Source organism: Erpetoichthys calabaricus, chromosome 4 (assembly GCF_900747795.2).
Source record: "Erpetoichthys calabaricus chromosome 4, fErpCal1.3, whole genome shotgun sequence".
Taxonomy (NCBI): Eukaryota; Metazoa; Chordata; class Cladistia; order Polypteriformes; family Polypteridae; genus Erpetoichthys; species Erpetoichthys calabaricus.
In genome coordinates, this window is record NC_041397.2 from 108,456,931 (window position 1) to 108,529,019 (window position 72,089).

Sequence of the window (72,089 nt, forward strand, 5' to 3'; positions counted from 1 at the left end):
AAGTTGGAGAATGAATGGGTTAAACGAGTTGTCTCTTCTTATGAAGGGTGTGCCTTCCAGGAGAGCAGGGTCAAATCTGCTCAGCTGTAGCTAAAAGCACTAAAGGTGGTTGGCTTTGGAGAGCGCCCTGTGGGTACCGGCTGGAGGTGGCAGAAAGAGAGAGAGACCCCAGGAGTCCAAGTTCAGTGGTGAAGTCAAGTCTGCTGATGTAGTGCAGGGTAGATGTAAGGAGAACTGCCGGCTCAAAGATTTGTAGGCAATACAGTGTGAGGATAGAATGAATACAGTGAATATAGAGCCACCAGCATTATCCTCTGGCAAGCTGCGGTGGACACGACTGGTCTTTATTCACCAACTGATTGCTGGGGTGTGCTGCTGGGAAGATTGCTGCTCTGGGAAAAGGACTGAGAACATCTGTTTGTTCTACTGATTGTAACTGTGTTTTATTTATTGAATATGTATCACACTCATCAAGACTCTATGTTTACCAGTGAATAATTCACGGTTCACCTATGTCTTTTAAAAAATGTGCCCTTTTGGTAGCCTTAATCTTTGATGTTGTTATCTCACTTGCCCTAGTCCATCCTCAGTTATGAACTTCCAGGTGTCCCAACAGGGGTTGGTGTCCATGGCTGCTTGAGTTGGTGCATCGGAGAGGGATGGGTCCAGACACAGAAGACTTTGACAATGGCCCTGTGTGAGTTGGAGTGGGCTCTGCATTGAACTCTCCTCTCCAGAGCTGTTTCTTGCCTTGCAACCATTGCTGCCAGATATTCCCAAAACCCCCACAACAGTGGATTAAGCAGCTTTGAGAATTATATGATAGGTGATTTTGGGGTTAATGTTCTCTTTCCGGGCGACACAGTGGCGCAGTGGGTAGCACTGCTGCCTCGCAGTTGGGAGACCTGGGGACCTGGGTTCACTTCCCGGGTCCTCCCTGTGTGGAATTTGCATGTTCTCCCCGTGTCTGCGTGGGTTTCCTCTGGGCGCTCCGGTTTCCTCCCACAGTCCAAAGACATGCAGGTTAGGTGGATTGGTGATTCTGAATTGGCCCTAGTGTGTGCTTGGTGTGTGGGTGTGTTTGTATGTGTCCTGTGGTGGGTTGGCACCCTGCCCGGGATTGGTTCCTATCTTGTGCCCTGTGTTGGCTGGGATTTGCTCCAGCAGACCCCCGTGACCCTGTGTTCGGATTCAGTGGGTTGGAAACTGGATGGATGGATGGATGTTCTCTTTCCTTTCTTTTTGTGGGACGACATAAAAAAATATTTTTATAATGCATTATTTTGTTCAGCATCTCTGCCATTTCCTTGTCATCAGTCAAAAAAATTCTTTATTATTATATAGAATGTCTGCTGCCTCCTTAATATATGCAAGACCAAGCAGAGGATTCAATATTGATCCCCATGGTTCCTCATTTTGTGCAGCAACCAGCTATGATATGAACTTACTGGCTTATTCTCTTTGCCTGTCTATTCAATCAAACATATTTTACAAAGCAAATGATTACACCAATGCATTGATGCAAAAATATGTGGGGTGACTGCAAATGAAGAAAGTAACAAGCAAAAAGATACAAAAAACTATTGTGCAATTAGACAGAGAAAGTAAAACAGGCTTACTAGGATAATGTAGAATGTAAGGGAAGAGTGACTTTAGTGAAACGGCATTCATTATGGATCTGTGGGAGGCAAATCTACTTTCAGGCATCCCAAGAGCATAGAGTTCTTGTAATGTGGCATATTATGTTATCTAGCTCAAAGAAAAGACATTTTTCTGAAAGCAAGCTGTGTTCATCATGAAATGATGGCAAAGCCTGGGGTATTCTGTGTGAAATATGCAAGTGAAATCACATAATAAAAGACGACCCACATTCAAAATTGCACAGTTTGATCAAAATGGGGATCAGGGTGGCCATAATTACGTCTGCTTCATATGACAAGTTGATTGGCAGCTTCAGCTTCAATTAACAAAAGTCAGTATGTCCTGGACATGTGTGTCATAGGTGTGCCTTTTGTTAAAGGTAACGCTCTGCCCCTACACATGAAAGGGAGCTGGAGTGCATCGAATGGCACCATTTACACTGAGTGGTGTAGTGTAAAGATTTGCTGGCTTAAACATCTCATTGTGGTTGAGGTATCCTCCAGACAGCTCAGCTAATTCATTGCATCATTAAACTTGATACACTCTTCTCATCCTGGTTTGACAATCATTTTTTTTTGTAGTTTTTTTTTTCTTATGATATTCTCCTCTCCTTTGTTCAACCAAGGATATCCACCTCATTTTGGCCTGATAATAAATAATTTGCGCTGTCAATAAAAAATATTACGACAGAAAACACACACTGCAGTTAATTACTGTACTACTAGCTCAGTTACTAGTTACTGTAACTAACCTCTTTACATTGGCATACCCCTGATCCAGGGTTCAAATGAATGTGCAACAGCAGAGATGCAAACAAAAATGGTGCTTCAAAAGTTCAAAAAAACTGACGGGATAGAATTTGGCAAATCCAAAAAGACAGAAGAGTTGATGGCCTAATAGGTTCCAGATTTGCATTTCCAGTAGCATGAACTGGCTGCCATCATAGGTGAGGTCAAATCAGGTTGGGGAGCATGCACTGGTACAGCACATTGCCACACCCACCACATGACAAAACAGTTCAGGATCCCAGCTGGCAACCCCCCAGTCAGACACAGGGTCCAATCCCACCCCCTTGGAATGATCTTCTATCTGCCGCAGCCAGGTGTTACATGGGCATCCCCTTGCCTGGAGCTTCAGATGTTGAAAATACAACCACATATTTCTAATCATATCAGCAACCCCTGTGATGTCACAGTGTGCTGGCCATCTTAGATATCTGGAAGAGAATGCCATAACCAGGCCAAACTTCTATGGAGAAAAATAAACCAAATTCTAGTGCATTTTTGTTTATCACTACACTGTAGATTCTGTATGCAAAAGCCGCACCACTGTGTGATATGGAAACACACTCATACTGGACAGAATAGACATTAAAGAACGTTGTTGTGTTGATCTTAAACATCACAAGGTCAGATTTTCAGTCAGATTACCAGATCTGCTGCAGTGGTACAACACATGCCATGATGCTGAATCAACACACAGGACCATCAAGGCTCCAACACCCTGGCAGATTGACAGCAGTTTTTACGCCCAAGTGGCTTAAATGACTGACTGCATGCTTCCTGATTGGCTGACTGCTGTATATATAATAAATTGTGTAAATCTTCATAGTTCATTGTAATGCTCATTTTGCATTGTATCGTTTAAAGTAGTCTGTAATTCTTTTATTTATTTTAGCTTTTGTATTGATCTCTTCCCGAAAGAAGGATGCACAAATGGCAACTAAAACTTGAAGGTTGAAATACAGCACCTGAAAAAAACAAAGATTTTTAAGAGGATACGATTCAACAATTAATTACAGCAACAATGACATCTGCTCTTTTACCTGTCCTTCTTTGTTACTGTATTTTTACAATAATCAAACAGAATATGAATTTAATTTTGAGTCATGTATATGATAATGGAAAGTTTAATTAATTCATAAGGTATAGTTGCACAGAAACACAAAGTTTTTCTTTTTTGAAAAATTTAATTTAACATAACAGATGGGAAATATGATGTTTGCACGGCGCCAAATTGTGTCTCCTGAGTAAAGCCGCATAAAAACGAGCACACTCTCCTGGTACTTGTCCCAGTAAACAGATAAAACAAACAGGCACTAACGAACCATCCCATTAATGCATCATCAGCAAAAATTCTCCTCGGCTTGGCCTATTGAGACTCGCTTACAGATATTCATTCCGCTTATTGTCAGAGGGGAAGAGTGTAGAATCTGTTTTACAGCTGGGTTTAGCTGGACTTTGTTTTCCGAAAAGGATGATTACATTTTATATATAATAAATTCAATCTGTGAATTACAGAATTTGGAGTTTTGTGCTTCTGAAATAACTCGCTAAATATGCTCATATAATCATATTTATAAAGCACAAGTGTACAGAATATTTTACATGAATAGAAGTTCTAAAAAAGTCTACCTTTTCCTAGTTATTTGACAGTATTCATAGTCAAGCTGGTACAATACACATTCCTAAGTCTCCACTTGATAAAGCTGCACACTGTCTTTTTATCTCCTTGTTCAAATTCAAACGGGTTTAAATGAACAGTTATACATAATAATAAAAAAAATTGTGTGTCAATGCAGTTGAAAAATCATGCAATCTATGTTGACAGAATTAATGATAAAACAAAAAGTTATGCAGTAGGATACAATAAGAATTCACTAGAACAATCCTATAGGAATATTTATCTTATATGTTGCCTTTGGACGTGATAGCCATTCTTAAGTGCTGTGCATTTCTTTACTTAGAAAAATCAGTGCAGGCATCCTTGGAGATTTCTTTGGAGCCAGGTTTTTGTTTCTATACTTGACAAGAAACATTAGGGAGTGGTGTTCAATATAAAAGTCAGTATCTGAACAAATTAGAAAATATATGCAAGGTGTAACGTTCAAGTGTGTTCAAGACTTAATTAACTGCTTTGAAATTAGTCTTTTCCTTAATTACTTCATCAAGAATCAGCAGCTAACTTATATTTATTTGTTTATTAAATATTATTGTCAAGGTGAGTCATATTCAGAAGTATATAAATAACATTGATAATAAAATGTAGTTAGAACATATTAGTAGAGTACACCATATACATGTTTTAATAACATTTTACAGAATCATGTAGTTGAATAATGGAGTCCAATTCGATTTTTTTTGTGACTGAAACAAAAGTGGTGGCATAAATTTTATCTCATGTTTGCCTGATCTCTCTGCGCATGTATTACAAAGAGAACAATTGTGCTTCAGATATGATCCTACTAATGTGTACCTCTTCTCTTCATTACTTTCCATAAAGGGATTTCTGAGGCTTTTCATATGCATGAAGTGAGTAACATTTATATGAATGAGAACCGATCTAATGTAGCTTAACTATTACAATTATTTTTAATAAGTTTACCTGAGGACATTCTGTGTGTTTTCTCTTTAAACCAAAGGAAATGACTAGCAGTACGTCATTAATTGAGAATGAGTGCAACGTCCATTGCTGGTGTGCTGCAGTTAATTGCCATGGAGAAATTCACAGCCAGAACAAGATTGGCTGCAGATCAGTTAAACTTGGTACTGATCTTGTTGAGCTGTTCACTAAAACAGAATTTAAGGATCAACTCCTCTTAGTATCGTACTACATAATCTGGTCTTGATCCGTGGATAGTATGGTACTATCTCAGGTTCACTGCAACTGACCCATTGTTTTTTGATTTCTTGATTTCTGCTGAATGTTATATAATTGAGTTTTTAAAAACAGTTGTATGTTAGAGTATTAGAGTACACTGCTTTCAGTATGAATAAAATGGTTATTATTTTTATGAATACACAAACACTAGTAAATACTTTAGCACAGAATGGTGTGATTATAGCAGGCACTTTAGTTTTTTAGTTTAGTTTTTGCTACCTCATTCAACCCCAACTAATAGAGTTATTATTTCAAATGTGCCTCCATTCAAAAAAATATGTTCTTGTACAAGAACTTTATTGACAAGTTATGCCTGAAATTACTGTGATTTCTTTGTGGTATAAATTATCAGAGTTAAAACATTTTGTTTCCTAGGGAGATAAGCATTCATGATTTTATCCTTTTTTTTATTTTATTGATTTTATTGTAATCATTCCATACAAATAGATACAATTTTTACAAAAAATAGGATAGAAAACAAATCAACCCCCACCCCTAAGAAAGAGAGCATGGCCAACGGAGTTAAACTTAAAAGCTTGTAAAAATACATAGATTGATGAGTTTAATAGGTGGATAAAGGTAAATGGAGAAGAAAAAGAAATGGGAAGAAAGTTATTTCCTCAGTGCTTTAAGAGCTTATTCTAAAATATTATTGATTAGATCCTGCCAGGTTTTGAAAAAGTTCTGCACAGATCCTCTGACTGAGAATTAGATTTTTTCCAATTTCAAATAGTATAAAACATCAGTTACCCACTGACTTAAAAGAGGAGAGTTAGGATTCTTCCAGTTTAGCAAAATAAGTCTGCGTGCCAATAGTGTAGTGAAGGCAATCACAGTTTGTTTGTCCTTCTCCACTTTAAGCCCATCTGGAAGTACACAGCTGTTAATGGATTAGGAGGGATTGTGACACCAAAGATGTCTGAAAGGCACTTTAAAAGTTTTGTCCAGAATGATGTTAATTTGGTGCAGGCCCAAAACATGTGACCCAGTGAGGCTGGGACTTGATTGCAGCGTTCGCAGGTTGGATCTTGCCCTGGAGCATTCATGATTTTGAACAGCCTACAGGGTGTTCTTGAAGTTTAAAAGGATAGATATTATTATGTTGTCTTCATTTCATGTGAATCTATGAAGCACTTCAGACAGGTGGAACATGAGGCCAGCCAGTGCAAGCACAGTGACATAGCAAATGATCTTCATGCACTTGGAATATCAGGTGAAATAGAAATCACTTTTTATAGTATATTTATGAGATAAAGACAATCATGATTCTAGTGACTCTGTTGACGAAGAAGAATTGATTGTTGACTCTGATCAGAGTGTTTAAGGTAAGACTAAAAAGTTAAATGCAAAAATGGATTCACCAGAATCTGTATAAAAGCAGGGAAGCCAGGTGTCATACCTGTGAATAAGGAGGGTGCTGATTGTGCTCTAAGTGAAGAGCCCTCTGGCTAAGGTCATGACAATATCTGTGGATTATTTATGAAAGAGATGTTAAGAGGTTTAACAATGTCTAAATGCATCAAAGTTAAAAAAGGGATAAAGAGTCATTGCCTGATACTAAAATTAAAGAGGCTAATTGTGCATAAATATAGAAGTGGCTGAAGCAAATCTCCGAGTGCAGTAAATTGTTGAGAATGAAACTGATGTGTCTCATGCACTAAGAACAAAGTTCATAAAATGAACTGTGAACTATATTTTGTGTTGACCCTTTAATGATTTTTATTTTGTAGACCTTAACAAAATCATAAATCACATTCTCTTACCACACTCTCAGGTACTGTAGTTCAGTACTTCCTCCCTCTTACCCTTCTACATATACAGTATGTAAATTAAGTATGTATTATAGGTAATATGCTCAAGATAATAATCAAAGTAAAATGAGCGTGGCAAAAATACTATTACAACCTAAGTAGCAGTTCATCTTTGTCTTGTGTTCTGTCCTGCTTGGTCCTTGCTGCCGCATGGCCTTTGAATGGAGTATCAGAAACAGGCAGCAAGCCTGTCTGAATATGGTCATCTAGAGAGGTGGTTTTCTTTTCATGGAGAGATTTCAAGAGAAAGCTAGAAAGATGGAGTGACCAACTTATACCAATTCCTGTCACAAGTCCTGGGCCATTGGGATGTTGTGATACAGAATGTCCCTCTGAAAAGCCATTCTTCAGACCAACGGGTACAGAAACTGCCTTTTCAAACTTGCCGTCTTTGTCCAGGATTTTTTTCCTTGAGGAATATATTCATCTATTTAAATCTCTTCTTGTCCCCCTTCCAGGCCATGAAGTGCAGTGGAAGTTCTACACCTTCTCACTCCCCTTCATCACAAATGTCCCATCCTGAATTAGTAACACTATCTTCTGAAGACTTGGTGGGCTGGTTATGTGAACATCAAAACACAGCTATTCTTATCCTTAAAAGTAGAACATGCCTCCTAAAACAATACCTCTTACACCATAGAATTTATGTTTACTTGTCACAAAACTGTTCTGCTCTTTTAACTGTCTAATAAAAATATAAACCTATTCTTAAAAGACACAATACTTACAATTACAACAATGCGAGATAGCTCAAGTACCCAACAACAAAAGAGCATTAAAACATTAAAGTTTATTTCTTCTTTGCATATTTTATTTTCTGAGCATGTTTAATCCCCATTACAAACTCGAGTAGGTTTAATCTAAAAATAGGAGGAGGAATGACAGATCTTCACATGTTGAAGTAGGATCAAAGTACAATAAGTCAGAAAACTCAGTTTGCAGAAGGCTCAGGATGGCACTGATGCTGATGTTAATACAGGAGCAACGAATACAGAAAAGGAGACAGACGGTAATGCTTCAGATTCGTCTATAAAGAGCAATCTGTCAGTTCACCTGCACTTCCATGGCAGCTGCAGCTTTTTCTGGAGTTCATTGAGGGTAAACAGGGTTTTAACATAGCCGATCACATCCCTGATTTGCAGTCATTTTTGAACTCGGCAAAAGATGTTTTACACTAAGCATCAGCTCCAGGGCTAGTTAAAAAAGGATATATGCATTTAAATATTGTTATTAGCACAGGTGAAAAGTTTTATGCAATGAGAATTACAATGATGCAGTGCTTTAATGTTTTCTCTGTCTATTTAGCGAATTTGATTTCATTTACTGCTAATTTTTTTTGTTTTTTTGCTCTTTGGTGACTTTGTAATCTTGCCACTTTGATTATTAACATCTGTCACAATGTAAAAAACTGGACATCTGTTTTTAATTATTTGAGAGATAGATTGCTTAGTGTCATTCTATCACAAGGGTTGCCTTCAAGGGTTTGGAGGGGATGGTTTTCCTAAGTCCAGTGTCAGTGTTGGGATTGCAGTTCTTTTACTGTGAGTTTTTCTACTGATTCTGAGAACATGGCGGAGGTTATTAAGGGAAGCCTAGTGAAAGCTGAATCTTGTTTTCTGGGGGGATGTGGGTGTTTATAAATTGATATGCTCCCAATGCGGGCAGGAAGCAATTTCATTTTTTGGATTTTAATTACACTGACAATGCAATATTAGAAAGTAACGGACCAGAACTCATCCCAGTTCGGCATCCTACTTACAGTCGGTTTTCAGTAAAACTGAATTGGTTGATTCTGTTGATATATGAGAGAAGGTTTTTTCAGGCTGTATCTCTGTGGCAAACTTCGACAGGATTTATTTTTTAAATCACCACATGCATCTTTTAGTTGACTGCTCTTCATCCTTCTGCTTTTTTTTCTGATCCCAGTCTTCATCTAAAAAGTTCTCTTACCTTTAAAACTTCTTTCCGTTCATACTGGTATATATAGTTTACTAGGATCTCAACTCCTTCAAAGTACTTGATTTTTTTCTGGAAGAGACAGTAACTGCATCTCTGAGACAATGGCAAGACATTTCAAAAACTGGAATCAAAATGCTTTGTCAGGAGTCTACTGAAAATGCCACATAAAACAGAAAACTGGCAGAATTGGAGGCAGACATTTTAAATGTCTTTTCAGTTTTGAACACCACTTTTGACAACATTGTCCTTAAAACAGGAAAGACAAAGGAGCAGTGTTTGAAGGACTTGTTTGATAGGCAGGTTTATGGTGTTCTTGTGCATTCTCAGATTCAAGAACCGATGGAAATTAACTGCAGGAAAAAAGATTTCTAAGTAAAATTATTAATTGTTGTAAAAGGTTAGAAGACCTCCTGGAAGGAGACCTTAGATGAACCGACATCTGCTCTCTACAGCCCGCACGCTGTGAAGTTACCTAGGATTGATTGCCTGTCAGTGGAATTCTTTAAAACTCTGTGGACACATTTTGGTGCTGAGCTATTAGCAGTGTTTCTGGAAAGTGTGCTGGCTAATGAACTTCCATTGACCTGCCAGAGTGCTTTTCATGCTCTGTTACCTAAAAAAGGAGACCTGTCCAAACTGGTGCCCAGTTAGCCTTTCCTGTACGGACTGTAAATCCTGTCCATGGTACTGGCTAATCCTCCACAGAACGTCATGAGATGCATTGTCAAACAAGATCAAATGTGCTGTGTTGCAAATCTGTCCATTTGTCATCATTTGTTTTTGGTGCATATGATGATTGCTGCTGCCAGACCTTCTGGTTTTAAGACAAAGCTGATAACCTTTGATCAGTAAAAATACATGACAGGGCAGGCCACAGGTACCTCTTTCAAGACCTGTAGCTTTGGGCTGTATATTTTTATTAAGTATATCGAGTCACTTTACATTAATGTGTTTGAAGTCAATCAGTCAGTCATTATCCAACCCGCTATATCCTAACACAGGGTCATGGGGGTCTGCTGGAGCCAATCCCAGCCAACACAGGGCACAAGGCAGGAACAAATCCCGGGCAGGGCGCCAGCCCATTACAGGACACACACACACCAAGCACACATTAGGGACAATTTAGAATCGCCAATTTACCTAACCTGCATGTCTTTGGCCTGTTGGAGGAAACCCACGCAGACACAGGGAGAACCTGGGAAGCGAACCCAGGTCTTCTTACTGTGAGGCAGCAGCACTACCACTGCGCCACTGTGCTGCCCATGTGTTTGAAGTCTTACAATTTAATGATTCTCTGAAATCTTATGTCATCAGCAGATTCACTAGGAATGCTTCTTCTGAGGGAGGATTTTTCCCTTTTAATTGAGCCACTTCTTCTTCTTTTGGCTGCTCCCATTAGGGGTTGCCACAGCGGATCATTCTTCCATATCTTTCTGTCCTCTGCCTCTTGTTACACCCATCACCTTCATGTCATCTCTCACCACATCCATAAACCTTCGCTTAGGCCTTCCTCTTTTCCTCTTCCCTGGCAGCTCTATCCTTAGCATCCTACTCCCAATATCCTCGGCATCTCTCCTGCACATGTCCAAACCAACACAATCTCGCCTCTCTGACTTTGTCTCCCAACCATCCAACCTGAGCTGACCCTCTGATGTACTCATTTCTAACCCTGTCCATCCTCGTCACGCCCAGTGCAAATCTTAGCATCTTTAACTCTGCTAGCTCCAGCTCTGTCTCCTGCTTTCTGGTCAGTGCCACTGTCTCCAACCCATATAACATAGCTGGTCTCACTACCGTCCTGAAGACCTTCCCTTTCACTCTTGCTGATACCTGTCTGTCACAAATTACTCCTGGCACTCTTCTCCACCCATTCCACCCTGCCTGCACTCTCTTTTTCACCTCTCTTCCACAATCCCCATTACTCTGTACTGTTGATCCCAAGTATTTAAACTCATCCACCTTCGCCAACTCTACTCCCTGCATCCTCACCATTCCACTGACCTCCCTCTCATTTACATGTATTTTGTCTTGTTCCTACTGACCTTCATTCCTCTCCTCTCTAGAGCATATCTCCACCTCTCCAGGGTCTCTTCAACCTGCTCCCTACTATCGCTACAGAATCAGCAAACATCATCGTCCAAGGGGACTCCTGTCTAATCTCGTATGTAAACCTGTCCTTTTAATGAGCCACTACTTGAGCAATTCAGGCAATGTATTTCTGTCCTATATGCCCCACTCATTGCCTATGCAGATAATGTGACAGACTTTGGTGTCTTCTTCTTCTGATGTAGACATGTTAGTTCACTTTCTAAATGTTTTTGAAAGGCATAGACACAAATGATCTGGTTCAAAAATAATGCATTTTTTGTTACATGATTGGGATAATACACCTCTCTCTTTTATTTCAGGGACCCTCCAAATGAACAAGTTTATACTTAGATGAGGAAAATTTTTCTGAAGAGAACTACTAATCTACTACTTTCTACTATTATTGCAACTGTTTACCACCACCAAATCAAATCATGACTTTTTGAATGGCTTTGCTGTTTTTTCTTACACACTTATCTACTGTTTCATCAAACATAATACTTAAGGGGGATTTCAATATACATATGGATAATATCAATCTCCCTCTTACTAGAGACTTTACATCCTGTCTTGAGAGTTTTGGATTCCAGCAGCATACTGATGTTCCCACTCATTCTAAAGGATATATTTTGGATTTGATCTGCTGCTCTGGGGTTACTCCCCTTGATTGTCCTACAGATGAACTCCCCAAAACTAATCATTTTCTTCTTTCATTCAGTGTTAAACTTGCTCTTTCTATTATTAAGCTTCCCTGTCTCATATCTTTCCATAATATTAAGAATATTAACTTGGATCTACTTTCCTCTAGCATTGATTCCCTTATGGACATTCATAATCTATCCACCTCTGAAGAACTGGTCTCACATTATAACACTGGACTATATAGTATTCTTCACTCCATCGCTCCATTAAAAACTAGATCTGTTTCTTTCTCTTTCTCTGCTTCCTGGTTCAAGTCTTAGGTCGCAAAGAGATGTATAAAAATCATATACTATATTACAAGGACTGTATTGCTCAAAACAAATAAAACTATTATACTTATATAATTTCTTCCAATAAAAATAACACCAAGTCATTATTTTCACTGCTTAATAATATCACACAACCCCCTCTACCTTCTCACCTTTATTCAACTGATTTTTGCAATTCTCTTATGTCCATTTTTAATTAAAAAATCCAGAGGATACACCGGTCTCTTGGTATGGATTCCTCCAGTACTTCATTTGAATTTCATCTACTTACTCACTCATTTTCCTCTTTTGAGCTTCCTACTTTCTCAGAAATCTCAGATCTCATCTGTAAGTCTAAGCCATCCACCTGTCAACTGGATCCCCTCCTCTTCATTATTTACCTCCTTCTCCTCGGCAATATCTTTTATAAATATAACATTAATTTCCACTGTTATGCTGATGATACCCAGCTTTACCTCACTAGCAAACCTACTTTTTCCTTTCCACCCTCCTTGCTTCTTGGCAGCATAACAGAAATCAAATCCTGGTTTTCTTCAAATTTTCTTAAATTAAATAGTGACAAGGGCAGCAATCTTACTGCCTCGCAGTAAGGAGACCTGGGTTCGCTTCCCGGGTCCTCCCTGCATGGAGTTTGCATGTTCTCCCTGTGTCTGCATGGGTTTCCTCCGGGTGCTCCGGTTTCCTCCCACAGTCCAAATACATGCAGGTTAGGTGCATTGGCGATTCTAACTTGTCCCTAAGTGTGTTCTTGGTGTGTGGGTGTGTGTGTGTGCGTGTGCCATGTGGTGGGCTGGTGCCCTGTACTGGCTGGGATTGGCTCCAGCAGATCCCTGTTACTCTGTGTTAGGATATATAGGGTTGGATAATGACTGACTGACTGGACTAAATAGTGACAAAACTGAGGTTCTCCTCATTGGTACAAAATCTACTTTATCCAAAACTGATAATTTTTCATTTGTTATTGATAATTCCTCTGTCTCCCCTTCCCCACAGGTTAAGAGTCTGAGTGTCATCCTTAATAGTACTTTATCCTTTCAGTTCCACATCAATAACATCTCCCAGTCTGCATATTTCCACCTACGTAACATTAATCGTATTCACCCCTCCCTCACTCCCCACACCATTGCTATCCTCATTCATAGCCTTGTCACTCATAGGTGGCGCAGTGGTAGTGCTGCTGCTTTGCAGTAAGAAGATTGTGGGTTCGCTTCCCGGTTCCTCCCTGTGTGGATAGCGCTTTGAGTACTGAGAAAAGCGCTATATAAATGTAATGTATTATTATTATTATTACTTTTTGTCTGGATTATTGCAATCTCCTCTTTTCTTTGGTCTTTCTCGCAAATCTCTTTATAAGCTTCAACTGGTCCAGAATTCAGCTGCCTGCATCATTACTAGAACCCCCTCTACTCACCATATCACTCCCATCTTGCAGCAGCTTCACTGGTTTCTGTTAAGTTCCGTATTGACTTAAAAATTCTCATGTTAACATTTAAGGCTATCCACAACCTTGCCCCTCCATATCTGTCTGACATCCTCCATGTTGCCATTCCCTCCCGCACCCTTAGATCCTCTTCCTCCATCCACTTAATTGTCCCCTTCATTTGTCTTACCACCATGGGGAGCAGAGCACTCAGTTGCTCTGCTCCCCAGCTTTGGAACTCACTGCCATCCAAGCTTAGAAATATTGAATCATTCTCACTTATCAGATCTTCACTTAAAACTCATCTATTTAAGACTGTGTTTTCTCTTTGATTATAATTGCTCTGCCTGACTTTAATTTTTGTATTTTTTTAGTTTTGATTATAAAGTGTGTTTTATCTATGTTCAGTGTCCTTGAGTGTTTAGAAAGGCGCCTATGAAAAAAAAATGTATTATTATTATTATTATTATTATTAACTGTTTGGGATGGACAGATATTGTTTAAGCCAGATTAAATCAATTTCAAGTGGCCTGTACATATTTCCTGCAGAGATAGTTTTTTAATTCTTAACAAATTAGTTGACTCCATGTTTTGGAACAAGCTAAGGTGTGCTGATCCAACTGTTACCCTAATCAAGTCTGTGCAGAAAAATATGTTAAATTTCTTTGGTGATGGTATACAGTAGATGCTTTAACCTGTTCTGGTAAGAGAAGTGTTGTGCTTGCTGGTTAAGTTGGAACACAAAGCAGGATTGTAGAGTTTTTTTGAATATCTTTGATTTTTGCATACTTAGCTTGGAATCTCGAAAAATTAACCATGAACTTTATGATAATGTCTGAAACATTTTATATGCTATGAGAAACTGCAAAAGTTAATGTCAATATACTGGGGTGTATATTTCTCCTCTTTGGGCAATAAGGAGGGAGCTAATGCCTTAGGCTAGGTTTATACTTCACGCGACACGACGCATGCTCCGGCGGATGCTCCTGCTACGCAAGCGTTTTACTCTTTATACTTGCGCACGTACTTTACGCAAATCTGGAGGAATCCAGCAGGTGGCAGTGTGAGATATCATCACGCTGAGAACAGGTGTGGCTTCTCTGTGTTGTGAATTGCCTGGAACACGCAAATCTGGAGGAATCCAGCAGGTGGCAGTGTGAGATATCATCACGCTGAGAACAGGTGTGGCTTCTCTGTGTTGTGAATTGCCTGGAACACCCATTAAATTCCGATGACAACTTACTGCAATATCTCTGAAAAGGATGCTTAATGATTATATCCATCAATCCAGGGATGTGTTCAATCCAGCAAGCATTGGGCACGAGGCAGAAACAATCCCTGGACGGGGCCTCAGCTCATCGCAAGGTGATTACAAGCACACACATACACTGGACTAATTTTAGTGGCACCAAATCCCCAAATCTGCATATCTTTGGAAGGAAACCGGAGCACACCGAGGAAACCCAGCAGGAAAACATGTAAACTCCATGCAGGGAATATCAGCGATGTGACTCCCTGTAAGACAGCAGTGCTACCGTTCCGCCACCGTGTCACCCCCATATGTGTAATTATTAACAGTATTCATTATTTAAATGAAATTAATGATTTATCTGTACAATGTAACATACATACTTTAATGCATTCTACGAGGGCAATCCCAAAAGTAAGGTCTCCAAAGCGGTGGGGACGCAGAGAAACTGTTCGTATGGCTGTTGGCCACACTGTTGTGATTGGTGCTTCCTCCACTCCCAAACAAGCATGTGCAGCTTCGCTGGGATGCTCAATCTTGGCTTGGCAGCCCTTGAAAATGGAGCTCCCGTTGAACGCTACCGCCAAGTGCGAAGTTCGCGCAGGAGACCGTCAATTTCCGACGAGACAGTCACAAAGGTTGAGGAAAACCTGCGTAAAGATCGGCGGTTGGAACTTCATCACCCACCCACCCTATAGTCCGGACTTGGCACCCAGTGACTACCACCTGTTCCCTAAGTTGAAAGAACATTTGTCCGGATGGCGATTCTGCTCCGACGAAGAGGTGAAAGATGAGGTTCAACGCTTCCTGAAGAACACCGAACACAGCTGTTAATGGGTTAGGAGGGATTGTGACCCCAAGGCTGTCTGAAAGGCACTTAAAAATTTTGATCCACAATGATGATAGTTTGGTGCAGGCCCAACACATGTGACCCAGTGAGGCAGGAGCTTGGTTGCAGTGTTCGCAGGTTGGATCTTGCCCTGGAAACATTTTGGACAGTTTTAAGTGAGACAGATGAGCTCGATATATAATTTTTAGGTGAATAATTCTATGCTTTGTGCATATGGAGCTCGAGTGAATTCTCTGCAATGCTACCTTCCACTCCTTTTCTGATATATTAATTAAGAGATCTTTTTCCCATTGTCCTCTTGGATCTTTGAAAGTTAGGGACTCTAATAAGATTTTAAATAATGCGGAAATGGTGTCTAATTCCTCGAAATTGAGCAGTATTTTTTCCAACATGGTGGAGGGTACGAGATGAGGAAAATCGGGCAGTTTCTGTTTAACAAAGTTTCTAATTTGAAGATAGTTGAAAGAAATGTGTAGCTGGGAGGTTGAATTTGGAACGTAATTGTTCAAAGGATGCAAAGATGTTGTCTATATAAAAATCTCTGAGCATTTTAATCCCAGATCTTTTCCAGATATTAAAAACTGGATATGTTTGAGAGGGTTGAAAGAGGTGGTTCTCTTGCAGAGGTGCCACAGATAAAAGATTTTCCATCTTAAAATGCTTTCTAAGTTGGTTCCATATTCTGAGTGAGTAAAGCACAATTTTGTTATTAGTATATTTGCGATAACTTGCATTTATTGGAGCGCAGAGCAGGGAGTATAAAGAAGTACTACAGGATTTTATTTCTATTGCGGGCCAAGCCTGTGTATGTTCATTTTTTTGTGTCCAGGTTTTTATGGCTTGTATGTTTGCTGCCCAGTAATAAAACTGAAAATTAGGTAAAGACATGCCACCTTCTGCCTGAGGTCTTTGTAGGGTCGCTCTTCGGATACATGAGTGTTTTGAGTTCCAAATAAATGAGGTTATAGTTGAATCTAATTGCTTAAAAAACAATTTATTGATATATATTGGAATGTTTTGAAATAAAAAAGAAGTTTAGGTAGGATATTCATCTTAACAACATTAATTCTTCCGGCTAGAGTGAGATGAAGGGTTGACCATCTATACAAGTCTTGTTTAATTTTTTCTATACAGACAGCAAAATTTTGTTGATAAAGAGCTTTATGTTTACTTGTGATATTTACCCCAAGGTATTTAAACTGATCTGATATGGTAAAAGGTGGGGTGTCCAATCTAATATTATATGCTTGTGAATTCACTGGAAAGAGTATACTTTTATTCAGATTAATTCTGAGACCAGATATCTTTTGAAATTCTGTGAGTGCTGTTAAAACTGCAGGCACAGTATTTTCTGGGTCTGATATATATAGCTTGAAGTAGTCTGAACAAATATTGTTAATACAAACTGAAACTTCTGGATTGGTATACAGTAGTTTGATCCATGCACAAATATTCGGGCCAAACCCAAATTTCTCCAATGCAGTGAAAAGGTAGTTCCATTCCATCATATCAAATGCTTTTTCTGCGTCTAATGATAGTAATATCTCTGGGGTGTTTGACTTTGCTGGTGAATATATAACATTAAACAGGCGTCGGAGATTGGAAGATAAGTGTCGGCCTTTAATAAATCCAGTTTGATCCTGTGATATTACCGAGGGCAGCACTTTCTCCATCCTTCTAGCTATGATTTTTGAGAGTATCTTAACACCATTATTCAGGAGTGAAATTGGTCTGTATGATGCACATTGTAACGAGTCCTTATTTTGTTTAGGAAAGACGGTGATTAATGCTTGACGAAAAGTTTGAGGCAGAATTTGATTGTCTCTAGCTTCTCTAAGTGTTGCCAATAAGAGAGGAGCTAGCTGAGTGGAGAATTTCTTATAGAATTCTACGGGGTAACCATCAGGGCCTGCTGATTTCCCGCTTTGAAGTGACTTTATAGCTTCTAGTAATTCAGAGGTTTATCCAGTTCCTCAGCACTTAAAGCATCTATTTGTGGTGTCTGTAATGTATCCAGAAATGCATTAGATTGTGTGTTGTCTTCTTTGAACTCAGTGGAATATAAGGATTTATAATAATCTCTAAATGTGTGCATTATATCTTTATGGTCAATGATTTCTTCTCCATTCGTGTTGGTAATTACTGGGATTGCATTGCGAACTTCTTGTTTGTGAATTTGTTGAGCTAAAAGCTTATTAGTTTTTTCTCCGTGTTCATAGTAATGATGTCTTGAATTATAAATAAGTTGTTCAGTTTCTTTAGTTGTCAAGATGTTGAGTTCTGTATGTATAGCCTGCCTTTTCCTATGAAGAGCTTCACTTGGACGCCTGGCTTGTTCTTCATCTATTCTAGTAATTTCGCTTCTTAGCTCTGACACTTTCTTGTTTCCTAATTTATTTCTGTGGGAAAGATATGAGATAATCTGTCTTCTTAAGAAGGCCTTTAGAGTTTCTCAGAGTGTTCCTGCAGAAACCTTTGAGAGTGTGTTTGTCTCTAGGAAGAAGCTGATTTGTGTCATCATGCACTATTTTGTTTAATAAAACACTTAATTTTCATCATTCACATTTTTCTCTTATCTGTTTTAGGCTTCAAATCATTTAGGTGATATCCTTGGAAAGGAAAAAAAATCTATCATATGAGAAGCTAACATTGCAGACTAACAAGTCATAAAATTAAATAAGGTCTGATATTGGCAAGGATTGTTTTCTAATTAAGCAATTATGTTGGAATGAAAACCTGCAGCCACTTCAGCCCTCCAGGACCGACATTGCCTACACCTAGTTTAAGGCACCCAGGTTATCAGTCTATATTTGCTGTTAATGGTTTGAAAACAAATAAACATAATTTAAGTAAAAGCTTAAAAGTACCTTTTCCTATTTATTACTAGTGAGCCAGAAACCACATTGTTCATTCCTTGTCCAGTGGTGGTCCTTATGAACACTTAAGATGAATCTCTCTCTATTGGTGGTAAAACTGAGTTGAAATAAAGGTTTGGAAATGAAAGACAGTTCTAGTCAGCAAACAGTCTGCCATTACAGGTCCCTCGGGTTGTATATACTGAGTATAATACTGACAGTGAAACAGGTAAGAGGTCACAGGTAACAGGTATATAGCTGATTTTGACTTTTCATCTTTTTCCCCATTAAAAGAATAACCTAAGATTTTAGTTGATACTGTTTGTGTCAAGTGATCTGATAACATGTTGGCATGCATTGTGTCCAGTGGCAAAGGAAAAGCAGAATCTGATCGATATAGTATAAGAAGTAAAATTTGGGTCTTTACATTCCAAAAAGTGCCCTGTGGCCTGGAAGGCCTGGCACTGGAAGGGTCTTGCTTAGGTACTTATTTAAAGAGTGAATGATTTACATTTAGACAGGCACCTTCTCCCGTGATTTACGTTTTGACAGGCAACTTCTCCCAGCATATCCATTTAAATTGATTTTATCAGTTTCCCAAATGTTTATAAATCCATACTTAATATGTTTATAAGAACAACTTAAATTTGATCTTTTTTTGGTTTATGGGGGAGCCTCTAATTTGCAACTGTGTGTTAGGCTGCCTCTCCGTTGTGCTCTGATCACTTTTCATTTATTCTCATAAACTAATGAATTTTAAAGATTTGTCATGCATGGAATACTACAACTAGTCAAACCATTTCTTGGCCACTTCAAAGAGGCATACGATAAATTAGGTGCCCACTTATTGCAGATAGATAGCACTTTACAGAAGCTCAAAATATTATTATTATAAACAACAAACCCACTCTCAGATGCACACCAGAATGACTAAAAAGAAAGAAAAGTTCTGACTTGGATAAAGAAAAGAAAAGCAGTCACAGTCACAGTGAGGCATTACAAAGGCGTATTGTGATGACATTTCTTCAGATAGCAAAATCTTTGAATCACATCCTTGTCATACATGTTAAAGTTAAAGTGTCAAATTGTACAGATTGTCCTAGATTTATTCTTAGATTTGGTAGTTTATCAGACAAACCATTTGATGCAATAGAAAAAAACAACTTTTGCCAATTATGCATTAATGTTTATCATCTATGACTTTCTAAAAGACTTAGCAGGCACATCAGAGCTGTAACTCCAACAAAGAGAGATTTTTGCAAAGTTCCTAGCAGGGCAAACCTATAATCTAGGGTTGTTTACATTGCTCTTCCACTAATTCCTTTCTAGCAGTTTTTTATTCTGAAGCACCAGATTCTTATCCATTTTGACAACAGTGAGACACTATTTTCAACTTTTTCTTCATTAGTGCTATTCTTGATGGGGTTATGTTATTACTTTAGACTGTTTTTCTTATTTTTAGATTTGCATATAATCCCAAACATAGAAAATGTATACCTGGAAGTCCTCTGGTCCAAGCAAAGTTTGCAATCCTCATGATAAGATGAAGCAAGGGAAGAAGTCAATGATTCCTGATGTTTCATTGCTGTTTTCATTGTTAGTTTGCCTATTATAATCCTACTAAAGACTATAACATTTTGAGATTTATGAGGTGAAGTGTATTTTCTCTGATATTTCAAATGATTGTTTGACCGTATATGCAGAGTATAAGTAGTGCAGGATCTTAATAGCAGTATTGCTTAAAATTTGAACTTCTAAAGTTTAATTTTACCATTTTAGGTTTTGAATATACAGTATACTCTATCAAAACACTGTAATATGTACTAGATTATGGTCACTAGACCCTAGTGATTCAATCACCTCTATTCCCACAATTCTAATCTGATTATTACAAAATACTAAATCTCATTGGTGTTTTAAAATTAACTATTAAAATACTCTCACTGATTACATATAAAAACTTCTACTGTTCTGCTTTCCTATTTGCAAGTTAACCCAGTTAATATTTAGTTAATTGATGTCCCCCATGATTATAATATCCCCCTTTACAGTTTCTTTTTGTTATTGTTCAAACTTTTGTCTTCATTGAGGGATATACCGTATAACACACTCCCAATTTCAGGCATATTTTTGTGATCCTTTCTTTTAAATCCAGCATCCTCACTATTGATGTGACTGCTTATCCATTTGAGGCAGGTATACAATAAAATTCTCTTTTACATAAATGGCAACTCCCTCACATTTTCGATGTTGCCAGTCTTTCATAATAGAATGTGTAACTATCTATGTTATATTTATCCTTATCTTATATAGCCAGGCTTCTAATATCAATATGATATCATAATTACATGCAACTTACTTGTTTAATTCTTGATATTCATACCATTAAGATGAACAGTTTCTAATGTATTACACATTTTACTTTGGCGTTTTGAAGCCTCATGGTCTATGGCTTTAAAAGCCTTACTTGAAGGAATAGAATTAAATGAATTTCTGATCCTGTAGTTTCAATGTAACACTGCATGAAACTGGAAAAACTGTTGGTTGTAAAAATATGATATTTGCTATGTGTTGTATTTTAGGTGAATTGAACTCATCAGTTAGATTAAGATGGGTCAGCTATCAGTTGTACTCTCATCCTGTTATGATCACTAACAACTCCCGCTAAAAGAATGATTTTTATTCATTTATTTTTTTATTGATATTAATTTTCATTAGAACCAGATAACATTCCATACAATTAAGTCAAACTTAACAAAACAAACAAACAAAGCAAAATTCAGCCCCCACCCAAGAGAAAGAGAGGAGCGCCAGCATCCAAAGCTACTCCATTAAAAGGAAACAAGAAAGGAAGAGTACCCTTTTCCCTGAAGTGGAAGTTTATTCTAGAATGTTATTGATTAGATCCTGCCAGGTTTTAAAAATGTTTTGAGCAGATCCTCTAAGTGAGAAGTACTATAGAATATCAGTTACCCACTGACTTAAAAGTGGTGGGGTGGGATTCTTTCAGTTGAGCAAGATGTCTATGTGCTAGTAGTGAGGTAGAGGTGAATACAGTTTGTTTTTTCTTCTCCACTTTAACCCTATCTGGGAGTACACCAGACACAGCTGTTAATGAGTTCAGAGTGATCGTGACACCAAGGCTGTCTGATAGGCATGCAAAGATTTTTGCCCAAAATGTTAATTTGGTACAGGTCCAGAACATGTGACCCAGTGAGGCTAGAGCTTAATTGCAACGTTCACAGGTTGAATCTTGTCATAAAAACATTTTGGAAAATTTTAAACGGTATAAATGCGTTTCATTAACTCAGACACCTTCTTGGTTTCCAATTTATTTTTGTGAGAAAGATATGAAATAACCCGTTGTCTTAAAAATGCCTTCAGAGTTTCCCAGAGTGTACCTGCTAAGACCTCTGAGGATGCATTTGTCTCAAGAAAATAATCAATTTGCTTTGATATGAATTCTGTACAGTTGTCATCAGCTACTAACTTAGACAGCTGACTTCAGCTACGAGATGAGTATGTAGGATGCAGTAATTTAAGCTCCATGATCAGAGGGACATAGTCAGAAATAACAATAGTACCGTACTTACAAGATTTTATAGTAGGCAAAAAAATATTGTCTATTAGAAAATAATCAGTTCTTGAGTAACAGGAATGTATGGGTGAGAGGAAAGAGTATACTCTTAGGTTAGGATTTGAAAACCTCCAAGGGTCTGATAAGTTATGATCCATTACAAACTGTGTAATTATCTTTTCAGTATGAGATGTTGTCACTGTTGTAGCTGGGCATCTACCCAGATCTGGATTTAAAACACAATTAAAGACTCTGGCCATTCTAATTTTATGAGTGTTCGCATTAGGGATAGATGCAAATACATTTTGGAGGAAAGCTCTGTCATCCACGTTAGGTACATAGGTATTAATCAAAATCATTTTAGTATTGGATAGATTGCCCGTCACCATGACATATCGCCCTTCAGAGTGTGATATTGCATCTGACACTACAAATAGAATAGTTCTGTGTAATAAGATTCACACACCCCTGGTTTTCTTTGTATAGCTGGAGTGAAAAAGTTGGCCAGACTACTACTACAACCGAAAACGGTCATTACTAAGTTTTCTCCTGTAAAAATATTATGTTGGCATTTAGACTTGTTAAGTGCAAGAGTAATTCTTAGATTTCATATTCTTGCTAAGTGAAACAGTGTTTAATGGGGTGAAAGGGGGAAAAAAAGAGAAATGGCATTGCTCCCCCTCCCCCCAATTGTGCACCTTGCAAAATCTTAGTCCTCTGACATGCCAAGAGACAGAGCATGTCTAGAGTGAATTGAACCCCCCAGCATTGGTGTAGTGACGTTTAAAAACTGAGATACTGATTGGAATTAATGAGAAGGGGTGTAGGGTTTTAAGGGTAAAATACAATAAGCTTGACTCTAACTCTAACGTTTGTAAAAATCATGTAAAATCATTTCTGAGTTAAACAGATGAGAATGAGAGCTTGGCTTATTTGGATTATGTGATAAAAGGGTGATTTTTTGTGAGTGATATTTAAGACAAGAGAACAGCATTAAAAGCGTTATAAGGATTTTGGATGTTATTGAAGAAAAGCAGGGAATTTATGTACAATGAAAGTTTTCTAAACGTCAATCTTTTTCTAATTATGGACTGTCGTATTATATGCAATGCAGTTTCTTTCAGGAACAGACGTTAAAGAATGTGATCAACTTAAAAAGGTGAAAAAGTTTAAATGTTCTCTTAATTCTAGTACTGCTTCATTCTATTAAATATTAATGAGTGCATAAATTCCATAAAAGGACTGTACATTTCAAATATTTCCTTGCAGAACAAGATACTAGATTCTCTCTTTTTATAGGAATCTCATATACTGAAGATAAAATGAATTAGTCAAAATACTGGAAAGACTGAGGTAGGACTTTTTTTTTTAATTTGGAATTACGGCTGTCATCTTAGAGCTGGAGTGCCTGTTTTGTTTAGAACATTTATCCTTCACACTTTTGTCTAATTTGCAAGAATGGTAATGGAATATAACTGCAAAAAAGGGCCCTGTTGAGGTGGAATAATAGAAAGGTACATTTTCAGTAGGGTCTGTTCTTCTTCTTCTTCTTCAGCATGACCACACAGGGAATATAACGTCCAAATGTTAGGTAAAATACATGTTAAAGATGTGCAGTGGCATATAAACAGAATTTATATTATTAAATTATTAAACAGTTTGAGTTTAATCATAAGTTGTTCTTTTCTTTCTGTATGGTTTTTGGATCACCATTTAGTTGTTGTTCTTGGTTTTGAGGGTTGTTCTACGTTTTACTTGCATTTAATTTGAACTTTTTAAAGATTCTCTTTTTAACACTTATTTGAACACGTGGATAGTTAAGAAAATTGATTTCTCATGTTTGACATTTTTTATATATCTCCATAAATGTGGATAAACCATTGTAGAAATGGCATTGGACATCACACTTTCTGCTAATGGTAAGATTGGGCTTGATGCTGCTTGATTTGAGATTTTGCTTGCAAAAAAAAAAACAGAGTAGCATGCAAAAGTAAAAGGAGATAATATTGAGGACAGTTTTTTAGTATATTTCAAAATAAGTGTTTCTACTCTTCAGGAAAAGGCTGCCATGCCAACTATTATTCATTATTTGAAAAACAATGATGAAACAGAAATAACTTCTAAGGACATCACTGAGTTTTCCTTGGAATTTACAAACATTTATACTTTTCAGGGGAAGTTGATTTATTCACTCATCCATCTTCCTAACCCACTTATCCAGGACAGAGGAATCGGGGAAGTTGATTTATCTTTATCTTAATTTGTTTGATGAATTACCACAACTTTTAGCATATAAATAGTAACTGCTTGGTACGCCAAATACACCTGATGACCTTACAACTGTTCTCTAAATCTTAAATCTCACTAAAGCGCCAGGGATTGATGGGCTTCCTGTGCAATATAATACATCTTTTTGAGTTTGAAAGGATTTTTTGGACATTGATTGGAAGAGTATTGGAGTTAAAATAACATTCTGTCATTTGCTGAAGAGCAGTTTTGATTTTACTACCAAAAAAGGCAACCTCTGTCATATAAATAATTGGAATTCCTTTCAGAACATTTTTCCACCATTCACCTAAGGACTGAAGTGTATTCTCTTTTACCATTTGAACAAACTTGTATTCTTGAAATTTCAATATTTGATCATGTTTTTTTATAAGAGATTTGGTTATTGTGTAACGGCCGACCCCTTTTCCCAGCCGGCAGCTAAACTTCCAAGACCAGTGGCCTGGATAATTGACTGAGAAATAATCTAACTATCAAGCCGTACTTCTTACCAATTAAACTTTTCCCCCACAATCGACGGTGAAAAGATAAGTACAAAAACAGGATGTAAAATTAAACGGATTATATGTATTAAGTGAAATGACATGCAAAAAACAGAAACATATAAATATAAATATCCCTCCACCCCAGCAATAACAAGACACCACCAAATATATATATATATACAACAAAAACCCTCCCTTGTCCCTGTAACAAATAAACACACAACACGAATAACAACAATGACTGATAAACTGAAAATGAATGAGAACGTGAGTCCGGTAATAAAGAAACTGTCCTGAAAGCAGTTGACTGAATTAGTGAAATTGCGTTGTTTGATTCTCCACGGAAAAAATGGAGCAGCCTCACCGTGAATCCTCGTGTGTGTGGTGGATGATTAAGTCCTACCCCGGGGTCTCTCGTGGTGAGGTCCTTGAAGCCAATCCGGAAGATGGAAAAACAAACTGGATGGATAAGCGCGATATGGAAAACAACAGGTACAGTTTGCTCGTGATTGTGAAAAAAAAATCTCCTTCTCTCCTTTTTCTTCCTTCTCCTCCTGCTGGCTTAAATAGTCCTGTGACGGCTATGATTGATTAATTGTAAACAGGTGTTTTCCAGGTTTGTGGCTGTGGTCTCCTTCCATCATCCGTCCCCCTTTACGGGGACGGCATTAACTGATACACAAACAGTAAACGGGACAATGAAACGAGACGCTTTCAGAACTGACATTTAACACTAACTATGTGGCCCCGCTACATTTGCTTCCAAGATTTTTGGTTTTAAGGTTGACCTCACCTTTTAGACCTAAGAAAAGCTGGGCACTTCCTACAAGAAATGCTGTAAGTAAGATAACTGACAAGAGGCCTGTTGTTTAATGTTGAATTTACCAAAGGGACCAGATATTAAGGTATTATTTGTGACATATTTGCAAGTGACAAAGGGGCACCTGTTGCAGCTCAAAGTGTATTGTGGTAAATGTGAGCAGCTCTCTGGAAGTTTGCACAGGTTAGGTGACTGATGGAAGAAGATCAAAGCACATTTAGGAAAAAAGGCTGCTGTGGAAGGATCATTTTCAAAATTGGGAAATGTGTATAATAACATGTGGGAGAGATAGAGCATCAGGGTGGAATAAGAAAATCAGCAGGATGTGGGTTTCATTATTGGCGTTCCTCATAGAGTGGATGTTATGAGGTCTGCTGCTGACTTCATTGAGGGCCCTGTTCACAATATGGAAAAGGTATTCTATGTCAATGAAGAAACTCCTCATTCTGAATGTTTCATTACAGAATTCAACATCATTACTGCAGAGACGGTGGAGTGTAAGAAACTGAGAAAGAGATTTTTAGTATGCCAGGAATGGAAGGAAGCGTACAGAAGGTGACTGTTGATGGCTGTTGTTTTGTAATAGACAGAGGTTTTAAGTCAGGGAGAGCTGATAGAAAGGCTTATATCAGGCTTAAATCAGGCGTATGTCAGGCTTATATCTGAAAATGATAGAATTGTAGTAGAAACGTTGACCGTAAATAATATATATGCTTGGATATATGGATGAGATATGGATGGAAACTAATAAAGTCATTAATGAATTTCTTCAGCTGGCTTCTGGAACAAGAAATGCCACCAACACAAATATCGATATATCTTTTATACAAAGGTTTACTGCTTTATGCTTGTAATTTTATTCATCAATTCAGTAACAAATGGAAATTTGACACTTTTGATTCTGAGTTATCTATAAAATCTTATTTTTGGTATTAACGTAGTACACAAATTTAAAAAAAAACAAAACTTTGTTATCATTCTTTGTAATATGAAATGAAACAGAATGCACCTCTGGTATGTGATAAAAAAGTGATCAACCTGTTAATAACACTTTGAAAATATTTAGCTTTCTAGGATTATCTTACCAAAAAAACTAGCTCTGTCTGACAGCAACAAGGAAACAGCATCCCCAGAGATGGCCAGGGAGTCTTATGCATCAAAAATGAAGTCTGTTCATGCGTCTGTCCAGATGCACTGTCAGTCACTGTCAGGCAGTGCCTTTAACTATCATATATGTGCTGTCCTGTTTTGCTCATCTATTTTTCACGCTTTGTCACCCTTTTGGCACTACAGACTGGTTATTGAGATTCGGTTCAAATAATGGCACCTCTACTGGCATTGCGTGCTTAGATTTAAATGAAGGAGTTCTTGCACAGGAAAATTAATCTTCATAGTTCATTGGCTTGATCATGTGACAGGTGTCCTGCTGGATGTTTTCAGGGAAATGAAGGATTTACAGAAAAGTCCAAGGCAGCCACCTGTTCTGATCTGTCATGCTACATGAAATTCAGCACATAACACAATTTTAACTTCTTGTTGACTGAGTCTATTTCCTGAGTGCACACCCAGCATCACAATAGCCTCAATAATTGTGCTACTTCCTAAAGCTGGTTGTTCGGCCAAACTAAGCAACTGGGCAAGAAGGGCCTTAGTCAGAGAGGTGACCAAGAACACAATAGTCACAATAACAGAGCTTCAGAAGTGCTCAGCCAAGATGAGAACCTGTTGGAAGGACAACCATATCAGTAGCACTCCATCAATTAGGTGTTTATTGTAGAGTGACTAGATGGAAGCTGCTCTTGAGTAAAAGGCATCCGACAGTTTAAAGAACTCTTTTGGAGACAAAGTCAGAGAGGCGAGATTGCATTGGTTTGGACATGTGCAAAGGAGAGATGCTGGGTATATTGGGAAAAGGATGTTAAGGATAGAGTTGCCAGGCAGGAGGAAAAGAGGAATGCCTAAGAGAAGATTTATGGATGTGGTGAGAGAGGACATGCAGGTGGTGGGTGTGACAGAGCAAGATGCAAAGTACAGGAAGATATGGAAAAAGATGATCCACTGTGGCAATCCCAAAAGCAGCCAAAATAAGATGGTTTGATGAGACAAAAATTGAACTCTTTGGGCAGAACTCCAAATACTATGCTTAGTGAAGACCAAGCACTGCTCATAACCTCCCCAATACCATCCCTGTGGTGATGTATGATGCTGCTAGCATCATTCATTGGAGGTGCTTCTTAGCAGCAGGGGCAGGGAGACTAGTCAGAATTGAAGAAAGAATTAATGCAGAAAAATACAGAGAGGTCCTTGAAGAAATCCTGCTGCAAAGTGCATGCAACCTCAGACAGTTTACATTTCAACATAACAATAACCAGAAGCATACAGCCAAGACAACACTGGAATGGCTTTAGGGCAAGTCTTTGACTGTTCTTGACTGGCCCAAACAAAGCCCATAGAATATCTGTGACGAGACCTGAAGATCAGACACTTGCCATCCAGTCTTACAGAGCTGGAGAAGATCTGCCAGGAAGGATGGAATAAACTACTCATAACTTGTGTTTAGCATGTAGAGATTTACTGTACCTAAGAAGACTCAAAACTGTAATTGCCTCCAAGGGGGCTTCTGCAAAATACTGAATTGAGGGTCTGAATATTTATGAAAATGAGAGATTCCATTTATTGATTTTTAATAAATTTTCAAACCTTTCTGAAAATGTTTTCACTTTGTCATTATGGGTTATTGAGTGTAGATTGATCATCAAAAATGTCAAATAATTAAAAATGAAGTCTACAACACAATAAAATGTGTAGAAAATGAAGGGTTTGAATACTTTCTTAATCTACAATATATAAGGTGCATGCGTTTATAATACAATCAATCAATAGCTAGAGAAATAAACAAACAAACAAATAAATAAATGTATACTATATTTTGCAGAAATAGGAAAATTAACTTAAAGAGTATAAACATTTTGTCTGGGATGTAGGGAGGAGGCATTGCCTGATAGCAGTGAAGAGACACTTCTTAGTACTCTGTGGTGGAATGAGTCTGTGGCTAAAACAGAGCGCCTCCTGGAGGGGATTTTTCATGATGGTTTCCAACTTTGTCACCATCCTCTTTTCCACAACAGTGTTAGCGCTGCAATGGAGCAGGCTTTCCTGATAAGATTGTTCAGTCATTGTGCATCTTTTGAACTCAAGTTACTGCCCCACAGCATGTCATGTTGGTTCTTGATTGCCATGTTGTCAAATGTGGTACTAGGAACAGGCTGAGTCTGTGCCGCAGTTATTGTGAATTACTGTATGTGACAAGGAGATTAAATGGTCTTCATATAGAGTAGCCAAGCTCAAAGTCACAGACAGGCAGAGATCAAAGCATGTTAAGCTAATAAGATCAGCAAATTGAGTAGTTTGTGGGGCAATAAGAGAATCAAAATAAAAAATCAGAGCAGAATTCTTGCAAACAAACTACTCAAAAATAAATGCCAAACCAAAAGAACACTTGATCTCATGCAGCAAAGATTTGTCTTTTATATGATTGCAGTGGCATCAAGTGACTAATAATGACTGATCAAGCCACAATAAAATGTCCACTGAAATTAAAATGCCCTCATTAAAATGGTGGCATCATACCATCACTGTCCCAACAAAGGAAATAGCTAAAGGCCATAAAACTGAAGCAGAAACCGAAGATGGCACACAACATTGATACTGAACCTAAAAACTATAAGATTCACAACACTTTACTGGGGCATTTTCTTCTTGCACAAATCTGCATGTGACATCACGACAGCTGCCATACATAAGAGTGACCTTCATGCTCAGTCATTGTATTTTATTTGTTTTAAAGGGAAGACCATTTATTTAGCTTGAGAAAATTACTTTTACTGTATAATCTCATTCAATTCAAAATCCTTCTGTTAACATTTAAGGGTATGCACAACCTTGCCCCTCCATGTCTGTCTGACCTCCTATATGTTGCCATTCCCTCCCGTGCCCTTAGATCCTCTTCCTCCATCCACTTGACTGTCCCCTTCGTCCATCTTACCACTATGGGGAGCTGAGCATTCAGTTGCTCTGCTCCCCAGCTCAGGAACTCACTACCATCGGAGCTTAGAAATATTGAATCATTTTCACTTTTCAAATCTAAACTTAAAGCTCATTTGTTTAAGACTGCTTTTTCTCTTTGATTATAATTGCTCTGTCTGATTTTAATTCCTGTATTTTAGTTTTGTTTATAATCTGTTTTTTATCTATTGTTCAGTGTCCTTGAGTGTTTAGAAAGGCGCCTACGAATAAATAAAATGTATTATTATTATTATTATTATTATTATCTCCGATATTTAGACATTTTTTATGCTCATTCTAGCAACTCAGGACTATTATAAATCTCTTCTGGGGTAATTTTCTCCCCTTACAAAGTTGAATGCTTATATATGTTCTATCACATAGCCTTTTTGTTTTCAATATGGGTTCTGCCATTCTAAGAGCATTGTGTTGACCGTTTCCAAGAAAATCTGCTCATTAGTGACGTCAAACAAGTGACAGATAACAAAAATTTTCTTAGCGATAAACTTAAAACTTTCTCTGAATTCCTACGTACGATCTCTACTCTCGTTTTTTGTGTTTTGGGCTTTAATGTAAAATCTCTCTGGTTTTGACCATGGGTATTTTTTTTTGATTACTGTATTACATATTCTGCTCACTTTCATTTTTTGTCTCTCCTAAGGCAGAACAACTAATTTATCTGTCAGTTTCTTTATGAGGCTGTTTTTGACTTATTATTTGACTTTATTTCATTCCACACCTTGCCTAGTGCTTTTGTTTTAGTTGGTGATTTCTAGACCTTTTCAAATCACCCCTACTCTGCTCAGACTGTTATTTTTGTTCTGTCTATAAATGGTCTCTGCCTCAGTCTAGTAATAATTTTACATTATTCCATTTAAAGAATATTACTCCATTGGGTCTTGAACTGTTTCACACATGCTGATATGACCCACATGGATTCTTTCTTGGTCTATGTGGCAGGGATAACTGTAGCTACCTGCATGATAAAGTAGCCCGTGTCTGGTATGGAGCGCCACCCTGGTTTTACCAGCCACAGACTGGCATTCCGTTTTGATAGTTCTGTTACAGTATCTGCGCGCTTGCTGAAAAGAAGATACGCTGTGTTCATTAGAACAGCACATTTCAGTTGAGGAGCTCTGTGTTCATACAGGCTCCTTCAAGCTGAGACAAGAGGGATTCTTGGAATAATATCACATTGTAAATAATCCTGCAAAATGCAAAATTCAACAAATGGTGGAATAGTGGTATACTACTGGTTCTGTGAACATTGCAGCAAAACTCAAAAACCTTTTTGTCCATAACCCACCGACACTGCAGGACAAATGGAAAGAAATCCAAATTAGGTGATGCAGCAGTCACATTAACAGAATGGTTGAGGTCTGCTTTCATGAACATGTTATGGCGCATGGAACTTTGCTTCACTGCCAGTGGAGACCATTTTCAGCACAGCTTTTAACATGGTCAGTAACATTATTTAATAGCATTCATTAGTAATAAAAAATAACAAAATAACTTTTCAAGAGTGACCAAACATTTCTTATTCTTTAAAGTATCTATCTATCTATCTATCTATCTATCTATCTATCTATCTATCTATCTATCTATCTATCTATCTATCTATCTATCTATCTATCTATCTACTTATAAAACACTTAATGACATTAACACTGAGACCAGAGTGCTATTTTGTGTATCACTCCCTACAGCTCTGTATTTTTGTAATTTTTCATCCTGTTATGCAACAAGGGCAGCGGCCTGGCTAGACATCATTCGTCTCTTTTAAATATTACTGATCCCAATCACACGGTCACATTAGCACATTACAAAATATTTGTTTAATTGTGTGGACATCTCAAATAAGATTAAAAGAGTTTTGTGCTGTACACTTTATTCTGCAGACCAATCGATGGAATCACTTTGTTCATTGCTATCAATCACCATCAGTGGCTGCTGGTTATTAATAAGCATTTTTTTCCTGAGTAGGAGTTGTTGCTTTCTCCTAGCACTGAGCAGTGTGAAAGTGATTAATATAGTTATTGACAACGTTCACTGAGGAATCAAACTGTATTAAGCGTGCTCAATGCAAATTTTTTACCTGTCCACTTAGTTATCTTGAGCTGCTGTATATCCATCCATCCATTATCCAACCTGCTATATCCTAACTACAGGGTCACAGAAGTCTGCTGGAGCCGATTCCAGCCAACACAGGGCGCAAGGCAGGAAACAAACCCCAGGCAGGGCACCAGCCCACCGCAGCTACTGTGTGTGACATTTCAAAATTATGGAAGTTTAAAAATGCGGGTATGCAGCACCTACCACACATCTTATCTTATACTCAACATGTTCAGATTTTTGTGTCACCTGGTATTTTCCAAATAAACTGTACATTCAAGGAATCTGACTTCAGGTCTGTGTGCATGCAGAATTTATTCGTAAATCATTTGTACATTTCCTGAAGAGTCATAATGAACAGGGTTAGGTTTGTAGAATCTGATGTTCAACCAATTGAACTGATTTATTTAAAATAAAATCTACAACACAATAAAATGTTCAAAAAGGGAAGGACTCTGAATACATTCTGAATCCATTGTATATTGATTTCTAGATCAGATATCAAACTTTACTTCTGATTCATAATACAAGATTTTTGAAAAGATTATTTTGAACTCAGTGGGAATTCCTTTGTCTCCTAATATCTACTTAAAAAAATACTGGCTTTAAGTTTAATCTTTAATTGAAATTTGTATAGCAACCTTATCAAAGCAAAGCATTACATAAAGCAGTACACATTATGAGCGGTTTCAGGTCCATGTCCGGTCATTGTCGGGGTGGAGTTTACAAGATCTTCTTGTGTCTGCTTGGAACTTCCTTCGATGTACTCTGACTTTCCTCCCATACCCTTAAAGACGTGTGTGATGGGATGATTGGTGATTCAAAACTGGCTAAGTGTGGATGTGTGAATTGGCCTAGTAATGGATTATTGCAATTTCCTGCTTTGTGCCTCTATCCAGCAGGGGGCGCTAGCTCCCTGGTTTGAATAGGTTCTTTTTTAATTGCGGCATGTTACATAACCCGAAACTATATAGATATAATATTAAAAGGCGATACCCTTCCCTTAGTGATATGGCGGTAAGAAATCACATAGAAGAAATAACTTTCTTTAATGATGGTTTACGCCAGCATAACAGACGAGGAAGCCATGACAAGACTTTTCACTGAAGTGGGAGCTCGATGTATACAGTCTGCCATTTTCATCATTAAACTTATGTACTTTTTACAGTGTCAAAATGAAGCAAAATAAGTTTAGGGCCCTGTAAGCCTAAATTGTGTTTAGTGAGTTGAACAATATTATATTACATGAAAGAAATGAAAAATGTAATTTAGCAATAATCAGAAACAAAACTGGACAACTCGTTTTCCTCCTTACGTTTTCAAAGTCATGGACTTTATTGAACACCCTCACAAAAGCACATTTTAACAGGATAACAGGACACTGGCATTATCATTACATTCCAGATAATGTCAGTGAGGGCAAAAATGTAAAAATGAAAATTGCATGTTTACTAAAAATAACTCAAACAAAGGAGGAGAGAAGGAAAAGAGCCCCAAATCCCTATCTGTCTAATGACATGATTGGCTAATGCCTCTGCCTACCATCCATCACAATGCATTTTCACAAATAGCACTTGAATTCCCATCAAAGATCGGTGCTTAGGTGCTTTGAGACCCCCAACTCAACCTTGCAGCTCCGAGATTCCCTGAGCCTTCAGTAGAGCTTAAAGTTCTGGGTCTCAAGGGCTGCATCTCTTAAAAGAGCTGCATGGAAAAAAAACTGAATAATAATCTAAATTATATTAAATGAAAGTGAGACAGTTAAAGGAAGCTAAAGGACACTTCTATTTTAGAGGTTACAAAAAATAAATAAATAAAAATGAATATGAACTGAATTACACAAAATCAGAGTATAGTTGAAACAGGGTCAGTAGAGTTGTTACAGAAGAATCATATAACAGAATACAATTGTTATTAATAAAAATGAAATAAAGAGAGAAGGAGTTTGTTTTTAAGGAAAGATTTGAATTTATTGACTGATGGAGTGTTGTGTATATTTATATTATATTATTTCACAAGCTTCTATAAAAACCTAAATCTCTCCATCGGGTCAAATAAAGTACAGTGCTATCTATCTATCTATCTATCTATCTATCTATCTATCTATCTATCTATCTATCTATCTATCTATCTATCTATACAATACAATACAATTTATTTTTGTATAGCCCAAAATCACACAGGAAGTGCCGCAATGGGCTTTAACAGGCCCTGCCTCTTGACAGCCCCCCAGCCTTGACTCTCTAAGAAGACAAGGAAAAACTCCCAAAAAACCTAGTAGGGAAAAATGGAAGAAACCTTGGGAAAGGCAGTTCAAAGAGAGACCCCTTTCCAGGTAGGTTGGGCGTGCAGTGGGTGTCAAAAGAAGGGGGTCAATACAATACAATATACAGAACAGAACAAATCCTCAATAAAAAATAAAAAATAAAAATGTTTTAGAAGTACGGAGCAGAATTTAACAGTAGATGATATCACATAATAAGATTTGGATAATTTTAGACTCCTGGAGACCTCATCCATCAAGCGGCCTCCCCCATTTGGCCATTCCACGGCTAAAACAGTGCTGGGCCAGCCAATCCGATGAAAGGACCCCTCTTTCTCACGATTCCTGTGATCCTCCATCAGGGATGACTTTACCTTAGGCAGGCAAAACAACTTGGCAGGTGGGCCATGGCACCAAGTGCCACATTTGAGTACCGAGAAGAGAAACAGAATAGGTGAGGGTTAATATCCAATTCTAACTCTCATGTTACTTATGTTTTAGTGCTAATGACTAACAACAGAGATGCAGTCTGTACAGTTAATCAGCAGCTCTAGTCAGGAGCTCTAGTCATCTATCTATCTATCTATCTATCTATCTATCTATCTATCTATCTATCTATCTATCTATCTATCTATCTATCTATCTATCTATCTATCTATCTATCTATCTATCTAATTAATTCCAGTCTTTACTATATAAACTGCCTATCTATCTATCTATCTATCTATCTATCTATCTATCTATCTATCTATCTATCTATCTATCTATCTATCTATCTATCTATCTATCTATCTATCTATCTATCTAATTAATTCCAGTCTTTACTATATAAACTGCCTATCTATCTATCTATCTATCTATCTATCTATCTATCTATCTATCTATCTATCTATCTATCTATCTATCTATCTATCTATCTATCTATCTATCTATCTATCTATCTATCTATCTATCTATCTATCTAATTAATTCCAGTCTTTACTATATAAACTGCCTATCTATCTATCTATCTATCTATCTATCTATCTATCTATCTATCTATCTATCTATCTATCTATCTATCTATCTATCTATCTCAGACACCATCATAATTTAATCCTCCATCACTGAGTACTTTAAGACAACAAATTAATCAGCAGAAGTTTGCCAAGAAAGGCTGCTGAACTCCTTCATCCCAACAACAATGCACCTTTGTAATGCCTCACTGTGGCATTTCTCTTATCTTCAGCCATGTCAGAGTTTTTTTTTTCTCTTTTTTGACATTTATGGTGTGTGTTGAGGGGGCCTGTTGTTTAAGTTGTTTCTGCCATTACAATTGTATCCACAGTGGTACCATTTTCTTTTGTTGTTGAAGGCCAACCATGCCTTGGGTCATCTTCAAGAGACCCCCTGCCATAACTGAGTTCTTCTGCCCATCCCTTGAACTAGTCCTGGTACATGTTGATCAGGCAAGAATAAATCTCTGAAAGTATACTGTTCTTTAGCATTGGCATCATAATACTTGATTCCAGCAAACATATTGACTTGGTTCTAAATAAAAATAGCTGTAGATCATCTAACAATACATATACACTATTACAAACTGATGGTAGAAATTTGTAATTCACATAATAAAGTATCTATCTATCTATCTATCTATCTATCTATCTATCTATCTATCTATCTATCTATCTATCTATCTATCTATCTATCTATCTATCTATCTATCTATCTATCTATCTATCTATCTATTTAAGTACACAGAAGTTAGTCATTGGCCACTTAGAAAATCAACACCATTTAGCAGCCCTTTTAAGATCAAAGCTCAAATCTTCTTGCTCACCCCTCATATGCACATCGGGTTAAACAACTTAACATGCATCATGTTGTAGTTAAGAGTAAAGCAGAGCACTAACAGAACCTGCACCCTAACACCAGAAAACATAAAAAAAAACTACACAGGAATTTGAGCCCTGATCTCTAGAGTTGTGAGGTAGCAAAATGACCCACTGTACTGCACCCAGTTATTTATATTTTTATAAAATGTGTGTTTTCAATGTTAATACAGGTTAATATTAGTGGGATAGTTATCCGCTTTAATAGTTGCTAACATTTGCATCCCATCATTATAAATTGACAGTTTTTCCATGAAACTTTTTGTAATGCTACTGTTCCACTGTAGCAATCAGTTAAAACGTGTATTTGCAAATCATCATTTATAATCTACACAGGTTACCATCTCACAATAACATCAGTGACCATGTTTTTTATTGTTAAGCAAGATTGAAAACATTTACTTGACAGTGCCCAGGAAGAATTACAAGACTATTACACTGATGAAATGGTCAGTTTTTAAAAATTCATTCACAATATTGAATCCAACGACAAAACTCAAAATGTAAAAAAATATATGTATATTTCTTTCGGTTATGGTTTTTTGGGCCAGCACAGTAATGCAGTTCTTGGGTATGAGGCTTGAATCCCAGCTTGGTCACAGTCTGTGACGAGTTTGCATGAACTACACATGGAGCTTTGTGTTGCAGGGGTAAGTCTGTAAGTTCTTCAGCACCATTGTGCCCAGCACATCATTAATCAGACGAGCAGTCCAGCAACACGGAGTATATATACAGTAAGGTGCCAAAGCCCGGTGGCGTAGCTAGGGGCGGGCGGAGGGGGCAGCACATTTTTGGGGGCGGCATTGTTGGTCAAAAGGCTCAGTACAATTCGTGTGTAAGCAGCAGGGTTCAGGAAAATATCAATCATGAATGAAAAAAGTAAAATTCTCAGATTTTTATCCACAAATGCTTCAAAAATAATTTTTAGACTGTCCTTCTGTGACAGCATCAGACACAGCAATAACAAAAATAAACATAACATTCCACCGATAATAATTTCTAGGAAGATAAACAACTAATTTACTATTTATAATTTCATTTCGTTATCAATCCGAATGCGTTCTTGCTCTGCACAGAAAACATCATCACCTATCACTTGTACACTACACTGGTTCTGGTTTTCGCAGTGTAATTATATTAAACTAATAATTAGAAAATGGCTTATCAGTGCGTCTATACTATATTCTTGTCTGGTTGATGCTTATAAATAATTACAGTATATGTGAAAAATGATTGCTGTTTCTATATAAATGAATAAATCTTTGGAAAATTTAAAGTAATTTTTCTCTATACATCATTTTAGTTTTCTATTTAAATAGGCTAACATATTCACATATGTTTGAGGGAGGCAAATTGAAACACCACTCCACCCCAAGTGGCACGAGCTCTAGCTATGCCATTGCCAAAGCCCGGTCTACCACTGTTGTAGGTGACCCTTGCAGACTGTAAACCCAGGTAAATGCTCATAGTTTTCTCATAGTTTACTAAATTTAGGCAACTTATAAAATTGTGTGTTTTTGATATCTGGTCAAGCTATTTTATGTTAAATTCAATCTAGACTTATGAAATGAGAGTGGAACGATAGAGATGAAAAAGGGGCTGTATTAGGTGCCCCACTAAGCATATACAGTTAATCCCATTTATAGCACACTAAATCCAATGTATTTGGTTGCTGAAGACCAGAGATTTAAGGACATACATAAAGTCAGTTTAATCAGTTCACTGCAGTTCATCAGTTCTTTAATTGCCGAGTGATTCTAAGACAGAAATGAAATGCGTTTTAAGAGCTCACTAATGTGCTACTGTACATTGCTTCATGTTCACAGCTAATTGGCTTCATGTACTAATGCATCCCTGCTTATAAATGTTTTCTAGTGTACACTCAATATCTGTTCTTCTTTAGCTTCAAACCATAATCCAATGTTCCCCCTAGAGCATTCATATTTTAACATGCAGCTCTTATTTCTTTGATTCATCACCCAAAAAGTAAGATAAACCAAGCTTCAGCTAAATATGCTCCAACAGTCATGTATGACAAACATCCTATTTAAAGTTTGTTCTCTGTTTCATTTTAATATTTGCAAGCTTTTACAGACTTACCTGTCTCTCTTTGCTTCCGATTAAAACCACTTTGGCTTGCAGAAATGTATGGCTGAGGTTTTAGGATGGAACAAAACCGGTAGAAATATATAACCCCTTTTCATTGATAATGAAAATGAGCCGTACTGCAATCACTTGATAGTTTATCTTGCCTGATACATTTGAAATGTTCTTTGTGCAAAGTGTTGAATGAATAAATTAAGGGCATCATCTCAATCAGCAACAATGATATTAGTTGTCTGAGCTTTATGGGCCTTTTCCCAGCTGGCTAGGTTGCTGATGTGAGGCCTGCCATTAGTTTGTGAGTGCAATGGTCAGGGTTCAGTTCCAAGTAAGAGATCATGTTGGCGCTAAGGGTAGGCTCAGTGTTGATGAATGCAGTTGTAGCAATGCGGTGTCCTCCATCAAGCAGGGGGGATTTAAGTGAGCTAGGGTCTTGAAGGTGCACACCTCTCCCTATGCAATGACAGTAACACCACACTAGATTATAGGCCAGTCATCTTACTAAAATGAATATCCACCTGGTTATATAGGCATGATGGATGGCAAGACTCCTAGTAAGATGAGCTGCTACCCACCCAGGTTGCATTGGTATTACTTTGTTATACTTGTTTTACTTTGCTTCTGTTTTGGGCACATTTAGACACTTTAAATTATTTATATAATGTTTGATTTATATAATGTTTAAGTGTATACCTTCTCTTCTGCTTGTTTTGGTACTCCTGAGGTCATAAATATAAAAGAATGGAGACAAATGGAGCTAGAGATTGCACCTCTATCTTTGTGACAGGCTGGTAAGTGTTAACGTATGAGGATTTTTGTGGGTATTGGAACCCTCTGTTCATGTCTATGTAATAAACAGTCTTCAAATGAGAATAGGGGCACCCGAGGATACTTCCATGATAAAACAGATGACTACAGCTCAATTGCAGGTAGGGGATTAGTAGTATTAAAAATTCATCAATCACTCAGTTTCAATTCTATATTGCATCTTTCATATGAGAACCATATGCCTGTACGGTGGTCCACTCACTGTCTTTATGGAATTTGCACTGCCTCATGTCTGACTGGGTTGTTCTGGAGGTCCTCAGATTAAGTTCCAACATCTGAAGATGTGCATGCTACAGTAGGTTAATGTATCATTAGGTCTTGACGTGCCAGTCTAATGCTTTCTTCCCTGTTGTCAGTTCTTTTTCCAAGGTTTGACGCCATGCCTCTTTGGTTAATTAGAGACTCTAAACTGTCTAGTATGAATGACTGTGGGTGTATGTGTAAATATGCCCTGTCTTTTATTGGGCTCTACATCCCTAACACCACCTCACTTTACCTCATTGCCTCCATTGGTTTTTCTGTCAAGTCTGGTGTGAGTGCCTTGGATCAATTTCCACCTTGTGCCCAATGCTACCAAAATAAGGTTCAGTGCCACACAGCCGTTGAATGGGTTTAATATATGGATCAATATTGCTGTGTGTACAGGACTGTAAAATCAAGGAAATTACAAGGTCATTCTGTTTCAAATTTGACTCTTGTTTAAGCTGACCTTTAAGACAATTCACTTGTATGTACTGCAAACACTGGCAGGGCCAAAGTGTACACAGTGCCAATCGATGCCAGTGTCATGGACATGTACAAGCAGATAATCAAATAAAGATGGGTTCCTGTGCTAGCTGCTTATTCAGAGTTTACAACTGACCCAGAAAATGAATTCTTGTTAATTGATATATGTGGCCTGTAATTACTTTAATTATTTTTGTCAGCTTGTATTGCAGTTTTCTAACAATACCAGGAACACATATTTACTTTGCTTGCTCTTCTTGAAAAGTGTAATTTTCTCTAACAATAGGGTATTCATTTGCAAGAATGGGTTGAGGTAGTGATTAACTTTGGCCAATTAATTACTATAATAAATGCATAGAAAATCCCGGAGCAAATATTGTCTCTGCTTGCCTTTGTTTCCAGAAGATATTAAAATTTGTATTGTCCTTATCAGCCACATTTGTTTTTAATTTGATTAATACTTCCTTGTTAAATGTGTTGCCTAATGGAAAATTTACTCTCTATATAGAAAACCCTGGCTAAAATTAAACATAGTTCTCCAATTAGGAGATAAAGGTTTTAGTTACTCCACGTTTTACATGATCAACCTTTATTAACCTGTTTTAAAGTTTTGATTGATATACACATTGGAAATATCTGTAAATATCAAAAAATTACTAAGTTGCCACTTTGATTGGTGCAAGCAATCTATTTCGTACCTTTTGGGTTATGAATAATCAAGAAATTTAGGTTAGGGGTAGGGTAGGGGATATAGTCATCAATGGCAAGCACTGGCACACTTAATTCCAAAAATAACAACATCTTTAAAGACCAGCCAATCTTTGTCATACTTAATCTAAGTAATCTAATAGGGTTTAGGAACCATCCAGTATTTATTATTAGTTTATAAAAAGACATATTCTGTTGAACATTTAAATATTTCTTCATTTATTAAATTCAGGGCTAAAGAGCTGTGCACTGTTTTCTTATTTCTTCTTGTTGACTGCATATTTACGTAATGGGGCCGACAGTCCTCACTTCCTCATACAATAACACATTTCATTTTTCTACTTTCCAGATTTTTTACTATTTTTAATATTTAATATAAAAAAGTAAAAACATGTTAAACACTGATAAAACACTCCAAATGACCTTATATGTACAAATTAGTTGGACTACCAAATCAGTATTACTAATTAATAGGCTACTAAACCCATGCAGACCATTGTCATAAGAAAATTGACAAACAACAATGGACCATTCAGTCCATCAGACCTCATACACTTTGGACAGAGAAGTGCTTTCTGGTTCCTGTCTTAAATACATTCTTGATAATTTCTACTGGTGCCTTAAAATCTGTGATTCACGATTGAATTGGGAGAATTCTGTTGGATCAACTGCATTGATGCCCTTGTGAATTCTGCAGACCTGAATTGCATGATTGCTTTCTATTCTCATGTAGGCAGTGTGTTACAATAGCTAAGACACTTTAGTTTAAGTCACAGAGGTGCCAGTTCACTCCTCCACTTCAGGCTTGTTCTCTCTGAGCTTCAGCAAGCCATTTAATCTGCCTCTGCTTCAACTGTAAAAACTGTATGATACCAATCGGAATGGATCCTGGAATAATGAAACCGTACAAATATAATGCATAATCGCTTTTTCTATTTTAGACTATGGAAAGAACATCTGGTGGTATTCTTATATGCTTTTAAAGAACCTGGGGTATGTCTTTCTACAATCTGAAATATAACATATAGTATTCACTTACGGGCATACTGCTGAGCTGCCAGTTTAAAAAGATGATTCCTGACATAGAGGACAGAAAAAGACTGAGGACACAGAGATGTATCCTTTTGGTTTTGTTGCAGCCTGTGTTCAGTATTTGTAGAAATGCACTAAGCTCTTCTTTATGCTATCTACCATGCATTTTCAAATGAACTAATTGATGGGTGGATGCAAAGATTTTAAGTGGTAGGCACTAAACTCCTACCAAACTGCAAATACATTCAGTAATGCTGTCTGTTTCTGTGTTGTCTCAAGAAGTCAAGAGACTGTATATATTAAACACACATAAGGTGGCACCCATAAATGCATGGGGTCATGCATACAGAAAACCAAAAACAGAGCACTCAATAAATCATTTTGTGCAATGGAAGATCCATCCATCCATCCATTATCCAACCCGCTGAATCCAAACACAGGGTCACGGGGGTCTGCTGGAGCCAATCCCAGCCAACACAGGGCACAAGGCAGGAACCAATCCAGGGCAGGGTGCCAACCCACCGCAGGAGCAATGGAAGATCATAAAATTAAAATAAGTAAATCAATAGACATAGGTATACAAATTCAAGAATCTCTATTCAATAGCTTAGTCTACCACTTCATGCCACTAAGAAAACTACTAAAATAACACAGTTGATTCACTATTGTCTTAACATTTCCATGGAAAAATGCTTTCCTGTAGATAAAGTAGAACTGCACCAAGGCTGATGCTTGAAATTGGTAATTTAAAATACACACACATAGAAAAGGAACAAGTTAAACCACTGAACTCACCATTAGAGATGAACTTGATGAGATTGGAGCTGAATCTCTGCAGCAGACATGTAATCAAAATCACTGTGTAATGCCACCTGGGAAAATTGTCACAATTTTACACTTTCACAAAGCGATTATTCTTATTCTGTCAATTTTTATTTGGTAAAACACATACATTAAAACATGTATACATAAATAGAAATGTTTTTATGAAATTGTGTTGTGACAAATGTGTCTGGATAGACACACAGAGGTGCTGGCAATGCTCTAAGCATAAGGGACAACTAGAGCACTAATAAAACACATCAAATGTGGGGGTGAACGATTGGCACGAAGCTAGACGGGCAATGAGGTGAAGAACTCTGCTGGACTTCTTTTCAAATTGCTAAATCTCACAAAAAAAAATCGTTATAGATTTGCTGTTTTACAATATGTGCTCAATCTCAAGATAAGGTTCAGTACTAAAGTATATGACTGGATTGAACATGGACATATTTAGATAGTACTACTACATTAAAAATACCAAAGTTAGAATATTAAGACAATGTAGACGAGAACAGGCCATTTAGCCCATCAAAGCTCACCAGTCCTATCCAGTTAATTCTTCTAAAAAAACATCAAGTGTAGTTTTGAAAGTCCCTAAAGCTTTACTGTCGACCGCACTGCTCGTTAGCTTATTCTAGGGGTCTATGGTTCTCTGTGTAAAAAAAACAAACAAAAAAAACCTTCCTAATGTGTGTGTGAAATTTACCCTTAACAACATTCCAACTGTGTCCCCGTGTTCTTGATGAACTCATTTTAAAGTAACAGTCTTGATCCACTGTACTTATTCCCTTCATACTTTTAAACACTTCAATCATGTCACCTCTTAATCTTCTTTTCCTTAAACAAAAAAGGCTCAGCTCTTTCTTATAATTCATCCCCTGTAGCCTTCGAATCAGCCTAATCTCTCTTCTCTGGACTTTTTCTAGTGCTGCTATGTCCTTTTTGTTACCTTGAGACCAAAACTGCACACAGTACTCCAGATGAGGCCTCACCAGTGTGTTATAAAGCCTGAGCATAACCTCCTTGGACTTGTACTACACACATCAAGGCACTATATAACCTAACATTCTGTTGGCTTTCTTAATGGCTTTTAAACACTGTCTGGCAATTGATAGTTTTGAGTCCACTACAACTCCTAAATCCTTCTCATGAAGTGTACTTTTGATTTTCAGACTCCCCATTGTGTATTCAAATTCAAACGTAGCCTTTAATTGAAATTAATTCCTCAAGCTTAGTGGCCAAGTAAGCAATAAATGTAATTTATAGCAATAAATGTAGACTTCCAAAGCAGAGACGTATTGAATTTCAATACTTGTGGAAGCAGAGAGGGCATAAACATCTGAAGCATAGCATACCTATGATCTGAGATGAAGGAAGAAAAAAGACTAATATTAGTGACAGCAGGTACAAGGGAGTGAGAAACCAAAATGTAATCTATACAGGACTGAGATTTAAAAATAAGGACAAAATAAAAGAGTTTTCTGTGACAGAGGGGTTAACTAAACAATGCAAGTCGTCTTGATGAACACTGTGAATGAATGTACATACAGATAAAGTAGAGGAGAGGAACCTATGGCCGAGAAGGCAGGGGAATTTATCCAAACACAGCACTGACATCTGTGTCACTAATAAACACATTTAAGTGAAATTTAAGAAGTTGGCTAGTCAGGTCTGAGAAAAAGGAGCCACAGAGTGGGGTAGGGGCATACACATCAATGAATCATATGCCGAGCCCAGGACCCTAAGCTGAAGGGAACACTGGACAAGTAAAGCAACTCCACACTTTCGAGAAAAAGCAGATGATGTTGAAACAGCCATGTCGTGCTTAGAGGCATCATCATGCTTCAATAAATTCATCTCAATTAAAAATGCAAGATCAACGCTGTGTCTGTGCAAGAAATCAGTAACAGTAGAGTTTTTCTCAGGGGCTGTCAAAGCTCTAACATTCCATGAGGCTATTTTTAAATTAGCCATGAAGAGCAAGAAGAGGGACAAGAGAAGTAAAAAAAAAAATGTCTATAGAGTCAAGTGCAGTCCTGCAGTAGCACACATTCACCAGCTACACGCAACTAAAAAAGCAAGTCTCAGGAAAACCCACCCTACCACAAAACCCCATACTACCCATAACCCTATGCTGTGGATATCCACCACTGCAGTCTTTCAAAAATTCCTTCTTTAAAAGAAAAAAAAAATTACAGAGGACTCCAGAACACAACCTTCTCAAGTAATCCAAAACTGAGGCAATGAAGTGAACTCACACATAGCGTCCAAGGCTAAACAGTCATGAGTGAGGAGAAGAGATGAGAGGTGTGCGGTTAAGAATCAGAGTCGTTCACAGCCAGGCAGACTAAAAGCAAAGCTGTAAGTGTCTTGTCTCAGCTAGGGATCTCCCCCGGCAGGAGTCCTAAATGCTCATTTATTTTTATTTTGTTATTTTTTCATTTTACTTTCTTTAGCAGGAGAACGAGCATTCAGATGAATTGGAGGATGATTCATTACCTGAATGGGAGGTTAGTATGATTATGCAAGCCAAATAGCTGGTGGGGTGAGGAAATAAATATGTACCCGGCTGGTATGGTTTAATGAGTGGACTGATAAAAGCCAAGAATGGGGAGTTGTTCCATATGGCATATGTTAGTTGGCAGTGGTCCTCGTATGGTAGCCCAGTCAGGACACCCGAATGGGGTGCTTGGGACTTGGAGTCCAGAAGTCCAGCCTTGTCAGGATCCCTGGGTATTGATAGAGGCCACTGTCGTGGTCAACCTTCCTAGTTTTTTATGTCCAAGAAGTGCTTCTTTCAAGACACAGAGTCCAACTTAAAAGGAGTCAGCTGCCTTACATCAGGTAGACAAAGTCGGAGGGCAGCAGGCAACACTCAGAGGAGGTAGATAGGAGGAAGAGTTGTCTATTTTGTGTATTATTGGCTTGTCATTAGAAGATGGATTTTGAAGAGGTGCTGTTGAAAGAATTAATAGTTTCTATTTTATTCTAAGCCTTGTGTTATATTACTGTGTCTTGGATTTGGGGCTCAGTGGTGCCCCCTCGTGGTCGCACTTTATTGATTATTTACTTTTTGTGAAATGTCTTCAGCTATGTTCCTTGGGTTTTGTTGGTGGTCCCCCAAGAGGCGGAGTCACCTGCCCATCACAGCAAGGGAAAAGTTCATTGAATGCACTTGTGATGTGGTAGATATAGTGAGGTCTGTGGTGTTTTTTCTGTACTTTTGTTAATTACTGCCTTTTTGACCTAATGCTCTATTTTTGACATCTTATTTTTGGATTTCACATTGGGACTGTGTTTGCTATTGGATTTGCCTTTGCTTTCTGTGCCTTTCATGTAATTTGAAACTTCTTCTTAAAAAGAGCCATTTTAGAATAATAAATATTTTATTTATAAAGACTCTGCTGTTGCCCCTTTTGTTTCTAGCTGGGGTTTTATGGTACCCCCCCCCCCCCCCACTTGTAGTGGGCACATTTGGAAACTTTGGGGAATTTCATGCCTGGGCACCCTTTAGTTCATAACAGTTAAAAGTAATCATGGATGGAGATCCCTAACCTGAAAGTGCTGAGTGATTAAAAGTGGTCCAGGGCTTCGTATGCCTCAGCTGCAGTTTCATAAATGGCATGGTGACATCCAAATGAGAGTTTGAGGTGAGTGGGAAAGACTAGAAAAGGGGTGATCTCTATTTCCTTCACCCTCTTTATCAGGGGTATCACTGCTTTCCTGAAAGCAGCTATTCTACTATTACTATAAGTCCTGATTGAAATAAATTTAATTTCCTTCAAATTTAATTTCCTTCATGCAAGAGATCTTGAACCATTCATGCATCTTGTAACACTCTCTGGTGGCCATAATGACCAGTAAATCACATTGTAATCACAGAAAGATGTAGAGTGTTATCCTGTGTACTATACAGCCTGAGCACTTTCTCTATAGACGCTAGAAAAGAAGGAAGGCCTGGAAATATTAGTGGCCAATGCTGACAGAGTAAGGCCTGCATATTGTTTCTTTCTCAGCACAGCCTCATGTTCACTGCTCTCAAGTCACTGCAGTGCTGCCTGTCCTCCCTCCCCATTAGCTTAGCCCCATTAGCGAGTGCTGAGGCCAGTGATCCTCTTAGAGTGGCAGTCAGTCATGATATCTTTCTGCAGCCTCTTGAAGTTGGTTCACAAAAGCATTTACATCAGCCCGGAGCTCAGCATGGTTATGTTGGATGATTCCATGTAGGGAATTCAGCTGGCCCATAACAAAATTTTTCATCTCCTCTCAAGCAGCATTGCTACTTGTACAATTTAAAATTCTTGCATGGTAAGATGTTGTATAACATGGGCCTAAATGGGCTTAGGGCTACTGCTGCTTTTATTTTAGAGACATAAGAATTTCTCCAGTTGGCTGGAGTTTTAATACAAATCTCTTCAAGGTCAAACTGTGCTGAGCAATTTTTGATTTTTTATACATTATTTGTATATTTTCAGTGCCGTCTGTCATTAATCTACATTGTAGTTTTCATGGAGGTTTTTTGTTATACATGAATATATACAGTATGTATTTCTTTTCATTTATTTAATTTAATGTTAGGACAGTGACATTTTGTATACTGCCTTTGGATGGTCACTACCATTTTGTGACCATGTTAGAAGACCATAGCCATAATGTTTGTGGTTGCTATGCCTGTTGCCAGACACATGACAGAATAAGTCATCTTGTTTCATCTCTAAAGGATGGTGGCATACAGCTTCTGATGTCAAATTGATGGACTGTCAAGTTAGAATAAGGACTTTTACAATGTTCATTTGACTTTTCTCACAGATGTCTCATTTTTGGTTTATTCACTTAGGCAACTCACTTGACCCCAAATTCTGTCTGTTTTCTTCACATGAGTCCATTTCTTGTTATATTCTCTGTAACTCCCAAAATTACTCAAAACCCCTGCCTATTCCACGGTGGTCTTTGCAGTATTCAGTCAGTTCAGTAATGACTCATCAAAAAGGACTATTTACAAATATTTACAAAGTCTGCACCTTCTGGAGCTCTGCAAAAAAAAAAAAAAAGAAAAAAACAAAAGATCTTCTTCTTGCTAAGAATAAAGTCCAGGAGGTTTTTTCCAAAGCAAATCTAAAAGTGGCAAATCAAAAAAACAGACATATGCAGTAAGGAGAAGCACACAGCTCCACAGCACTTGCCATCACTCAACTATATAAATTGGACGTTTTCATGATGTACCTTTCACTATCCTTTCTGCTCTCAAATATTTTACATTCAGGATCAGCCAAATGACCCACAGCGTCCATGAGACTGTTTTATACTCCCATCGAGATTTTACTAACCAAGCTCCCATGATGGTACAGAGTCTCCTAATCGCCGTGCACATTGTGATGCTAGTTTTGCCACATCCCAGTAGGAACTTCCTATGTCAGTTGTGAACGCCAGGAGGTTCATCGGCTCCCAAAAACCAACAAAGACTGACACCACAGGTTTTTATTCAGCTGTGGAAAATACTCTACAACTGTTTCCCACAAATGCAGAGTATGGTAAGCATCAAGCACAATATTTATAGCACACAGCTATTTTCTTCTTCCTTTCTGTTTCCCTCTGCCTCAACTCTTCCTCCTGGCAAGTGTCAACCTCTCCCTCCCGACTGTGGCTCGTTGAATGAAGTGATGTGGTCCTTTTTTTGCTGTTCCCGGGAGCATTTCAGGTGGCTCATCAACATAATTCAGAAGAACTCCCAGGTTTGGTGGAAGCCCAATGCAGTTGGGCTCTGTCACCCTTGCACCACCCCCTGACGGCACCCATGGAACCCAACAGGGCTGTGCCAAACTCCAACTTCCATGTAGTAATGTGGGAATCCGAGGCACCACTGAAATCCAGGGGGCCTGCCATCTAGTGCTCCAGGGGAGGTAGTGGCCTTACATGACTGCTCCCCTGGTCCTTCAATCAAGGAGGCATCCCTCAAACAGTTTAAACTTTCACCTTACCCACATACATGTGAGGTTCCTCCACTGCAGCTGTGTGTCTCTCTCTCCATCTTTCTCACAATCCCAGGCCCTTCCCTGCTTGCAAGTGTATACCAGCAACCTTACACGCATCCTGCTCTATAATGGCAGGCTACCCACTGGGGTGATGTTGTATATCTACAGGCCTTTGGGTAGACCACTTGCTCCAGGATAAGCTGCTGCTGAAGCGTCTGCATGCCATTATGGAGATACTGCTTGAAGCACGTCTTCCTGCACAAACCTCCTGTACTGCAAGAAAATGTAAGCACACTCATTAACTATTTAAAAATGTCCTGTGCTATAAACAGTTCTCCTCTTTAAACTGCATGACAAATCTTTATTACTGTGACACAGCTTGTCACAAGGACTCACTGAACACAAAATAAACCATTCCCTGTGGCTTCACTATAACCGTATGTTCAAAACAACACTACAGTCTGCTCTGAAAGCTCAATGTGTTTTTGTGTGTTTGTCTGCTGTGCAGATTGACACCATTGAACCCATCTCCATCAAATTTTGCACACATTCCCCATTTCTAGTGTAAAAGAACATGAGCTACAGTATGTTTCAGTGCTGACATTTCTTTATTTAATGACAACACCTGCACTTTATTTCGGAGGTGTGCCTGGAGACATTTTTGGCACTAACCACAGGTATTCAAAGGGTTTAGTCAGTGAAATTATGGTTTAGGATCAAAACATTTCCCCCCTGGGGAGTTTATTTAGAGCCTGCACCTGCAAACTACTGAGCGACACACATGCTCTACAGAGATGGCAGCCAGGTGTTACAATTGAACCCAGAATGCCTCATCGGTGAGGTAGCAGTGCACGCCACTGCATGGCTATGCCTCTCGACTTTAAATAATGTACAGAAAAGTATAATGACATGATGTTTTCAATGGTAATTTAAGTGTTAAATACAAAATTCAGAAAGCATTCTTAGTTAAAAGTACAAGACAAAGTACATTTTGATGAGCAGTGCCTTCCCTACTGGCATTGCTGTTATTTTATAATACTCAGACCATGCATCAGATGATGAATTTTCCTGCAAACTGTGATATGCATGTGGGAGGCAGATCTAAAGAAGACTTTGTTTTTTCTGAGCATGAGATGTTTTCCTTCTGCTGAGTTGCTCTGATTGTATAACATGTACTCCGCTCTGGCCACGCTATCATAACTCACCTCAATGGGCTTTTTAAATTGGAATAGTTTATTTCTTTGCCAGTTGCACTGCTGGCCAGTGAGTTTCAGTGGTCTAGCCTATAAAATAAACACTGATTGATTGTTGTTTAGGTGGTCAGTGGCCACAAAAGGACAAGTCTGCTTTGTGAATTTATGCTGCTGAATAAAGCCCTGTATATTTAATGAGCACCACTACTGTGAGTGTATTAAAACAGCAAATCTGTCACTGTCGGCACCCAGTAGTGACATCTCATCAGAGGCCTGTTGGCACAGCTTAGAGAATACCATTAAACTGTCAAGTTATCCCTGGGGGGAAAAAATATCACATACATTAGCAATATTATCTAATGGTCAGTTGTGCTGCTTCTCCATACTGGATTAGTGAAGCCCTAAGAAGTTCTGGGGCATGTTTAGAAAGACTCTAGGGGGTGATGTTTTACAGGACCTTTAATTGCATAATGTAAAAATGCAGCGGACAATCACCTGACATTTCTAAAAAAATGTATTTAACACATGGTGTTAACAATTGTGAAATAAAATCTTTTTTTCTTACTCTTTTTGTTTTATTTATTGCTTTGAATATCCTGTATTTATCTGTTCTAGTGTTCTATGCAGAAAATATTTGTATCCAATGTTATATATACCCTGCTGTTCTTTCTGTGACTCTGTAAAGCACCTTGAGCCTGGGAAAGGTGCAATATAAGTAAAATGTATTAATATTATTATTATTATTATTATTGTTATTATTATATTAAGGAGATAAACCTTTAACTGCAGCTCAACATAAAAGTATTAGCTGTCACATTTTTTTTATTTCAGAATCTTGTACTGCATGTCTTTCTGTTCATTTTCTAAACCCACTTTTTCTAGGAAGGAGGAACCATAAGGAAATGGAACCAAGGAACATAAAGGCGCTAGCAGCCTTGCTGCAGTTTTTTTAATTAAAAGGAACAGCTTTAAAGGAATTGTTTTTTGTACAGCCAAAACATCAAACGTAAGTGGTGGTTATACAGTTGATTCTTGTCTTCTCTGGGGGATTATGCTCCTGATAACCATGCAAATGTGGAAAACACAAATACTGAAGTATTGATCCTATGAGGAATATGGGGTTAGGTTCCAGAAGGATGCCAGCTCAGGGGGAGGAATAGTAAGGGAACATGGCTTGGTAGATTGTTTCTTTTCTAGTGGTCACTCAGGATGCCTTGGTATGTTAGAAGAAAACGTCTAAGGGATTATTGTGGGAGAGACAAAAAAAGACTGGGAGATGATATCGCAAGATAAGAATTGTAGTTAGGGCCACATCAGATCAAAGCAGGAAGATCAAAAAGAAACACACCCGTGAACACAGCACATGGGTAAACCAAAAATCAAATGAAAGTCAGACAGAGATCAAAACACCAAACCAAAATCAAACACTTAGCCTACTAACTACCGCTAAAGATTTTTGAAGTTTATCCAGCCAAGGGATACCGAAACACAGAGCTGCCACCATATTTGTAGTATCACTACTGATTACGTTAGAAATGTGACAATCGCATAAACAAGAGAATGGAAAGAAATGAAATACAAAACTCCCACAAATCCAACTTGCGTGATGAAAAACTAACAAATACCCACGTATAGAATAATGTAATTACTGCAGTGAAAAGTGGAGGGACTGGCTATAATTTCATGGGTAGCTCTGCGCCTGAAGCCTCTACCAAAGCATTTAGATGAGCTGCTGTCTTAGTTTGAAATATAATGTTCTATGTTTCTGATTTTCTGTATGTTTTTGACTCTACATTTGCTTTTTCATTTTTTACACAAAATACTGTGGCCTATTTTTATGTGTCAATTTGTTTTTTGACCACCTGGTTTAAAACTTTCTCTTTATCTTTGGATTATGGATATGGATAAAATATAGAAAATTTTCATTTGTATGCCATTGCTCCCCCTACTGCCACCTTAAAGAATAAGTTTGGTATTTTTCAAGTTGGAATTTATTTTCTTCATAATCATGGTATGCACAGCATTAATTTGCCATATAATATTGTATTCTAAAGTTAGGCATAGTTTAGAAATTTAAAAAAATATCTAGCCTGTTCCTTTGTTTAAAATTAAATTAAAGGATACTGGTGTCCAAATGTGAAAAAAAAACATTTAAACTTACCAACTGTGTCCATTCTTGAAGCTGAAAGTGTTATTAAGTATTGATCTGCATCTTGAGATATCACTCACATTACAAGAAAGCACATCTATGTCACTTTAGAAAAGAAAAAAGAGAGAAAAACAGCACATTTTCATGAGATTCAGTTGTTTTACAAGGAGACCAGCTGTTGTATTGATATACAGTATATGTATAATAACCATTATATGTTAGTAATGGAGGTTTGTTTAAAGATAGTTCAAGCAGTTCTGGGCAACTAGGGCAACTATATTGAAGAAGAATAAAGACTTATTTCTTGGCATTAAGAACATATTTGTGAGTAGAAAGTCAGAGAATGTTTGTTAAGAGAAACAGAGCTGACTTTGGAGGAAGCTATTAAGATCTGCCATGCAAATGAGTTAACACAACAACAAAATGCAAAACATTTAGTGAAACAGCAACAAACATTGGCATTGCGTCTGCTAAAGTTGCTGCTGTGTTCTTTAATGGAGGAAGACAGGCACCATCATTGATGAAGCAATCAAATGAAGTGTTCAAATGCCATGCATTGTGTATTACAGTATAAGTCCAAACTATGCTGAGCCTTTGGAGAACAGTGCCCTAAGTGCATTGGCAAAAACCACTTTGCCAAAAAAAGGGAACAATCCATTAAAGTGATAGAAGACACTGATTTAAGTGATGCATTTTTCGTTGGCATGATAACCTGTGAAAATGTACCCAAGATTAAAAGCAAAAAGGTGTACAAAAGCTGTTAATTACATGCATAATTTAATTAATGTTGTTAAAGAGGATAACATAAATGGAGAACATAGCTTCAAATAAATGGAATTGTTGTCACATTTAAAACAGATCTTGGTGTAAAAGCAAACTTGATCAGCATGTCTGATATCAAAGTAATGAAAGAAAAACCTAAAATACATAAATCATCCTTACTGCTGAAAGATTATAATGGACAGAAGATTCATTGTTTAGGCACGTGCAGATTGAGAGTAGCAGTAAAAGATAAATCATATGACCTGTTCTTCTCTGTTGTACTGAAGAACCTCTTTCACCGTTAGGTGATAAAACCTGTGAAGATTTGAATCTTGTGAAAAGAATTTACCAAATTAACAATTACAGTATATTAAAAGATGGAAACAGCGACTGTACAATCCATAGTTGAAAACTTTTCTGAAGTCTTTAAAGGCTTTGGTGCCATTACCATTCACATTTTACAATTCACATACAAATAAAATTAAAACAAAATGCACATCCAGTAGCCCATGATACACGCCAAGTTCCTGAGCAATTAAGAGATCATCTAAAGAGAGAACTAGACAGACCGACAACTCTGGTGGTGATCAAGAAAGTGGGAGAACCCACAGACATGGTGTGTGTTAAGAAAAGGAATGGTGAGTTAAGAATATACATGGACCCAAAAGATTTAAATGAAAACATAAAGCATGAACACGTAAACATGAAGAAGTCACTGGTGAAATGTCAGGTGCCAAACATTGTACAAAGCTTGATGCTTCGCAAGGTTTCTGGCAAATAAAGCTAGATGAGAAAAGTACCACATACTGTACTTTTAATAAACCATTTGGCAGATACAGTTTTTCTGATTTTGCCATATGGAATTGTTTCTGTATCAGAGATATTCCACAGAACAATGGAACAGATCCTTGAAGAGCTTGAAGATGATATTGATACTGTAGATGATATAATCATTTGGGGTTCCTCACTCCAGAAACATAATATGATGCTGAATAAAGTGCTAACGAGTATTAAACAAAATGAACTTAAACTTAACAAGAGTAAAGGGCAATCTAGTGTTCAGGAAATCATATACTTGAGAGGCAAACTCACAGCTCATGGCATTCAACCAGATCAAGAAAAGATCAATGCCATTCTGAATATGGGAAGACCAACAGATATAAGAGAAGTTCTGTGCATTTCGGGGAAAATCAACTTTATAGGAAGATTTATTCCCAACCTGTTGGCAAAAACATCATACCTGTGTGAGCTTCTACACAAAAAAAACAAATTCATACAGACAGCAAAACGTGAGCAAGAGTGGAAAAACTTCAAAATACCAAAAGACCACTACACTTGTGATTACAATTTTGATCCAAACAAGAAGATTATGCACTGATTCTTCTAAAAATGGTCTGGGTGTGGTGTTACTTTATTGAATGGATGGTACACAAATGTGAAACGTCAAAAATACAGAAACAAGCAAACCAAAGAGCCCTTGCTGCTATCAGATTCACCTATAGAACCTTGGCAAAAGGTGGATTGCTTTCATTTTAAAGGCAACAGCTATTTAGTAGTAATTGACTCTTACATTATCCTTCATGGGATGGCACTACTCTCAAGCAAGCTCTGCTGTTACTCATGTAAAATCGATTTTTTGCAAGACGTTTTATACCAAGTATACTGAGTATTGTTGTGAGTAACAATGGTCCATGTTTTAACGGTAAAGAATCGCAAGAGTTTTCAATACATCATCACTTCCAACACATCACATCTAGTCATTTGTACCATCAATCTAATGGAAAGACAAAGGAAGGAGTCCTCATTCTCAAGGAGCTCCTTAAAAAGGCTATTGGTAGTAATTCTGATGCCTATCTTGCTCTGCTCAGCTATAGAACCTCACCTCTAGCTAGTGGCCTATCCTCTGCTGAACTGTCGATGAATCGAAAGCTTTGTACTTCACTACTTTTCTGTCTTCCACAAAAGTAGTACACTAAGACAAAGCAAAAACTCAAAAAGCTTAAAGCGAGGCAGAAGTCATTTCATGATAGGTCAGCAAAATTTCTCCAGTCTCTATCATGGAATAATGTGTTTGGAATTGAAATGATTAGATTGGAACAAGAAAGCCATTTTTCTTGTAGAAGTAGCTCAGAAGTTTTACACTATGAGAACTGAAGAAGGACAAGTCCTTAGGTGAAGCCATCACAGTCTTCTGAAAACAAATGAAACTGCTCAAGAGATCTGGGGAGACACTGATGAATCTGAATCTGCATCTTCTTCTCTTACTGCTTGTAATGTAATACTAAAGTACAACCTGATTGTAACTGTAACACACACACAAGCCCACCAAACTCACCTGTGTTAAGAAGTTCCACAAGACTTATAAGAAAGCCTGTTAGACTAAATTTGTGAAATAATGACTCAGTCTTAGTTTTAAAAAAAAAAGATTCAGGATGATTGTTAATTTATTTAAGTAAATTCATATCACGTTTTCTGATAATTGTTACACTGATATGATATGTTTTCAGGGCTATTGCTGATATTCTGTGTTAGTTATACATAACGGAAACAGGATGTATTGATATGTAGTGTATAATGACCACCAGATGTCAGTAATGGAGGTTTGTTTATGACAGTTATAAATGTTAGCCATAAGGCAGCTCTGGGCAGACTAGGAACCATATTGAGACAAGTAGAAAAGTATTTTTTTTGTTGCATCAGTAAATGGTTTGTTTCTTTATAACAGTAGAATATGTGAACAAAACAGCCATGAGCTTTAGTCTGCTGACCATCTTCATCAAAGGCAACCTTTTAGCCCCAGGGGTGCACTTTCACCTCAAAGAGTCATCTCCAAGTGCTGTTATTGACATTATTGAACTTACTGAATACTTCTGAATCCACTGTACCACAATTGTGAAGAAGTAACTTCGATCTTGAAAAATGCTGAACCTATCTTTTAAATCTGCTGTGCTAACCCCGACCCTGCCCAGCATGCTACTGGGTTGGAGGTTGTGTGAGATTATGTCTGACCATCATGCTTGAAAACTTCAGAGTAATTGCTGCACCTGATGCTATCCTTTGATTGAGTCAGATGCTCATTCCCATAAGGTCTTTTAAGCCGCTTTCGTCTGTAATTATTCTTATTCTCCCCCTGCCTTACAGGCTCAACATGGAGCACAAAGGATTGTTATCATTATCCCTTAGCTGCCAATGACAATTGAAGTGGATAAACCATTTTCAAACTTAACTAATCCAGTTAAAGTTCACGTGGAGCAGAGTCTACTCCAAACTTTGGGAGTAAGGCAGAATCCAACTGTGGACAGGGCACAACCATGCTTACAACAGGCCAGTTTAGAGTTGCTAACTAGCTTAGCCATACATATATGTGGCATGTGAAGTCACACAGTCAATGACATGGCCAGGGTTCATTGGCAGTCCTCTGAAGCTGGTGTAGCCAATGAAGTGACTATGTTCAGTTACTATAATTCTGCATGTGAGAGTTGCTTCTGCAGAGCAGTTCCACTTACCTTTTAGTTCATAAACCACTAGATTCATTCAGAAAACTGTTACTGACTTAGCATCTTGAATTTGTTTTTTTAACTTTTGTGAGTATTAAATAGATTGAGGTGAATATTGGACAGACAAATCACATGTGGTCCATAAATCTTCAGTTACTGACAAAAAGCTAAACACTTGTAAGTATGTGAAAAATTTAGTGGCCTACAGGAAAACTAATGCTTACAATACAACCTTCTTCAGCTTGTGAAAGCCTTGGGCATACTGCTTTTAAGATAAGCTCTCCTAACATGTATTACTAGTAACAGTGTACCATGGTGTAGCACATTTGAACGACACAAGCATATGCCTCACAGATCCAGGAGGCTGGGCTCAGATTCCGGTCCAGTGACTCTCTGTCTATTATTTGCCCATTCCTGCTTGTAGTAGTAGGAGTCTGCTTGAGGTGTCCTTAAGTTGCTTGGTTTTTTCTCCACATCCCAAAAAATGTTTCTTAATATAATTGCTGACTTTAAATTGAATATTAGTGAGTGTGTGAGTGGGCCTTGAGATGGACTGGTTTGTAACAATAAATTAAAGCTGGTGGGAAATGCTGAACACAGGCATACTTAACTGGAGATGAACTGCAGAAGCGGACAGTTGGAGCAGAAGCGGAAGCATAAGAGTGTCTCACATACTCTGAACGAACGAATGAATGGATGGAGTGTCTTACAGCATTAGAGGAAAATAACTGATAACTTATCTGGCACAAAAAAAATAATCTAAAATGACATTTGGAATAAAAGATTAGAACATCCAACATCCAAAAATAAATCAACAGCCCGATGTTGATCATGTAGCCGGTAGTGAAATCTTGAACACAAGTGTCTTATAGCGAACTGAGCAAACTCCGAAGGCACAGAAGCAACTGAAAATATATAGAGAATGGTGAACTCAGCACATAAACCTAAATTTGATCTGTTCCCTTCCTGTTGAGGGAACGCTTATATTTTGAGTGAAATCCATCATGTGCCATAGCTCTAATTTCAACAGAGCACAGTGATCAAAGATCTTTGGACCTTTGTGTTTGCTGTAGCCAAAGCTCAAAAACATTGATTTTGAAAGTTAAATGTCATTTTTTTTACCTTCAATCATATATATTTTTAATTTATTTTTAAACATTATTCTGATTGAAATTTGTATTTATTTTTAATTACCATGTGCACCTTATATTTATTTTGCATTTTATTTACTTTTTGACTTACTTAGATTTTAAAAATGTATTATACTCTATTATTATTGTTCTTCTATCTCTCAGAGAGATGCTGAGTATAATTGGGAGAAGGATGCTACGGACAGAGCTGCCAGGAAGGCCTAAGAGAAGGTTTATGGATGTGGTGAGAGAAGACATGCAGGTGGCGAGTGTAACAGAGCAAGATGTAGAAGACAGGAAGATATGGAACAAGATGGTCCGCCGTGGCAACCCCTAACGGAAGCAGCCAAAAGAAGAAGAAGATTATTGTTCTTCTATTCTCTATACAAATATGGTCTTTATTATGATATTTTAATTATATAACCTGTTTTTCACAAAATTAAAATAAAGCATCTGTATTTGTTAAATTCTCACTGTTGATCTTATTAGTTTAGACCATGTTAATATAACCATGCCAGGACTTGGGGAAGGGTGATTTGGAGGAGCTCCTTGGAGTTTTTTGCTCAGGGCCCCCAGAGTCCCTAGAACTGCTTCTGATCTAGGAAAAGCTATGATTGCTGATAGAAGAGGTGTTGATGACACCATCAGGGGGTGCTTAAAATGTAGGATGTGTGTGGATCCCAAAGCCCCACTGCAGTGACAGGGACACTGTGCTGTAAATATAGAGTTGTCCTTTGGATGATACGTAAAACTAAGGTCCTGACTCTCTGTGGCCATTATAGACCTCTGGGCATCTTTTGAAAAGAGTTGGATGTACCCCAATGTCACTGCTAAACTGCCCACCAAGGCCTGGTCATTCTGGACCCCTAATAATCCGATATTCCTTATTGGTTATCTCTCATGCCTTCACCATCTAATCGTCAATGTCTGGTCAGTGTACTGGAGCATGAATTGCTGCCATCACATCATCCAGGATGATGCTACACTTTGGCGGTGGTTGAATTGGCTATTTATTATCACTGTAAAGTGCATTGAGTAGGTTAGAAAAGCATTATATAAATGAAATGATTAGATAGATAGATGATAGATAGATAGATGATAGATAGATAGATGATAGATAGATAGATGATAGATAGATAGATGATAGATAGATAGATAGATAGATAGATAGATAGATAGATAGATAGATAGATAGATAGATAGATAGATAGATAGATAGATAGATAGATAGATAGATAGATAGATAGATAGATACTTTATTAATCCCAATGGGAAATTCACATTCTCCAGCAGCAGCATACTGATACAATAAATAATATTAAATTAAAGAATGATAATAATGCAGGTGAAAAACAGACAATAACTTTGTATAATGTTAAATGTTAACGTTTACCCCCCTGGGTGGAATTGAAGAGTCACATAGTTTGGGGGAGGAACGATCTCCTCAATCTGTCAGTGGAGCAGGACAGTGACAGCAGTCTGTCACTGAAGCTGCTCTTCTGTCTGGAGATGATACTGTTTAGTGGATGCAGTGGATTCTCCATAATTGATAGGAGCCTGCTGAGCGCCCTTCGCTCTGCCACAGATGTTAAACTGTCCAGCTCCATGCCAACAATAGAGCCTGCCTTCCTCACCAGTTTGTCCAGGCGTGAGGCGTCTTTCCTCTTAATGCTGCCTCCCCAGCACACCACCGCGTAGAAGAGGGCACTCGCCACAACTGTGATTGAACATCTGCAGCATCTTATTGCAGATGTTGAAGGACGCGAGCCTTCTAAGGAAGTATAGTCGGCTCTGTCCTTTCTTGCACAGTGCATCAGTATTGGCAGTCCAGTCTAATTTATCATCCAGCTGCACTCCCATGTATTTATAGGTCTGCACCATCTGCACACAGTCACCTTTGATGATCACGGGGTCTATGAGGGGTCTGGGCCTCCTAAAATCCACCACCAGCTCCTTTGTTTTGCTGGTGTTCAGTTGTAGGTGGTTTGAGTCGCACCATTTAACAAAGTCATTGATTAGGTCCCTATACTCCTCCTCCAGCCCATTCCTGATGCTGCCCACGATAGCAGTGTCATCAGCGAACTTTTGCACATGGCAGGACTCCGAGTTGTATTGGAAGTCCGATGTATATAGGCTGAACAGGACCGGAGAAAGTACAGTCCCCTGTGGCGCTCCTGTGTTGCTGACCACAATGTCAGACGTGCAGTTCCCATGCCACTAGGTATGAATCTACTCCCATCTCTATCAGCTTGTCCCTAAGGAGCAGAGGTTGGATTGTGTTGAAGGCGCTAGAGAAGTCTAGAAACATAATTCTTACAGCACCACTGCCTCTATCCAAGTGAGAGAGGGATCGGTGTAGCATATAGATGATGGCATCCTCCGCTCCCACCTTCTCTTGATATGCAAACTGCAGAGGGTCAAGGGCGTGTTGAACCTGTGGCCTAAGGTGGTGAAGCAGCAGCCTCTCCATGGTCTTCATCACATGTGATGTCAGAGCAACAGGCCGAAAGTCATTCAGCTCACTAGCACGTGATACCTTTGGGACTGGGGTGATGTAAGATGTTTTCCAAAGCCTCAGGACTCTCCCCTGTTCCAGGCTCAGGTTGAAGATGCGCTGTAGAGGACCCCCCAGCTCCGATGCACAGACCTTCAGCAGTCGTGGCAATACTCCATCTGGACCCACTGCTTTGCTGGCACAAAGTCTCCTCAGCTCTCTGCTCACCTGCGCTGCTGTAATTGTGGGTGGGAATGTCTCTCCTATGCTGGTATCAGCAGAAGGATGTGTGGAGGGTGCAGTACTCCGAGGTGAGCGTGAGAGTGGGTTAGGGTGGTCAAACCTGTTGAAGAAGTTGTTCATTTGGTTTGCTCTCTTCACGTCTCTCTCGATGGTGGTACCCCGCTTTGAGCTGCAGCCAGTGATGATCTTCATCCCATCCCACACTTCCTTCATGCTGTTATTCTGCAACTTCTGCTCCAGCTTTCTCCTGTACTGCTCCTTCGCTGCCCTGAGCTGGACTCGGAGTTCATTCTGCATGCGCTTGAGCTCATGCTGATCACCGCCTTTAAAAGCCGTTTTCTTCTGGTTCAAAAGGCCGTTGATGTCACTTGTAATCCATGGCTTGTTGTTAGCATAGCAGCGTACAGTTCTTACTGGAACTACAATGTCCATACAGAAGTTGATGTAGTCAGTAGTGCAGTCAACAACTTCCTCAATGTTCTCACTATGAGATCCCTGCAGGATATCCCAGTCAGTAGTTCCAAAGCAGTCTCTCAGAGTATTCTCAGCCTCCGGGGTCCAATTCCTGAATGATCGTGTGGTTACAGGTAGGACTCTCACTTTTGGTTTATAGTGAGGCTGAAGCAGAACCAGGTTATGATCTGCTTTCCCAAGCGCAGGCAGCGGGGGTGGCGCTGTATGCGTCTTTAACGTTTGCATACAGTAAATCAATAGTCTTATTTCCCCGGGTGTTACAGTCCACATACTGGGAGAATGCAGGTAATGTTTTGTCCAGCATCACATGGTTAAAGTCTCCAGCGATTAGCACAAGCGCCTCTGGGTGCTGCGTTTGTAATTTAGCAGCAGCAGAATGGATGATGACACTCGCTGACTGCACGTCCGCCTGAGGAGGGATGTATACAATAACAACAATGACGTGTCCAAACTCTCTGGGCAAGTAATAGGGACGTAAACTTACGGCCAACAGTTCGATGTCTCTGCAGCAAGTGGAGATTTTGACGTTAACATGTCCAGAGTTACACCACCGTGTATTAACATAGAGAGCGAGTCCTCCTCCTTTGTGCTTCCCACAGGTACTTGCATCTCTGTCCGCTCTAACTGTGCTAAACCCGGGTAGTTCCACGTTAGCATCTGGATGGTGTTAGTTAGCCAAGTTTCGCAGAAACACAACAAATTGCATTCTTTGTAGGTTCTGACATTTTTCACCAGCACAGCCAGTTCGTCGATCTTATTTGAGATTGGCTGCCACTCTCGGCGGCGCCGGATGTATTAAATCAGGAGTTTAAATTATTTTGGGTAAGTATAAGAGATGGAAAAGTGTATGTTTACCTGAAGTGTAGCTACAGAACTGAACTCTGCTGATATTTAATTAATAAACCCTTCAAAATGAATTCAAAGCAGGTCATAGTACTTAGCTGACGATAGTTAACAGGACTCCAATTTTATATAATTAATTTTCCTTGAGACAGGCCATACTTGCAAATCACAAATTGTATTTTTGCTAAGATTGTATATATATATATATAATGATAAGGCAAAAATTATCTGCACTTCTGTGATAATTTGGTTTGGGTTGGCTGCACAGCCTTCCCTGCACACATCTGGATGCATGGTCAGGTCACAGTGGTAAAGTTACTTCCTCAATCAGTCAGTTTCTATTCTTATTTTTATTTAAACATGGCAATGGTCTGTTTTTCATCGTCTGATGATGTACTGGGACAGAAATCCATAGACGGCTTTCTACAGAGTATGGAGGCAGTGTTGTATCAAGGTGGAGTGCTTATGAATAGATTGTGAAGTTCAAAAATGGTCAAACAAGTGCAAAACATGAAGAAGGAGCAAGACTCCCATCTACATCCACTACTGACAACAACAATAAGTAAGTTCATACCATGAATCTAATGAACTGCCAAGGATTTTGGCTCCTTTTACAACTTCTGCCCTTAAATAGCAGATCACTACTCACTTCTCTTCTTTGGTGCAAACAGAGAGCGGGGTAGCCATATTTACTCCTAGAAAACAGCAAGAGAAACCGAATGATCAAAGCTGAAATTTTACCAATTTGACCACACCATGGATTCACATGTGTGCATGGAAAGCTGTACAGCCAACCCAAACAAAATTATAACAGACGTTTAAACAATTATTGTAGTAAATTATACAGTTAGTTAGCAATTCCAAACAGGCTCATTGTGAGCAAGTGTGTAGTGTGATGGACTAGCACCTTACTCATGGCTGGTTCTGTTCTCCCACCCAACTTTGCTAGGATTGGATGACAAGCCTTTATTAGAACAAAGTGATATTATGTTTATTCTTACAGGAGGCAGCCTGGCATAGTGCACTATTTGAGGATTTCAACAATTACAGAAAAGGGGTAAATGTTTGTTTCAGCTGCTAAAGGAGCTACCAATATTCTTCCATTTCCTGTAAAATATTGTATAAATGAACAAAAGCTGTGAAATTAAACAAAAATAACATCTGAAAATTTGATGCAGCTTCACTTTTTTAATGAGGCTGACTGAAATCTAAACTTAATTCATCAAAATCCGTAAACACTCCAAATGACTGAAAGCTATAATGTTAAAGGCTCACCGAGGGGAGGAGTAAAAGGTTTTCCAGAACAATCTGTTTCATTGTGAATTATTTACAGTACAGTTTTTATTTGATGAGTGTTGGATTTGTTGAAGGCTGATGCAACTGCACCTGCGGCAGGAGCTTCGTATTAACAATAATGATTTTCAGAGAGTTGTTAAATGAGTAGGTGTAATTTGTTGAGTGAAGGGTAGAAACGTTGAATATTTTGACAGCAATGTTGACAGTTCCTATTTAAGCATCTTATTGAGCTTTAATATCTTACATCTAAAATTGTTTATATGCTGTCTTTTAACAATTTACGATTATACATAATGTCTGGCAAAATACTAAGTAACAAAAATGTATGTGAATATTCTTTCCTGTTTATAGTGGCCATTTCATTTAAAGGAATACTCCACCCAAGAATATTTTTTGTCCAAGTTATCTTTACAAAACACATGTGGGTAAGTAACAAATGTCACTAGAAAATGAGGGAAAGGTGTAAACTCACCAACCATCTCATATGTTTAAAAAACAGCAGCCAGTAACCACACTGGTCATGAAGATCTTAAACCAAAATCATCATGTGAAGACTAAAGAAGATTAAAATACAGTAATAAATTGAAAGGCATAACTTTAATAAAATGTTAAAATAACAACAGTGAAACAACAGGCACTTGAAGGAACATTAGGTAAAAATGAAAGAAAGAAAGAAAGAAAGAAAGAAAGAAAGAAAGAAAGAAAGAAAGAAAGAAAGAAAGAAAGAAAGAAAGAAAGATCACTTGAAGTCAAACAGCCTGCTCTACACAGGTGTCCAGGAGTCCATTTCCAAGAGGTACTGTTAGAAACTGAGAGTGAAGCGTTGGCTCTGTAGCTTCAATTTACATTTTCAAATTGTCGTAGTCACCAGGATCCAGAGGATAGGAGCCAAAAATGAAATTTATTTAACTGTGTATGGGCCAAGCACACTGACAGAGATGTTGGTGTCTTGGTGTTATCATCATTGTAGATTAACAGCAGATTTTTGAGTCAATTCTCTATATGGCAAGATGTCATCTGAAGCATCATGTGAAGCCTTCTGGCCATCTCAGGCTTTAGTTAGCATCAAAAAAATGAATTTGATTACAATGTGACTTGTTTGTCACTTTCCATGCTTACTTATTCATGTTAGCACTGTTGGAGTGTCAGAATCTTGTTATTTCACTTCTGATGTGTTTGATTTGCTTTGCACTGGCTTTTATGTGTTATTAATGTTTATTTCTTATTGTTGACAAATTGTCATTGTTTAATTTGTTATGCCATGTGAAATAAGAATAATAAGAAAACTATTGAATTTGGAGCATGGACCAACAACTAGTTGTTTATTTATCTCTTGGTTGGTTAAGCGTTCCATTTTCAAAGTTTCTACTATGTATTGCCTTCTATCTCCAGATTTGCCAAATAAATCATTTAAAGTAAAAATTGGTATGTAGCATAATTGTAAAGAAGACAGGAAACCCAAGCAATGATGCAGTCCACTCTGTCCTCATAAACTTACGCAGAATAAAAGCTGGGAATTCCTCATCTGACATTCCTGTTTGTAGTACACCTTCTGATTGTTTTTCCTCCAGTTCAGGATCTGATCTTTCTTATTCAGTTAATTCTTCAGTTTCCTGATCTGAACATGATTCAAATACTACATTGAGTTCAATAATGGAGCCCCTACCAGCACATACCCCTCTTTAACCATTCAGTTTTCATCTGGTTCTAAATAATTATGTGTTTTTTGCACATAATGAAGTGACAGCTCTGTCATTATGTAGCCAAGCATCATTATGGCTGTGTCTGAATGTTGTAATATATACCTCTGTACCAGGCAGTCACTTTGTGAGCAGCAGCTCACAGGTTCCATTTGTATGTACCTTCTGTCACAATAAATGCAGGCACTTCTTTCCTGTAATTTCACCACTTGAATACAGTCATTGCTTACGCCAGTTGTTGCCATAAAGCCTCTATTATTTATTCTATTTTGCTTTTGTTATCCCAGTTTGTGTTTTCTAAAATTGGTTTAATGCATTTTGGTGTGTTCCTTTATTTGTTTTTTGCCTTGAGGATATCTATTGTACTGTACATATCCTTCATCATTCCCACCAATTTTTATTTCATTTTTCACTATAATAATCGCCATATTAGTGTAAAATTGGGATGCGGCTTATTTGTTTTAAGTTTCCTTTTTTAAAGGCAATGGCTGAGAAAATGGATCACTGAAAGAATAAAATGAACCGGCAGATGAATGAATTAGAGTGAGAGAGTGTAAAGTTTTTTTCATTTAAATTTACCGTTATTTGCTTAGATGATGCTTTAATCTAAAGTGACTTACATAGGAAGTGAACATAATGTCAGTCTAAGGACTGTTTTGAACAAGTGTAGGTGGACAGATTAGTTGATCACCACCACAAGGGATGTGCTATAAAGCTAGTATAACAAAAAATCATCCATTGTAGAAAGAAGACAACAAGAGATCATGAAGAGTTGGGACATCACAGGTGACCCTGTATAATTTTTGGAAAAAACAACAAAAAAATACCAGGCAAGTGGTATTTGCAGATGTAAGACTTTCATGTGACTGACTCCAGATAGCAGTGGAGCTGGTTATGAGCCTGGGCAGATAGAAGAGAAGGATCCAGGAGGTTAAAACTTGGAAGTGACGTCTGTTGTCTTTGGCCATTTCCATTGGACAAGCCCTGACGTTGCCCCCCCCCAAGTGCATGTGCGTGACCTAATTAATGATATGACAGATATCCACAATGCAAAAAACATTCATTACAATTGGACTGATATTCACACAACAATAGGGTTTTCAGTTGCTACTTAAACACATGGAAGGAGATAGCAGCTCAGATGGAGGTGAGCAGCTCATTTCACCAACTAAAAGTTATACATGAAAAGAGTCTGAATTGAGATCTTATACCACAGAGGTGACATCACCAGAAGCTGTTCACTTGCAGACCTGAATGGGTGAGAAGGAGCACAGCAACTCACCAGTGTCTCTGTGTACACAGGTGCTGACCCATTGACTGCTCTATGGCAAGCATCAAGATGCTTCAGAATGCTTCAGCTGGCAATTCTCACAGGTCTGAATTTAATCGTCAATCACTGGAATTTACCAAAGCAGGACATGGCAGCTACTCACTGTCTTCCATAGGTATTAAAGGTGTGTATGAACTGCAGAGCTGCACCAAGAATGTGACAGGCAGATGATTGCTTTTTGTTATATTAGTCTGCAGACTGTACAGTGTACAATAAGGACTTACATTTAATTTTTATCTGCGGTTACCCAACATCCCTTTAAACAGGCAACTTAAAATGACCTTTTGTGACAGATAACAAATAACAAAATGTATCCAAATAGCAAAGATCATAATTAGATATAAAATTAAAATCAAAGCTTCCATTGACATGATTGCATTAGTTATTTGATCCACATGAAAAATTCAGCATTTGAAACCAGCTACCGTACATCAAAGTGCTTTATTATCTCACTTAGTTGATTTACTTATTTTAAATATACCCAAACATAGTTTGAATAGGCAGAAATTATTTGGTTTTAATGATGAATTGAAAATTACTTCAAAAAGTTGACATCATGTTGTGTCACCTGAGGTTCTAATATCTGATGTCTAAGTAGAATCAAGGACTATTTTATTAGTGATATAGAGCTGTTCTGGGCCAATAGTTCATATTTACATATGTTGTGATGCGCCATTTTATATGACCAACTTGGAAACTTTGACTTCATGAAAGTAGACTTCATGGCTAATTTTTAAAGGTTCACATTAATTTTTAAAAACTCATAGCTCCATTTTTTGTTTAATTTGATTGTGTTTTACCAAATTATAAAAGTTCCAACACACATTTACTGTATAATCATAGATTTTATTATTATTCATTGTTATACTATTTAAAGAGCACATAACTCTTATTTGACTGAAACAATTTCAGATTACGACTTATTATGCTTGATCTGTTGTTGCCCTTGACAATAAATATACATGTTAAAGTCAGTCCATTGTGGGATCTAGGTAAGATACTAAGGATTAATGCAATAACAGTGGAATGTTGAGCTTTTACTTACAGGGTTCCAAAGTTGTGGAATGATCTGCCTGCTAATAAAAATGATGACCCTTTAGTCTCAGATTTTAAATTCAGGCTGAAGACTTACTACTTTAGCATACCCTGAGTAGAGCTGCTGATTAGCTCTGCATACTGCATTACCATTTGTTAGTTATTTCTACATAAATATAAGCAATACAGTATTTTTAAACCATTACTAACTCTCCTCTATTCTGTTGTTTTTCTTGGTGTCTTAATGTGGCACTTTTTGCCACAGCTCTACTGCCAGACTGCTCTCGTGCAAATGGAAAAATCATCCCAGATAAAGTATTGGAATCATCAGATGGAATGATTCTCTCATCAGATTGGATGGCCAGAACAGACTCCACTATAGAAAACTTGGGAGGGGATAGGCGGCGAGTTCGCTGAAGCCTCCAGGACTCTGTCTGACTTTGTTTTTGACTTTCTCTATTGCCAACTGGCCATAATTCATCAATTAATTAATAGACAGATATTGTTGGTTTCCATTTATGTTTAATCAGGGTCTACCTTGTATAATCAGTACTTTTATTTTAATTGAGATTGTTCACAGTGGTCTGTTCCTGCACTCAGTGAATAGCAATAAACAAAAAAATAAGCTAAAACTGTAATTGCAATATCTACGTTAAGCAAATGTTCATGGCTCGTATTGAAATAGTTGAACAATTGGCTTGTGCCGCCGATGAAAAAGCAACAGCTATTAAATTCGAATGAAAAGTGCTTGGAAACAGACTAACTGTGCTGGAAGATGGATATAGAAGAAATAATAATTGAAGGTCTTCCTGAAAACCGTGAAAGCCCAAACCCAGTGAAATTCATCGCTAAACTATTCTCTCAACTAATTGGATAGGACTTCAAATCAGACATCAGGATATCAGCAGCTTACTGCATAGTGGGATCGAACACTTCAAAACCTAAAGGCCTCATTGTACATTTCAATGAATTACAATCTAAAATGAATCTGATGTCACTTCTCAGAATGAAATAAGAGATTATATTTGAAAATAACCACATTTGCATTTTACCTGATTTTTCACCTTCAACAGCTGCTAAATGTGCAGCATTTTACAGCATTAAACAGTGCTTACGCAAAGCCGAATTTAGATACAGCCTCTTGTATCCTGCTAAATTAAGAGTGGATATCCAAGGCAAGTTCTGTTTTTAGTTCTCCAGATGATGCAGCTGACGTCTTATCCCCTTAATGTCTTATTAGCTGATGTGAACGGTACAGTATTTATATCCAAGCAAATTGATTTTTTTAGAGACAAATGCATTTGAGAACGGTACAGTATTTATATCCAAGCAAATTGATTTTTTAGAGACAAATGCATTCTCAAAGGTTTCTGCAGGAATACTCTGGGAAACTCTGAAGGCATTTTAGGAGGACAGATTATTTCATATCTATCCCACAAAACCAAGAAGGCCTCAGTTAATCCTTGAAATTACCAGAATAGGTCACACACCAGGTCTTCAAATGAGGTACTTTCTAGGAAAAGTCAGGCTTTGCAATCAGAGCTCAACATTTTCATAACAAAAGAAACAGAACAACTCATTTGTAAATCACAACATCATTACTATGAAAAAGGGAGAGAAGGCTAATAAGATCTTAGCTCAACAACTCCACAAGCAGGAAGTTCACAATGTAACATCAGTAATCACCAACACAGACGGAGATAGATTCATTGGCCTTAAATATATAATGTACAAATTTAGAGAATACTAAGAGACCTTATATTTTACTCAGTTTAAAGAATACAAGGCACAATCTAATGTGTTTTTTGATACATTATGGATACCATTCCTAGATACTCTCAGTATAGAGCAGGGGTGACCAAACTACGGTCCGCGGGCCGAGGTCAGTTCATCAGGCCCACTGACGGTACTTGAATTTGCTTGATAAAATATACTGCATTGGTTTGGCACCCTGCCCAGGATTGGTTCCTGCCTTGTGCCCTGTGTTGGCTGGGATTGGCTCCAGCAGACCCCCGTGACCCTGTGTTCGGATTCAGCGGGTTGGAAAATGGATGGATGATAAAACATATGGAACACGAGACGTTGTGATACAATTTTAATTTAAATATTATGTTTAGAATATTAGGAGATCTTTGCTATTAGTAATTTATTCATTTGAAATTTATTTTATTTGTTACAAATATATAATATTAATATTATATATTTTACATATCACATTAAGGGGGAGATCCTCTGAAAAATTAAAGGTGTTTATTCATACTACCATTGGAAAGAGCACAGTTTACAGAGTATTTTTTGAATCTTTCAGAAAAAGTTATCGCAGAGTTTTTTTTATATGTATAGATATATATATATAGGTGTGAATTGAAGTATAGTATCATAAAAAATATTTGAAAAAATTCTTTTTTTTTCTAATTCAGTGTGTTTTTCATTTTCAGATCCCGTTTTCTCCACCCTTCGTTATGGCTACTACGAAAAGAAAAGTAGACGCTGAGTGTCGTGTTTTCAATGAAGAATGGGGAGTAAAGTACTTCTTTGTGGAAACAAACAACCAGAAAGCTAGTTGCGTGGTATGCAGTGAAAGTGTTGCCGTTTTGAAAGAGTACAATCTTCTGCGTCACAAAACATCTATCAACATATTCAAGGTTATCTGGAAAGTTACGCTCTGAGAAATATGAGTCCATGAAACGTGGTTTAGAAACTCAAAGAAATCTCTTCACGAGAAAGTTTGCTGAAAATGAATCTGTCACTCGTACAAGTTACAAAATAGTGCGTAAGATGGCAGAGCGAGGAAAACCGTTTACTGATGGCAACTTCATCAAAGAGTGTGTGATGGAAGCAGCAAATGATTTGTGTCCTGAGAAAGCCGATTTGTTTGGAAGTATCAGCCTTTCGGCAAGTTCAGTTGTGCGGAGAACAGAAGAACTTGGAGAGAACATAGTGCTACAGATACGTGAGAAAGCTAAGAACTCGTTGTGGTATTCTCTGGCTAGGATGAGTCTACTGATCTCTCGAGTACGTCACAACTTCTTGTGTTCATTCGTGGTGTCAATTTGGACTTTCAGATAACGGAAGAGTTGGCATCTGTTTGCAGCATGCATGGAACAACAACTGGAAAAGACATTTTCATGGAAGTGCAGAAAACTTTGCAAGACTATAACCTTCAGTGGAATCAGCTTCGAGGTGTTACAGTTGATGTAGGAAAAAACATGGCTGGAGTGAGGAAGCGTCTGGTGGGGCAGATCAGGAATCAGTTGGAAGATTTGCAAATTCCGGGCACTCTGTTCATACACTACGTCATACATCAGCAAGCACTCTGTGGGAAAGACTTAGATATTTCTTGTGTACTGAAACCAGTTGTTTCTGCTGTGAACTTCATTCGGGGACATGCACTTAATCACCGTCAGTTCTAGGCCTTTCTTGAAGAAATTGATTCTGATTTCTGTGACTTGCCTTATCACACAGCAGTGAGGTGGCTCAGTTGCGGTAAAGTCCTGTTTCGTTTTTACAAGCTCTGAAACGAAATAGATGTTTTTCTCACTGAAAAAGATAGAGCTGATCCACAGCTGTCAGATCCTACCTGGCTGTCAAAGTTGTCATTTTTGGTCGACATCACATCCCACATGAATGAACTGAACTTGAAACTTCAGGAAAAGGATAACCTCGTCTGTGATCTCTACAGAATCATCAAAGGTTTCGGAGAAAGCTGTCATTGTTTGAAGCACAACTGGAAGGAGAAAACTTCTCTCATTTTCACTGTTTCAAAGAGTTTTGCGCTACAATCGCTGAAGATGTCAACCTCGATTTTCCGAAAAAGATTATTTGTGACTTGAAGAAGCATTTTTTGGAGAGATTTTCAGATCTCGACAGAATTGAGAGTGACATTCTTCTGTTCCAGAATCTGTTTGATTGTAACCTTGATAATGTGCCAGTTGAACTACAGTTGGAGCTCATTGATTTGCAAGCAAATGACTTGTTGAAAGAGAAGCACAGAGAAGGAAAACGTGTTGAATTTTACCGCTGCTTACCTGATGTTGAGTTTCCGAAATTGAAGAAATTTGCTGCTGTTATGGCATCATTGTTTGGAACAACTTATGTCTGTGAACAAACATTTTCAAAAATTAAGTATGTGAAGTCAACACATCGAACGAGATTGACTGATGAACATTTGAAAGCAATTTTCTTGATTGGATGCAGCAATTCCAAACCAAACATTGATGATATCTTGAAAGCTAAATGTCAGTTTCACAAATCTCACTAACCTTTTTTGCTGCTTAGCTTGTGAGATTCGGATATGTGCACACTAGGTCTGATGTAACTATGTTTTTGCTAACGTCGCGTTCTTTGATAACATTTTAGTAAATAAATATGTTAAGTGTCTTTGTTTTTTGTGCATTGCACGCCACTCACCCATGATTAACATGGAATGCTAAACTTAGTTTTTTGTCTTTTTTCCCAGAGCTTTCGTTCTAGCTTGCAAGTATTAAACAGAATGATTATGCGGCCTTGTCATTCTTTTATTTATCCGGCCCGCTGTGAAAAAAGTTTGGTGACTTCTGGTATAGAGGAATTGAATAAACCTCTGACACTTTCAGAATTACTAGACACTATAAACTCACTTCAGAGTGAGAAAGCACCAGGGGTCTCATGCATAACACCGCATGCATCACACTAAAACATGGTGTAGGGACAAAAGCGGAAATGTTCGTACGCACGAAAAAATCCAGATGCGTATATCTGTGCGTTTGCCAACTTCCACGTTCTTCTGCTCCATTAATCCCGGTCAGCATGAAAAGTAATGCACGTGCACGCGCCTGCTGCTACTCCCCAAACCCCTCCCAGAATTACGCCTCTTTGAATATGCAAATCAATATAAATAACCCTTAAGCTCAGCATTCTGTGAAAAGGCAATGGCAAAAGCATGGGGGGAAATAGAAGAATTTCAGCGAATACCAAGTGGAGGCAAGCAAAAACATACTATTTGTTGGTTTAAACAGTGGTACAAACAACAAAAAGTTGATCGAGTGACATAGAGTGTCAGAGAAACTGGAAAGCTCAAGTTCACAAATTTGCACAGTTCCAAAATAAAAAAGAAGTTGTCAGATATCAAAGTCGCCGTGAAAAGGTGAGTCGTAGCCCACCGTCTGAGTGTCATATGAAAGCTTATTAGGGTACAGAGAAAAGAAAAAAAATAGGGACACAGTGGGGGAAAAAGCTCAAAACTTTAATCTTGACATTTCCACTTTAATCACGTAGTTTATTTTGTCATTGAAGTAGAACATCATAAAACTTCATCATAAAACCATTTAATTTACTAGTTTCTCAAATCCCATCGTAACTAAAGTAGCACATTAAATGCTTTGTTTTGTATGTGTTCTTCTATGTGCTCTATGTGTGTGAATCACTACATGCCTGCTTAAACGGGCTTTCTCTTCCTCCGACAGGACACAGAATCCATTACATTCATGACATATAGCTCTCTGAATAATTTAAATACTGAGATGTATACCTGATATAATTTTCATGATGATAGGAGTTAAAGCATGTATTAAACATGGGAACACGGCGATAGTGACGAGCTGGTGCCTCGTCCAGAGATTGTTCATGCCTCATGCAAGATTCTTGCTGCAATGTGCACAACCTTCGATGAAATAATTTGTTGCAGCAGTACTGTCTCTTTCAATCGTACTAACCCCCAATTTATGTCCTTCCTTTTCTTTCTCCAAATACCCAATCGCCACACAATCAGCTCTGTAATAGATGTTA